Source organism: Saccostrea cucullata, unplaced genomic scaffold, assembly GCF_032062105.1.
Source record: "Saccostrea cucullata isolate Sc308-1 unplaced genomic scaffold, CSIRO_AGI_Scuc_v1 ctg4400, whole genome shotgun sequence".
Taxonomy (NCBI): Eukaryota; Metazoa; Mollusca; class Bivalvia; order Ostreida; family Ostreidae; genus Saccostrea; species Saccostrea cuccullata.
The window spans coordinates 26455-95118 of NW_026939734.1; the positions used below are offsets into that span (position 1 = coordinate 26455).

Sequence of the window (68664 nt, forward strand, 5' to 3'; positions counted from 1 at the left end):
CTGGCGCTAATGTTCAAAACAAGTGGAAGGTAGAATGCCAATAAGGAAAGAATAACCGGTGTTTTCCCTTCTACACTTGGATTGCAGATGCCTTCTTTAGCATTTAAGATAAGAAGCACAGACGCTAAAAATGATATAGTCCAACAAATGATAAGGGTGAGGGAGACCAATTTTCTTCTCATTATTTGATAATATTTCATTGGTTCTTTCACAGCAACAAATCTGTCAATATTCATACAGGTGAAATGGAATATGGAGGAGATTGTTAACATTGTGTCCAACGCAAAAAATATATAAGTGGTGACTGTGTTTTTGAAAAACAGTGTTTCGGTAAAGTTGTGTATAATAGAGAATGGCATAACCAGACACCCGATACATAAGTCAGATATAGCCAGAGATATCAAGAAAACGTTGATTTTTCTCTCAAACTGTCCTCTCCTGGTCACTTTGACAATCAAGAAAATATTACCGAAAACTGTTACTCCAGCTATTAAACAGAGAAACAACATACACAATGTTCTCCTCGTATCGTTTGGTAAAATGACCCCCATCTCATCGCAATTTGTTTCAGAAAGATTATCAATATCCCTGCTGTTTTCCATTATCATTTATCCCATTGATATAGCTCATATATGATATCGTTTTCGTATCACACAGTTGTGACGTTACAATGGATTTTGAGCTAGATTGATGAAGTAAAATGAAGTTGAATCCTACATAAAACAGTGTTAAACATTGGTGGTGTACAAAACAATGAATAAATTTACCCCAAAATTTAAAATTTGAATTTACAGTCTGAATAAAAAATTAATTTGTACCTCTTTTGTTTAAGGAAAAATAAATTATATCATGCTGCAGCTGACAAACATAAAAAATTGCTACCACTTTGTGTTTGTAATTCAATTAATGATTAAAAACAACTAATGAAATATCATCTGACATTAAACTTACTTTGAAAAAATGACACAAGTATTTCAAGTTGTAAACAAATGTACCATTCGATGATTCAGTCAGGTGTCAAAATTTCTAAGATAATTTAGAATGACACCTGACTGACAACAACTGTTTTGTAGAATCAGTATAGTCTTTTGTCTTGTTATACACAAAGCATATTCGGAATGGATTCGTTATCTTGCTTATTACTCAGGAATATAACCAAAGTTCATTGCTTGTGTTGTTAATTGACACAACAGAGCTCTACCAGTAGCTCTTAAAATAAACTTACAAGAAAAACATTCATCACTTTTGACTCACATGGAACAGTCTTGTTTTTTTCTCAGTTCAAGTATTGTTGTTATTGTTTATCAGGGCCGCTTCCGGTAGATTACTTCCGGTTAGGCCTCGTGAAATGGACCTCTACCATAAAGTTCCGGTTGGTGATTTCGTCATTCTTTCGAGTTCCATCGTGGGTGCCATTTCTATTACGGTTTTCAATTGTAGACACAACTTTGTGTAACAAATAAATTTTATTAATCACACGATCACATTTCACAGGCTCTGAAATACACACGGACTTAAGATACACACATTACACCACAAAACGCACATTGAAGGGAAATAACTCTATTTCAAAATTGAACACACATAATTTTTTAATAGCTTAAAATGAAATAAATGTGAATTTAGATAGAAAAGTTAAACCTAATCATTTTAGTTTTCCCAATTATAATTTAAAATCAATATTATATGAAATTAAACAATTAAATAAATATTTCTCATATTCATCAGTGCAAAACAATTAGTTCACACAGAAAACACAATCAAACACCACAAACAAATTCAACACCCAAAATATTAATCTTACAAGATTTCGGTATATGGTATCAGAACCAGATGTTCTTTAAATATATATTGCAGCTTTTGTTAGGAAACCTCTAAAAATCAATTGTTATATCATATACACTTAACAAAACTTCTGGGTGTTCACTCTAATAAATGTATTTATTTAAAATCTACGTGATAGAATGGCACGATATTTTCAAATTACTATCACCAATGAGTCTTCTCAACAATTGTTGTAAAAAAAAAAATAAATTATCACCGATGAAAACCAATGTAGCGTGAGGAAGCTTAAAAACAATAAATTTGTATTTTGCGGCTCGTGTTTTGTGTAATCAGCATCTTTTGTGACTTTTATCAATTTAAAAACTGGCTTAACAAAAAAAAAAAACAAAACAAAACAAAACAAAAAACACGAAACATAGGCAAAAATGACCATTGAGGAAGGAGGGAAAGCCGTTGGAAAGTTGATAGCTGGATCATTCTCCCACCACGTTTTACTCACTTTGATTTTTAGCGCTTATTTGTCTTTGATATTACTTTTAAAAATAATCAACTTGTATAAAAACCCATTTAAACACACTTTTCTGTAGGTTGTCCGTAATTTTCATTACCAATTTGATAGCATTGGCCAACATTTAACCAAACCGAAAGTGACCTTGATCTTCGTCTAAGGCCAAGGTTTTGTGTCACACCAGGTTAAAAGAGTGTTAAATGGTCCTAAACAATCTTAGAAACATGAAAACAAACAATTTTATTCTTATGAAAATGATACGAAATCGGTGCTCGTGGCACTCTAACATCATATCTAGAAGTCTTAATCCTCCTAAAAGCGTTGCACATAAGTGCTAAACACCCAAGAATATTTACCAAAAGCCCTCTATCTGATGATGCACTGTCAAATTCCTGGAACTGAATTCCATTGAACACATTTTGAATTTTTAGGAGTAATGTCAAAGACCCCACCCCCTCCCCTCCGCACAATTTCATCGTTTCGGGACGATCTATGCAGTAGCTGTGGCATCAGATTGGTCAATCACCTATTCAGGGGTACATAGTATCCAGCAGTAAAGGATGTCGTGCAGTAATTAGAACAAGTGTTGGTCTAATTCCATAGAGATTATTTTGTGTGAATTTTCATTTCGAGGGCACATCATTTCCATGACTCTTTGCTTCAAATTCTGACAAGATACTCACAAGAAATTTACATTGAACTGAAATATTCATCATTAACTATGAATCAAAGAAATTATTTATTGTATGCATTTGTTCTTTAAAACTTAAAAAAATGTTAGGTGAACACTTAGAAATTTGGTTTAATGTTTTTATTTCATCAAAATGTAAAATATTAAATAAACACTATTTTTATACATATCACTCAATTTCAGAACTACTAATCAACATTCTCACAAGTTAATAAAGATTAACAAATTATGTCTTACTTTTCAGGGTCGGTAGAGTCCAAAACCCTAGATATCAACACATACAAAACAGGAATGGAAATCAAAAACTTCAATATCACTATATCCTCTAAGACGTTCACCTTTGACACTTAAATCAACCGACCAGGAATGAAAATCAATGAACCATAAACAACATATACTACACTACTTGAGAAAAATCAATTTTTGACAGCAAACTAAACTAATGATTATTACTTCAGCCACCTACTATTTACTTTTCAAAGAATTGTCGAAGCACTGCAGATTTAATGATTTATATTACATCCTCACATGCATTTCCCCTCCATTAATTCTTAAATACATCGGTATATATAAAGAACAGTCGTTTAAAGAAATTTGAATATAGTTATATATAGTACAACACGCTTATAGCGAAGGGACGATTGATTCCGAAAAAAATATATGTTAATAATTCCAAAGAACTTTGGACAATTTGAAATAACAGGATTTAACGAAAATCAATATATACTGGGCATTATATGAATGTATATCGGCAGGCAGTTTCTTTTGGTTTATATTTGAATTTTTATGAAATATCTCAATATAAATGTTAACTTATTGTATATGTTAATTTAGACCATTGTTATCTGAATTTGTAAAAATGATATACAATGTAGAATTTCATAGAGAAGGTCACTTCACAGCGATTGTATTTTTTGGTACATTGCATCTGCTCAACACAGTGCATCTTTTTACTAATCAGAATAGTTTTTAAAAATTTTTTGTTCTTGATATAGACAACAATTTCATAACAAAACAATGTCTATGTAAAAGGAAATTTAGAAAATACGGTTACAGATATAAAACACTGTTCAGACCCCCCCCCCCCCCCCCCAAAAAAAAAAAAACGGCAAAATTTACAATCCAGCATTATGCTGGAAATAATTGGGTCATAAGCAGCTTCGAAAGAGTGTGATAAACAAAACAAAGCATTCAAAATTTATGATGGCTTGATGGAAGAGAGTATACATGTATATCATTGCTAAAATGTTGCCGGGTTATCAACAATTTACGGAAATCCATTGAATTCACAGTGCAGGTGACTCTCGATCTCTCGAAGTTCAAGGGACCGCAAGAAAAGTTCGAGAGATCGAAGGGTTCGAGAGATAGAAAGTAAAAAAAATCCGGAATTCTCAGTTCCGATCACCGAAGTTCTACTTTTATAGATACCGGAAGTATATGTAAATAAAGTCATTGCACGTTTTCAATCGTATTTGACAGGTAATTTACGTGATATCAACAACAATGATTGTATTTCGAATAAATAAAACGAATTTCTAAAGTTTCAGTATTTATTTGTTCTTATTTCATGATTACATGAAACCCGAATAGCCATTGTCGGTTTGGCTATTCCGCGGCTTGATCGGAACCTTCACCAGTGTCCACCAGATTTTTCTTAATCGGTATTCAGTCCTTGAAATAGGAATTTTCTTGTGCAATATTTGCCGTGCTGGAATTATTTAGACTCTATTTAATCATAATAAAAGTTAATAGTCTATCGGAACTTGCTGAAACGAACATCTATAAATTAAATTTCTAAAAATTATCGTCTCAGTTTCAATTCGAAATAAGTTGTGAATTTGTTTATAATTTACCCTGTAATTAATAACCAATTATTTACATCAAAACACGGACGACCCACAGGTGTAGAGTTATCTATGTAAACACCCAATTAACACTTCCATGCCAGTCCAAGGCGTTCATTGTTTCCAGGTAAGTCCAGACTGCATCAATTTTACGCTTGAATGGCGTGTATAAACGCGCAATCAAAACTTCGAGAGATAGAGAGTAAAATTCAATGAAATATGTGTGACGGGACCAAGATTTTGGTTCGAGAGAATAGAGAACTTCGAGAGATAGAAGTTCGAGAGATCAGGAGAAAATTTGCTTAATTATATAGAAGAAAAAAACGGGACCGGAGGTTCACTTCGAGAGATCGAGAACTTCGAGAGATCGGAGTTCGAGCCATCGAGAGTCACCTGTATTTTATATGCTGGCGAATGGAATAAAATTTCATCGAAGAAAAGAATTCAAAATCATATTAGTAAAACTGGACACGTCTTCTTATTTAACGCTTTATTTTGATCAGATCATTTTAACATATTTTAATAAAGTAATAAAGGAAAGGATTGATGCTGGAGTTGGTGTTGGCGAAAATTCCACCTGAAAGAAATACTTAAGAATAAGAATAAGAAAAAAGGGCGTAAAACACAATAGAAAACAGCTCTGCAAAATTATTATAGTTCTAGCCACTCAAGTCTCTCCAATTTGTCTTTGAAGAACAACATTCTCGTTCCCCATCATCTGACGCAGTTGGTTGCTTCTATTACAAACCTTGGGGGTAAATACTGATGCTGAAACTAATATTCAAAACAAGTGAAAAATAAAATGCCAATACGGAAACAATAACTATTGCTTCCACTTCAACACTTTGATTGCAGATGCTTTCTTTAGCATTTAAGATAAGAAGCACAGAGGCTATGCAAGATATAGTCCAACAAATGATCAGGGTGAGGGAGACCAATTTACTCGTCATTATTGGTAATATTTCATTGGTTTCCTCACAGCAACAAATCTGTCAATATTCATACACGTGAAATGGAAGAGATGGTAAGAATTGTGTCCAACGCAAAAAATATATTAATAGTAACTGTATTTCTGAAAAACAGTGTTTCGGTGAAGTTGTGAATAATAGAAAGTTGCATAACCAGAAACCCGATAGAAGAGTCAGAGATAGCAAGAGATATCAAGAAAACATGGATTTTTCTTTCAAGCTGTCCTCTCCTGGCCACTTTGACGATCATGAAGATATTTCCGAACATTATTACTCCAACAATAAACAAGAGGCCCATGGGCCACATCGCTCACCTGAGCACCATATATGGCTTTTTTCCTATATTAAGTTTGAACTTTTATTGTGGACCCACCCAAGCCTGGGGTGTCATAATTTTAACAAATATGTATCTAAACTACCTGAGGATGCTTAAATATAAACAAGAACAATTAACAAAGAACTTTGCAAAACTTTGATCGTCCATTGTGGCCCCGCCCTCCCCCGGGGTTATGATTTGACGTTCATGAATCTATATACATTACCTGAGGATGCTTCCATATAAATATGACCAATCTTGGTTTTGCTGTTCTCAAGTGGAAGATTTTCAAAGATTTTTCCTATATATTCATATGTAAAAATTTGATTTTCCACTGTGGCCCTGTCCTACCCCCAGAGGTCATGATTTGACTATAGTCTACCGTGTTTATTATTATAGGAAATTTATTGCCTTCAACAGTGTTGAATAAAATGAAAGTTCATCGCTAAAGTTAAAGATTGTTTAACTAAGTGGGCTTTTTTTCCTTCAAAAGTCTGCTGGTGAAGTTGGTTATAATTACCATATTCATGTTATCCCTTGTTCCATGTGCCAGTGTTTACCGTATGGCCGGGTGGCAAATGGATCTGTTTCAATCCAATAAAATATCGAGCCATCGAGCAATATCAGTGTTAACAAGATAATCCAGGCTACTTCTTTCGACTGAAACTCAACTTTAAAAACTGGAAATTATGATAGAATATTTCATGATACAAGAAATAAATCGTATACCTTCATCACCAACCTTTCACTTTCATTGATGCATAGAAAAGGGGAGATAACCCGTAAACACAGATCTGTATGGATGGATAAATAAATTCCGACTTAACTCATTTATCAGTTTTATTTAACAAAAAAGGTGAATGATGACATATAATAAAAGGGTAAAGCTTTGATAACGACACATATTGTGATATGAATATTATATCACACGTGTAGACACTATAAAATATACTTTTCCATACATTTGAGAGGATCTTTTGATAACTTTTAATAATAAGTAGTACATGCTGTTTTGGAGTGATGTCCTTCGAATTGGAAAAAGAAAACTGTGCAAAATGTAGATTACATAATATACAAAGTATTAAAATTTTTAACATTTTTTCCTCACAATAAAAACGACATCTTTAGAAAAGGCAATCATTGTAAATTGCAGGCAACACAGAAGACATATATAAATCAAAAGATCTGTGTCCTGTTTTGAAAAAATAAAATTAATAGTTCAACCCCTTCAAATAAATTTAACTGTCAAGATCTATTTTTTCAAAAAAAAAAAAAAGATCTTGAGTCAAAACAATTCAATCAATAAAAATGATTCATGAATTTACTTTTATTTGAAGATCTTGAATTGGACTTGTATAAACATAATGTAAATACAATGTAATATGTTTATTTACATAAACTGATAGGAGAAAATTCTTATTTTGACGCTTTATACTGGTGAATTTTCTGTGATTGTTTTTATCCGTATTTTTAAATCTTTTATTCAACAAATAATGCAAATACGGATTTATGATTAAATTAAAATATCATTTTCATATCAATTATATTAAAAAAGAAAGGGGTATTACACACAGCAAATACTTCCTGTGGCATCAGAATTTTTCTTTTAATGCGGGTCTCGAGTTAATGATGCTGACGACGAGGTAGAACGGTGGTTCCTTCTTCCAAATCTTTACCATGAAATGTGTTTTTTGCGAATTTTCAATACAATTAGTATACTAGCAACAATGTTTAATAAAAGCGGCAAGTAAAAGGCAAGCAGGGCATCGACAACGGAGGCCATACCTTTCACAAAAAGACTATATGCACATATGCAATATTTTTTCTGAATTAAGAACAATGGTCACTGAAATTACAGATGATGAAATCCAACATACTACCAACTCTTTTTTGAAATCCTGTTCCGGAAATATTTGAATGAGTCGTTCACAGCTATAAATATATCGATATTCATACACGTGAAATGCAAATGGATGATGTGGTAAACATGCAATCAAAGGCAAAAGCTACCTTACTGTTCAATGTTCCATGCAGTAGCGAATGACTTATTAAGTCTAGGAGAATGGAGAGCAACATAAATAAAACAGCAACACCGCCATCAGCAACTGCCAGAGAAATCACAAACACATTAATTTTTCTTTGGAAATCAGCTTTCCTTACCACTTTGAATATCAACATTACATTTCCAAACACTGTGGCTCCAATGACAGAAAAAAACAAAATGGCACACAAGCTATTTTGGCATTAACATTTGATAATATCTCCGAGGAATCACAATCTGAGCATGCATGCATCGTTCATCTTTTGCCTCAGCCCTGTTGTCAGTTTTATTTAAGACACTGTTCGCTATATGCTTTACTTGATAAAAGAAACATTAACGAGCATTGTATCTGTCTTCTTTGAGCTGCACAAGTATCAATCGTATGTAAACAATATATGACAGTTGGGATTGCACAACAACATCAAGCGATTTCTTTATCTATCATCAGCTTAGCCATGTTGTTTAGGGAAAATTGTACACTGCATGATTGACAGAAAATGTCTAAAACTACAAAATTATATCAATAATTACAATAAAGAGTATAAAAAAAGCAATTACCTTTAATTAATGTTTAAAAAAAATCATCATGGGGACTGTGAGAATTTATACAATTGTTTAAAATTTTGTTTGAAATTTCCCTGTATTATTCATCTTTGTATTATGTTTTTATTATACAAATTTTATTCACATAAGTGAATGGGATTGGGTAGCACGCAAAACCTATTTTAGCCCTCTCCCTTAAATCTTTGTATTATGCATACTGTGTACACATCTCCCAACTTACTGGTATGAAGTATTTAAAATACAATCTATTTTTAATCCAGGCAGTTAAAATGATGTAACTTCGATTAAGGTCAATACCTTTTGCTCTCTCTCTCTCTGTCTGTCTCCACTCACCCCCCCTCTCTCTCCTCTGCTTCCCAGTTTACAATTAGATCATTGTGCTGTTTGCTTGCGTACTCGATGAAGTATCATTTTATGTTGCTTGGACAGCAGAGAGCAGATCTGTAAGATATTCTTTATTTAAACAAGTACTGTGGTTTCATCAATATTCGTTGAGCACCAATTTTCGTGGACTTCGTTGTTGAGCAGATCCACGAATGCAAATGTTCATCGATTTACGAAATATGACATTAACTTGTATAGGAAATGCTTTTGTCCACGAAATTACGTATCCTCGGAACTGTCTGTTTTACAAAATCCACGAAAATTGATGCCAACGAAAATTGATGAAACCACAGTATATGATTAGGACTGGACATTCACTTTTTTCTTTCGTTTGAATGCATACAGTTTACTTTTATATCATATGAATATCAAACTGGGGAGCTCAGTTGGTAGGGCACCTGACTGTTGATTTAGAGGCTCCGTGTTCGAAAATCGATTAAACTATATATATATTTTTCCCATTTCTGTTTTTCTATTCTATTTTTTTCCATAGTTTTAGGGGTTCCGCGTTCGATAATCGATAAAACTACTTATATTTTTTTCCATTTCTGTTTTTCTATCCTATTTTTTCATAGTTTTAATCTTGTCCAAACATTGATACGTTCAACGTTTACCAAAAAATACTAGTAGATGAATCAAATATGTGGAAGATGACATTACTGACAACATAATTTTAGAAAAATCTTTTCCGTCATAGAGCAGATGATTTTCCTCGCCTTATACACTTTTTCTCTCTTTTATAAAAAGATTATAATGCAACTTTTGTAATATAGCACCTATTTTCACACTATCATCAGACATCAGAACTTAAAAGTAAGAATCTGAAACAGAATCTATGAATATTTAAGTTTAATTAAAATTTGGCATTATATCCCCATAGACAGATCCAGAAAAAGGGAAATAGGTCAATGGATCAAGACCTGATAAGTTTTCAACTTCACTAAAATTTAAAAATATTAAAGTAACCATATAAAAATAACTGTGCTTCCCCCTCCCCAAGAAACACTTACTCTTAACAGTCAGTCTACGATAAAAGGCTAATTTCAAAAATATATAGTTACGGAAGTTAATTGATTATCAGGGATATGCTTTGATTTTTATGAGAAAAGATCAAATGTATTTCTTCGAGAAATCAATTGAAAAATTGACGGATGGCAACTTATCACGCACCTCTAATGTTTTAACTGATCTTTTAAAGGGAGGGTACTGGTTCATTTTGTAAATTGTATGTAACAACCTCACAGTTGATAACTACTATATCTGCCGTGAAGACTTACATGTATGAGGAAAAAAATTAACATTATTTGGTTAAATTAAAGAAGATGGGGGGGGGGATAAGGCTGGTAGAATGTCTTTAGCGTCATATATTTAGAAATCACATTTGACAATTATGTAAATTGGGTATTTAAATTTAATTCTCATTATTGAAATTTATGAAAATATGAGGGAAAAAAACCATTTTCTAAGAAAAAATAAATCTATTAAAAATTTCATTTATAAGAATTTTAAATGGTCTACGTAGGATTGGAACCCCAGCAATAAAATACTTCTATATCATATTGCTTTGACACTAACGCGCTTAAGAGCGTAGGAAATTAACAAGCAAGCTCATACAACGCCCCCTCTGCGTTTGTACTACGTTCACACTACGATCTCTCTACGTTCCTGGAGATCCTACGAAGACCTACAATGACCTTACGCCGATCATATCACGACCTATCAGGCAGAAGTTTGTTCTTATAGCGTTGATATTTGACAAATTATCATCTGTAAACTACATTTAAAGGGTGACACTATACTTGATCATTTGCAATTGAGACTTTTCACATCTTGTCACAGTAAAAATTAAAAATGCCCGTAAACAATGTGGTAAAGGCCGCAAAAAAACTGCGGTCGCATTGCTAAAATCGTACTACAAAAATCTGCGATTGCAAGATAAAATTCCATCATCGCCAAAATCGTACTAGAAGCTTAATGCAATCGTAATATGATCGGCACCACCGTAGCGACATCGCCGTACAGTCATCTAGGTCTTTGTAGCGTCGTAGTATGGTCTTCAATGTCGAAGTGGCAGCGTAGGGTAAACGCAGTAAACAGTCTGCGTAACATCGTAGTAGAAGCGTGTTAGCAACGCGTTTGATGTAGGGACATCGCAGCACGGTCGTAACGAAGACCATAATTTGCCAACTTGCTCTATTTAGACGCCGATCGACTGCGATCTGCCCCGATCCGAAACTTTTTAAGATCGTGGCTTGATCGGTATGATCGCCGTAGAATCGCAGCTCTGTGTGAACAGGGGGTAACCACTATGCTACATGGCTCATGATGATTGGCGGCATTTAAATCATGTTTGTGATATGACCCTTGATATAATGGACTTGAAGTATTTCTCGGAAAGATGCAAATGTTTTGTCATAAACGTTTATTTTTAAGGTATAGTGGGTCTTCGCTCCATTTTTTTGTAAACCAAAAAATATTTATTTTATCGCAAACTCTTAGTATTATCTTTCAAAAAAATGAAGACCCACTCATATTGAAAAATTTTGTTCAAGTATAAAAAAAATGATCGTTTTTGTTCTTATAAGTCTATGCATGCTTTTTCACAGGCAAATATTTTCAGTCTGTGAGATTTTTGTAAATGATAGAGATTTTACATAAAGTATACTTTAAATTATATTAAATGAAATATAAAATAAAATTTCTATATAATTGAAATTAAATTTCTCACTTCTTATCTGTCGCGTTTTAGGAATTTTGTCCGCTTTATTCCCCCATCTTCTTTGACCAGGATAAAGATTTTCTGAGCTCTTTGGGTGACTAGATTAACGTATGTGTCATTTTGTTTGTTTCAGGATTATAAAGTGATGCAATTTTGAGACATAATTACTCCCACTATTCAACTGATCTCACAGGGGTCCGTATGTACCCTGTCCACAGACATGTATTGTTTGTAGTTTTCAGTAACAGACATTTAGATCGCTTTAATTCGACTTCAAAAAATCAGATTGTATAAAAAGAAAATTCTATTTAACACATCGATGTTTTTGTAAGCGACCCAAGGCCCGTAATTTCATTGACAGATAACTGTTTGTCATCTTCACCTTTTTCATTGAGCAGACTCGACACACTCTTTTCATAAATCATTGCACTAAACTCCATGAAACTAAAAATTTTTCTTTTTAAATTATCCGAATACAATATGGCTATGTATTTTTTTTTGCAGTTAATTTATGTTCCTATTCATATCTTGGACATACCTGTAATATAACAAAATTGAGTAGGGAAAACAGTACTCTTTTGATTTAAATGCGCCGAAAAAACTCTACAGATCAGCTGAAGTAATATTGATAAAAAAAGGAGGGGGAGATATATTTACTTTTTTATATTGACCTGTGCATTTATAGATTAATTAAGCAGAAATTGAATAGACTCCTTCTGAGGAAGTAAAACTGATGCTGCAAAACAATGTAAGGATTGTTATTAGATTACTCCGTTTCTACACAGTGATACTGTATCAAGAACAGAAAAAAGTTTTAATTTTGAACCATTTTCTCCAACAATTGAAATTTCATAGATTAATTGTTTCTCTTTTGTGCTTTTAATATAGATACACTGTACCTTTTTTTCTCGACAAATTCTGCATTATGTATTATCTTTTTTTTTTATGAAACAAAAAGATAGAGTAGACTCACAGCTGAAAGGAACATCTATTTTATCGAGAGAGGATGGCATGAATAATAATCAATTAATTATATATAAGCAGTATGTTGCATTAATTCGTATCATAAGTATAAATATGAAAAATATAGTAAGTAAATGAACAATTTCTAAGTGTAGCAAGGTTGCCCAAAAAGTGACCTATTCTACTCCTTAAACAAATACCCCCCCCAAAAAAAAAATCATGTAAATTTTGATCAGTGCTCTGAATATAATTTCTCAAAAGTCTAAAAATATTGATATCCTAGCCAATCCAGATTTGTTTAATTGTTTCATTCACTTAAGTTGCGCTTTACATTTTATCGAAATGTGACATAAGGAAGACGTAAGAAAGACAACTCGGTTAGGTTTCTAGTGTGCAATTTTGTTCAAAATTGCACTGTGTATCAATATACTTAGTACCTGTCCAATATCTCTATTTTAAATAAATTATTTCAAACGTCCAGATCAAGCTCAAATTATTTTATAATCTGATAATCGCCTTTTGATGACTCTTTTCTGTGAATGTTGAAATTTTTTTTAAAATTCCTATATACATCTGATTCCCCTACTTTTAGGAACCTTTTAACCAATGTATGTGGTTCAAATATATTAGATTATTTTGTCAGCATACCTGTAAATACACCTTTTTATGTGCAACTTAGCCTGAAAAGTTTTTAAATCTGTGTTAAAAAATTTGGTATATCTATTTGTATTACCCTTCTTTGTGAGTGATTTCTGAACTGGGAATTTTACTGAAAAAAAAACAACCCATCTACTCAGAAAAGAAGAAGTATAATATCTGCAATACTAATCAAATATTAAATTAAATAAGAGTGATTGTCACTTATATCTGCGGAGAGATGAGGCACAAATGTTGAAATTAATAGATATTTGTTGAGAGAGAGAGAGAGAGAGAGAGAGAGAGAGAGAGAGAGAGAGAGAGAGAGATTAAAAAAGATATTTTTTCTACAATGCATATAATTTGTAAAACATTGAATCCAATAACTGTCAATAGCTATTGATTCTTTTTAAATTGAATGTCTTGTTTTTGGTCTTTATCTATTTTAGAAAATTACATAAATTTGCAAAAAGTTACCTTTAGTTACTTTAATTCAAATGAAATTTGTTCTCCTTTAATGCAAATTTAAGTATTTTGCATAAAATAAGATTTATTAGAATAAATTATCATAAAATTAGCTTCATTTTCATCTTCTCTTTCATGAAATGTTATACATGTTTTGTGCAAATGTCATGTATTGGGAATAAATTGAAATGAGTTTGTATAAAATAAGCATGATTTGCATAAAATTAGCTTTATTTGCACGAATTACCATGAAATAATCTTCAATACATAAAAATTAATCTTCAATGCTTAAAATATTATTCTATTTCTTTATGTAAATTTCACGTATTTTGAATAACTTAGCTGTATTTGCATAAAATAAGCACCATTTGCAAAAATAGCCCCATTTCCATAAAATAAGCTTCATTTGTTTAAAAAAGCTTCATTTACATAAATAAGCATAAAGTTAGTTTCATACATGTATGCATAAATTTGCATAAAATATGTAAAAAAAAAAAATCAATGCAAATTTATGCAAATTAAGCTAACTTTTATCTCTATTTATACAAATGAAGCTTATTGCATAATAAAGCTAATATTATACAAATAAAATGCAAAAAGAGGCTACTTTTATGTAATTCATTAACGTACATGAAGCTTATTTTATGTATGAAAATAATGTTACTTTTATGCAATTGATTATAATGAAGTTTTTTTTATTTTGCTAATTCTATACAAATAAATCTTACTATTTGCTATGTTATACAAATGAAGCTAATCTTATGCAAAATAAGGAACTTTTGTATAATGCAAATGCAAGACATTATGTCAATTATGACATTTAGATTGTTGGACCTATTGTTACATATCTTTGGACACATCTTTTACATCATTACATCATTTTACTAAATAATTTCTATGTTCAATGTTTCATTAAAATTCTGTTTTGCGTTACTCTGTCGAGTGCACGCTCTTGATGCGTAATTCTCTTGAATTCAATGTCATGCGCAAAATGCCTAAAAGATTTGAAAATCAAAATCACCTATTTTGGTGATTCGTTTAATTACAAGCCGTCTGTGATTTTATTTATTCATATACCAAGTGTAAAGAGATAGCGGTAGGGCACCAGTCATGCTACATGTAGTGAAACTTTTAGATGCGTTAGGTCAATACTTCAGTGGTGCTAATTAAGCGTAACGTTAAACGTCACCAACATCTAGCATAGCGTCATTAATGATTAGAACATATAGTGGATTAAACTAATACAAGAAGAAAAACAAATTCAGAAAAAAACGGTCACACTGGTCTCATTGATTCGGATTGACACGCGGTAGGAACTACAAGGGCCGGTTATGTACTATATTAAATTTTGATGTTAACGTAATCACGATATGTGGCGATATGTGCCAACAAAAATTTCCTTTTGTATATATAGTTGCTACTTAAAATCAAATAAAGTATGTTACTGCCCCTGTGATAGAACCGAATGAATTTATAATGTAGCTTTTCTTGACACTATCAACTGGTATTTTTTCAATCCTGGACCAAAGGAATATGGGGGGACTTCTGTTTTTTTAAATTACTGCTTTTGTTTTAGTGGCCTGAGTTGAATACCGTTTTGAACGATCCTTAGAAATGAACATTGAAAAGAAAACACAGATGCAAAAAGGCTTTAGCGTACAAGTGGTTGTGGATTGTCATTTTCCTCTTTATTTCATCCTCCCATTCATCATGTCTTGATCTCTGTCATTATACATTATAATTACACTGTTCATTACGGAGGATAAATAAGAAAGAACATCCGCGCAATAATATTAATAAACTCTTCAAAAACTACTTTTCTTTGAATGAAGTGTTCAGTGGATTTTTTATGTGTGTCAAGTACATGCATCTTGAAAATAAGTGCCTGGTAATGCTTTTTGTGTTGTTCTTTTTAATGGAAATTAGCATTTGCAGATAAGTATTAATGCAATGTGGAGAGATTAAGATATATTATCTTTTTAACGCCTGTTTGACGGATCTATCCTGCATAAACGAATAATTCACGTTAAACGTCATGTTTTTCTCTCCAAAATAGAAAAAAATAAAATAAAGTATAAGAAATAGCAACCTAATCTTAATGAAAAAAAAGAAAACAAGTACAATGTATGAGAAAAAGTAATATTTACTGGGTTCACAGATTAATCGAAAAATTATGAATGAGGAAATGTATAATATGTTTCTGATATTGTATTTAAGATGAAGCTTAAGATTTTGCAGAAATTATAAATATCCAGACCCAAAAATTAATGGTTTTATTTTATCGTATGACCAGTGTTGTGTTTAATTTAAGATTATATAAACGTTGTTACGACGTTTTGAAGAAACGTTGCCTTTGATTCACGCTTTATTTAAGGAATGAAGCTTATTTCAACTTATGTTAATATGATATAACATAACTTGGGGCAGTTTACGCTTTATAAACCGCGAAGCGGTTCTAAAAAAAGCGTAAACTGCCCCAAGTTATGTTATATCGTATAACATAAGTTGAAATAAGCTTCATTCCTTATAATTTAATTTTTAATGTAGACAATGAGACAATTTTTCCATTTTCTCCTTCGGAAAAGGGCTTCAAATATTGCATATTTCAAAAGTTAACGTCAAGCGGAGTAATACGTTTTTGACGTAACTCATTGTGACGTAGGCAAGTTATGTTATACAAAATGGATAAAACCATTTATCCAATCAAATGAACGTGTTACAACTAAAATTAAATTATTCACAATTTGAACCAGCAGAAAATAACTTTAAAAGTGGGATGTAAGGCATGTTAAGAAAGTTCGTTCCATAATGAAAAATTTTTAAAAAATTTAAAAGAAGTGTTCGTCTTGTGCTTTCGATTTATAGCAATTTATTTTTAATAGGAAAATATAGCAATTTTTTTCCATATGAAAATATACACATATACTGAAAGGAAAAAGAAACGCATAAGAGCATAATATGCGAAAAATATTTAACTATGGTCCGAAAATTATGAAAATTTGTCAGTTGTGTATTTTGTTTACTGTGCACTAAAATCGCTGGTCAAAATTACTCAACCGTGAAATGTATGGCGTCACGTAGGGAAACTGATAAAAAGGCAAAAACACGTGCATGTTGATGATGACAGTTTTTTTTTAATCACATTTTGTAGTGACAAGCGATGCATTAGAGTTATAGACATCGTTTTCCGATATTTGCATTCAGTATAAATTTCTTGCAATCATGGTATGGCCGACGGAAGTTACATAGGGTCTAGTGATTGAATTGCATAAGTGAATAAAAAGGCTACAACATGTTGCTGTGCAGTTTGTTTTTAACTTTTCAACCAAAAAAGCTTTTACGGTTGTCAGAGAGTTAATTTAAAATGTTTCCAACCAACCATGACGGTGACGTTGGCGCGTAACAACGTCACATCAAGATAGGGCTTTTCATCATGCTACCTCGGTTATTATCAATGCATTATCAATGAAACCGATATTTTTACAGCATACAATCATTCTGATATTTTCACCCTAAAACTGACAGAAACTCTCTGCTCTAATTTGGTGCGCGAGCTTGGCAACTTTACGTCGATTTTACTCTCACATGCGCACGTACGCGTCGTATGCGTACTGTTTTTAGCATGTTCACGCTGAGAAAATGTAGCCAGTGTTTGTCGAGACTTTCTAACAAACATTCGCGTGTAGCAAACCAGTTGGATTCTGTAAATTCTATCCTAAATCGAAAATTCGTGGGATTCACTTGGCGGGGGGTTTTGTAGGCTTTGGTACTTTACAGCTACTCTCACCATTAAGACTATCGTCGGAAGGGTTGAATAATAATCTTATGAGAAAGATAAATGTTCTGATAAACTCAATGCACAGGAAAAATCAAGACTGTTACCAATGTGCAAGGTAGATGATGAGCACTTACATATGCATGTAAATGTCCTCTGGGTCATTTACATGCGTATGTAAGACAAGCTTCAGGCATATTTCGTGTTTCCTCAAGCATTTTCAGAGTTTAGTTTAGAATTTTCCATAGTACAACAACACATGATGCTGCTTTTCTTGTCACTTTCAACTGGTATTTCTTTAATTTAAAGGTATGGGGGAGGGTAATATTTTTAAGTACTGCTTTTGGTTTATGTGCAAACTTAATATAAACTTAAACTTAAATTTGGATACTGATACTGAGAAGCTACTGAGCATTAAGAACAAATCACCTTACAATGCAAATTTGCTTTATAATCTTACATCGTACAACACGAAATCAAATAGCAAAGAAAAAAGATTTACACTTATATGAGTGCATAATATTCTAATGCATAAATTTCACTGCGTGTAAGCCTACTCCTTTTTTCTGCTTAAGTGGCCTGAGTTGAATCCTGTTTTGAACGATCCTTAGAAATGAACATTAAAAAGAAAACACAGATCCAAAAAAGGCTTTAACGTACAAGTGGTTGCGGATTTCATTTGCCTCTTTATTTCATCCTCCCATTCACCATGTCTTGATCTCTGTCATCATACATTATACATGTAATTATACTGTTCATTACGGAGGGTAAATAAGAAGGAACATCCGCACAATAGTATTAATAAACTTTTCAAAAACTACTTTTCTTTGAATGAAGTGTTCAGTGGATTTTTAAGTGTGTCAAGTAAATGTATCTTGAAAATAACTGCCTTGATTCAGACATTGAAAAGTGAGGAAATGTATATTATTTTTTCTGATATTGTCTTTCAGATGAAGATTCTTGTAGACACTCCAGTATTTATAAATATCAAAACCTGAAAATTAATCAGCTGATTATAATTTCATTTTATGAACAATGTTTTGTTTAATTTCAATAACACTGAAGACTTGTTGAAGAAACGTTTCCTTTAAATTGTTGCTTTACTCACAATTGGGACAGGCAGAAAATATTTTCTGACGTCACAAATGGTCGGTATGTATTTACCATTATAGATATATCATTTAGTGAGCCTAGTGCTTACTGCACTTCTAGTTTCATCAATATTATATGCGCGAAAACCAAAAGACACACCTCATTATTCTTACAAGAAGCCGAAGGATTATGTGTGAAATAGTTTAAAAGCGATTATTTGTCGGTGACTTTTCCTTTGCAAAAAAAATAATTTGATTCTTTACTTGTAAATAGATTGCCCCAGTAAACTTTATGCATTAAGTTTCCAATGTGTGCAGAGTTGTTTTTTTTTACTGCTTTCTTGTATTGTGAACTTGGCATCACTGTCAAGAGCATTAAATTTTTTACACAGTAAGGTTAACCTCACAAAACGGGAGGGATTAAACTACACCGGATGTAAGACAACTAAGACCTTCATCTGCTAAAACGCTTCTGGAAAAGGTTCTTATGAAAGTGAATTTGCGAAAACATCAATGGCGTATCCAGGAATATTGAAAGGGGCGGGGGACCAACTTAGGGTCAAGGTAGGGGCCCACAGCCAAGCAAAAATGACATACATGTATCATACTACATTTGACTCAGAATATCTTTTGAGTATTATATAACTATTCCAATGTACATATCTGCATATAACTAAATTAAATATTAGATGCAAGTTGTCTTCAAAAGTGTTCTATTCGGGTTTTTTTCCGAAAAAATAAAAATTCTTCATCGTCAATAAAACATAATTATGTTATATTTATAAATGTACGCAGATAAAAGACAGCCCATCTCCTTGACCTTTTGATTACGTTAACTGTCCCCTCATGTTTGGTGGCGCATAGGGCCTCCAGAGATCGGAGCCACTCACCCCTATTGGCTGCTGTTGTTCCTGCTGAATTATTGGGCTTGGTGTAAAATGCAGAGGATGGAGTCTCCAAAATATCTCCAAATTGGAGGGTCAGAGAGTGCAAGGGGTGGAGCATCTTGAGTTAGGTGAGAGCAGTGTGCTTTTTGTAAATTTAACGCGTGCTTATCAGATCTGTCATCTCATTTTCTGATATTCGTGAGAACTTGTTAGTAAGAGTGTTTGAATTATTTAATTTTGTTATGCGGTATAACGGTTGCTAAGTGAATGGAAACTTCTGTCTGATTTATGTTTCACGCTTCTATCTTGCAATAACTTGACAGATTTTATTAATATAGATATCAAATACCTGAAGTGCAAAAAGTTAACTGGTAAGGGCTAGATCACTTTAACTTCTAGGGAAAACTTAAAAACAGATACATTCGTGTAAGAAAATACTTCTTTGCTAAATTTCACATTCAGTTGACATTTTATTGTTTCTTCTTTTGTGGTTTACACATACCCAAGCTTTTGCAGGTTTTACAGCAATGTGAGATATACTTTCTAATTGGTGATAATATGCAGACAAAGTGATCTGTGATGTGTAATGCAAAACATAATTATCTGCAGTAATATTTTTAGGACATATCTAGACTCGGTAATTAATTCTGACAGGCACATTTTATCACTGATGGAGAGCTCTACAAGCAACCCAGCTGAATTCAGTTTCTAAAATGATTGAAAAATAAAACAGGCAACTGTATTAAAATTGACATAAGAGGCTCAATCCCCCTCACTGTCTGACCCTCCATTTTGGAGACTCCATCCTCCGCTTTTTACAGCAAGCCTTATCGAAGAGCTAAAAGAATTCTTTTCTGAAAAGATCAAGCATGTGGCATTCACACTTTCTTTCCTTCGTAATAAACTTGTACAGTAGATGGGTGCAAATTAAGTTTGCAAAGCAGCCGTCGAGCAACACAAAACCCTTACACTATCTTTACCCACTTAGAGCTTTGCTCTTCCTGTTTCAGTAATCTCTATTCCAGAAATATTTTCAGGTATTGTAGTGAGCGTTGAACTTTAAATTCAAAATTAATGAAACACATAATTTTACTGATTATTGTATGAACATATATAATTATGAATTTTCTTGAAAAAAAAGAATACCTCACATTCAATATATCGATAAGTAAGAAGAAGGTATGGTTTTAGCTTCATTGTGTCCTAAAAATGTAATGTCATCAAAAGCTTTGAAACTGGCTTAAATAGAAGTTAAGTATATGACCTTGATAAATCAGGAGAGAATATGGCACAAAGGATTACCATTCTGCAAATATGACGTCATAAATGTGATGCATTTCTGTATTTTAACAGAAAAAGCCTCAAATTAGCCAATTTCAAGAGCAATTTTCCTTTAGAAAATAGTGTCCACAGCCGTCGCCAACTTTAATTTTTGATATGTTGTGCAAAAAACAATAAATAATCACATGTCTCAAAATCTTTGAGGGCAATGCCTGTGGACAATATTTTCTGAAAGAAAATTCCATTGAAAATTGGTGTCTTCTGCAACTTTTGAAGAAAATATAGGAAAATGCACATGTTTATGACGTCTCAATTAGCATTTAAAAACACGTGCGAGAAAAATGATTTGTATGATTTTTCTGCTTGGAATTTCAATGATTCAGAAAGCATTAGTTATCACCTTTTACACCAGTTTTATTTTATAGAAAATCATAGGGCAAGATTTGTAAAAAAAAAAAAAACATACCTTGTTCTTTAATAAAATTTGAATTATTAGAAAGACAACACAGGTCTGATTAAAACCTGCCAAGTGAATATTAAAGTTGATACCGCACATTACCCTGTAAGTTGACATCGTTATGCAGTAAACTTTAATGAACATAAATAAGTCACTGTTTTAATGATATTAAACATATTTTGCACTTTGTTCTTTATTTTTTATTCAATAATTTCTTTTTAAAGTGAATTTATGGCTGATATGCATCGAAAGAAGTGTGTTTAATAAAGTAAACTTTACATCATTAGTTAAACAAACAATATACAGCATAAAAGAGGCGAGAATAAACATTCTCAGGGACCCGGCTTATCTTAATTCCAAATTAGTGCTTGATATGTGCAGTTCATAGATATACAACTGTACATGTACTAGGAGATAATAACCAGAAAACAGGCTTCGCACCCTGAAGAGAATAAAAAAAAATATAGCATTTACACGGTATGATGCTTTCTTCATGCATGTTGTATTTAATCAAAATTTATCAAATGAAAATATCACAAATAGCATTGTACTGCAAACACTCGATCTAAAGAGTGTTTACTATTGTTTGCAGCTGACTGTAAAGTTTCACGTTACGTCACGATCTAGTTGACAGCTGCACTCAAGGTAAATTGTACACGCCTCCTAACCACAAGCTTTACGACTGGAACTTTCTTCTTATACCTGATTGGTTGCTCGTGCAACAGACTATTTCCGTATCAATGTTGATAATTTGAGTTGACCAATCACGTGAATTGTTTACGCTGGATGCATCTGACGAAAAAGATCTTGACGAAACGTGAAACTTTACAGTTAGCTGCAAACAATAGTATGTGCCCGAATCGATAGATCAGGGACATATATTGTTTTTATCCTGTTTGTCTGTTTATCTGTTTGTCTGTCGTCGACTTTAACCTTCGCTTACAACTTTTGAACTATGAAAAATTGAGAATTCATATTTAGTATGCATACTACACTAATTAAACCCTTTCAAATGAAAGCAAGATCAATGACTTGGTGACCTTGAAATATGAAAACCCTATCTCTTCTCATTCAAAAGTTAGAGCCAATTTTCTTCTTTAAATTTCTGAAAAAGTTGGTCAAACTTTAAGGTCAAACTGCACGGGGTTAAAAACTCCAGGTATATTTAGAAAAGTCTTGTCACAAGCAATACACAGGTATGAAATGAAAGCCCTCTCTTTTCTCATTCAAACGTCATGAGCAAGGTTAAAGATTTTGAAAAGTAGGTCAAACTTCAATGTCAAGGTCTTGAGGTAAAAAATCATAGTGTATTTAGAAAGTTCTTGTCACAGGTAATATATATGATTATGTGTATTAAATATTTTTGTCATTTGAATTGCATAAATTTTGAATGAACTTTATACAGATATTCAAATAGAACTGAATTGCCTTTATTTGACTTTATTGGGTTGTAGAAAATACAAAAATTGAAATATTACAATGCAATTCACTAGTTATAGAAATAGCATTTGACAGACACTTTACTGCCCCTTTCCGTCATGTTATAGAAAATGGTTTTTTAATGAATGAGTATCGGACTATGCAGTGTGAAATGTATGGACATAGTATTTTTTAGAAACTATTGACATTATGTTTTTGACGTTATATTGCCACTAATTGTAAGTGCATATGCTCCGTGGGCATAATACATGTTGATTTTGAAATGAAATATATCGATTTATTTTTAATCAAATGGTATGAAATTTCACACATCAAAAAAAAAAAAAAAAAAAAAAAAAAAAATCCAATACATTGTACTTTACTTTTTTATACTGTTACTATTTTAAAAGAAATTTAAAATGAGCATAATATTATATGTATAGTTATTGATTTTGTTGAGGTATGAGGTTCCTTTCATTCAACTGAAAATAAATCAATTTATTTGATTTTAAAATCAAGATGTTTGATACCTCCGGAGCAATAATTTAACGTCAAAATTAGCGTGATGAGGTTCCCAAAATATTCTACCAATACATTTTACATTGTCTGGTCATTCCCAAAATATTCTACCAATATATTTTACTTTGTCTGCTCGTTCCCAAAATATTTTACCAATACATTTTACATTGTCTGGTCCAAAATCCATTTACGAAATCGTTTCCCTATAGATTGAAAATTCTGCCAACAACTGTTCTGCTTGTAAATGTTTTATTTTACATGACTGTACCTTTTTGCGTAACTGATCTGTCAAAATGTGAGGAGCTGTGAAACGCCTTTCTCTTTCCATGACTTAATCTATCAACTTACAAGTTTTGGCAAGATTTTTACAGATCCAGTTTCTCACAAATTGTCCTTGTCAGATACATTGTACATGTACAGAGTTTAAATCTTACGAATGTCGTCTGGGCCATTTACACGCACCTTCTGATATTGATTTTATTTCCACGAAAGAAACCATTCATTCATAATTTAGAGAATGAACGATGTTTAGTTATTGTTTTTATCCTATCTAGATTTTTCTTCGTCCTTGCACCATTTTTAAACGATATGGCTTCAGTCGTATTTTTTGGTATTGTTTGTAAATTACAAACTTTTGACATACTCCCTGGCCCTATTTTCGCATTCTTTTGTTCTAAATAAGTTTGAAATTAATCTCGAAATCTTTTAAATTAGTTTATTTTTTAATGAAAACTCATTTGAATTTATTGTAGAAACCTTTCTACCAATTGGACATGATATGTCGTTAATTACAAAAAAGATACGAAAGAAGACCTCGAACCGAACTTTCCGAACAACCCTCCTATATTGACAATGTAGATAACAATTCTTCTACATCTAAAATATGAGATTAAAAGAAATGATTGATTCTCCGGATTCAATCATTGTTCGAAATTGAGTCATTCATTAAAATCCTTTTTTTAAAGGTGAAGCAATTTGGCTAATTTAAAATTATTTGGGATTTTATCCAGTTAAATAAAAAATGTCAATTATCCAAATTTAAGAAAAAAGTGACTGATGTGTTAGGTCATCTTAGAAATAGCTAAAATAATTCGTTTTTTCCTCAAAAGTCATGAAAGGAGATCAAAAATGTTAACTTGACGGCTTTTAAAATTCCGTTAGTGTTTAGAAAGAACATGCGGTAAGAAAAGGGGGGACAAGCATACAGACATACAGACCGCTAGACGGACGGAGAGACAAGGAGGAAGTCTTGAGCCTCTGTCGGTTTCACTTGTACCTATGGGACTAATAATCAGGGTAATTAATTAACAATAATCATAATACTGTACATAATAAATATCATATTGCATTACATAAAATTGTATTAAGTCAACACAGTACCACTCTCCTTTGTAAGAATTATGGAATTTTACGAGGAATTTTCGTAAAGAATTTAATCATGATTTAATTTTACATTAAACACCAACTTCTCGAAACATTTCGCTACATATTTCTTATTTTTGTCAGTTGAAGGAACCTCTTGATCGTCCAAATTATTTTAGATATGGATGCTGTAGTAGATAAGGGTGTCAGTGTACTGCTGAGTAGGAGAACACCTGAAGTAATGTGTACTATGCCCCTCAGTCAAAACACCAGGATATCTCTAACTTATCTAGGTAAGTGTTTCAAGTGTACGTAAATTGATTCGTGTCTTTCTGTAATTCAACCATTAAGTACTAACAGTTACTCTGTAACATATTATGTTTATAATGATTTAACATTACTCTGACTAGATGGAACAAATGTAGCAAAGTCTAAAAACTAAACTCTCTTTTCTCTTTTCTTTACTGCATATTATGCTCATTAACTGCAGTTTCTTGTTTCATTAGTCAGCCCCCGGGCTAGTTACGTTAGGATGAAACTGCAAGTGCGCTTGCGTTAACTAATCGGAATTCTGGGAAAAAAAGATTTGCACAATTTTCTCCATCCAGAGGACGTGCTTCTTCACGGACACTCATGACCTCGATCTATTTATAGACTGCATTGTTCTTCGTCGTTCTCGACGAAAATTAATGAAATAGACTGTTCAGCTTCTAGATGGGATATTTGTCAGTTTTTAAATGATACTGTAACGTGTCCGAGCATATATGTGTATAGTATAAATCCTCAGTAGACATTTACAATGATTTTCCTAATGCATGACAATAATCCGAAAAGAGAACACGGAGATCGAGAATAAAGTTATAATAAGTTTTAATAAAGACCAAACATGTTATTTTTCAATTCACAAAGTCCCCCAGGGTATATTGGGAATTGGTAAGTGGATAAAATAATAAAAACCCAATAAAACGGGGGTGAAAATGGTAATAATTCCAAGTAATATTAAATTAGAGGTATTTAGAGGCTTAGGCTGGCACCCGAATATTTTTCCTCCAACTTACTATTTAGCTAATAAGCCGTGTGATCTCAATCCCAAAGTGTGTGTAATGCACCAGTGCAGCCGTATATGTAGGAAATTGACCGGAAATGCACAGTTACCAATGTAATCTCATGACGTATACCAAACATCACGTCTGTATTGGTAACTTCTCCAAACCGGAAACACTGCATCCCCAATTGAATTATATAGAGGAATGAAATAATGGATTTTACGTAATTATTTCGAGTGCCAGTAATTAAAAACAAAGTAAATAAGAATAAAGAAGGCCAACACTTCGACGGAGGTATGTGGTGTTTTATAATTATGTCCGTAAATGCTGAAATCGGCATGTTTTGTTATCACATGCGAACTTGTAAACAACAATGGCGGCCGCCACGCAATGTCGATCTCGACCATGTGGTATTAAATTATAAGACGTGTTATTCGCTCAATCGCCATTGCAAGCCGAAGATTTAAATTGTGTATTCCTCTGGATGCCTGATGCAAGACTCCCTCGATCAATATTCAATACCTTGCATAAAACATGTACGGGTCGGAATTCACACAACAATCCACTTGCCACAAAGGTCCCAAAATCGTGAAAAAAAGAACGATCAATTTCTTTTCACTCTAATGATGGAAGTTATGAAAACATCACAAGACCACTGTAAGACAGTAAATTCTTATAATTTACATGATGATAGACGCGTAAGTGCCACTTGTGCACGTGAACCGCGCCCACATGTAAAAAATTGACCACAGTGGAAATGCCATAGCTGAGAGAAATCTGAACCGTGCTGTTTTATAAACAGGGTCAACGCCCCCCCCCTCCCCCCCAGAAAGGAGAGAGAGAGAGAGGGGGATGATGGATTCCAGTATTTTAATCTATAGTTTTGCTATGATGGTAGACATCATCAATGACATTTTATGTATACGTACTGCATGTATAAACATATTTTGAATTTCCATTTTAAATTGTTTTCCGTGGCGTTCATTAGTTTACTGTTTTTGGAAGCAATTCTTTTCTTTCCTAATAACACTAAAATGTACGAAAGCCCATTGAGCTCATTTTCGTAGGTTAAAAATATTTTTTCGCGTTATAACGCGTAACTTTCGCGAATAAACGCATAACTTTCGCGTTATAACGCGAAACGTTTGCGAATAAACGCGAAAATTTCGCGATATAACGCGTAAGTTTCGCGTTAATAACGCGAAACTTTTGCTGTGTATCCAAGACATTTGCGTAAGTCTTAACTTTCTTTTGATTTTGATCTAATTTATTCATTACAAAGAAAAGCAAAAAGCCATTTTGATCTTGGACCATGATCACAAGCTACAATTTTAAGTTTTATTCTATTGAATCCAACCCTTTCAGATGTCTTTTTTTAACACTCTCAGAAGAATTTGAAATAAATTGTTAAGATTAAGATCTCAGAAAATAACAAAATAAGGTAAAATTGTCAATTTAATTGTGTCCCACCACGTGGGTGAAAATTGGATGTGAAATTTTCCTTTGTCTCCGTTAGATTCACTGTTGAAATACGACATCGTATTTTGAGGTTGCGCCACGTTGTCATTCCGTTGCTTACGAAAACATTGACAATTTATTCAAATTGTAAAAACTCTTTGCTTGCTGTAGATCCTTAACAGTTTTGATTTATGGCGCTAGTCCACAAACTTTTCAATAACCTTTCAGATATATATTAAATATTTGAGAAAACTTAAGAAAAAGTAGACCCCTCCTCCTCGATCAATTTCTAATTAACAATATCCATTTATATTAATTACTTAAAAACATCATATGACACGTTAAGCTCATGAAATGACACATTGTTCACTCACTTTTAAGCTATGTTTCTACAAGGTATAATTTTTAATTAAAAATGATGGATTGCTTAATTTATTAGTGGTACAATTGTAGTGAATGTTACTGATAAAAAATGCTTGAGAAAGTGTCAAGTGGAGACTTTCCTTCAATAAAATAATCAGTCTAAAGAATTTCTTGAATTTAACAACTGAAAAACATGCACAAGAAAGTAAAATTCATTTTATTAATTGGTAGGGTTTTGAAATAAAAAAAATTTAATAACTAATCTAACCTATTCTCGAACCATTCTAGCATCATTTCTCCAAGACATCTTCTGAGGAAAGGATAATTTATTAATAAATTCATGAAAGATCATGTAAGCGTTCATGTTCTTATCTGTCAGTGAAGATCAAGGTTCCTGAAAAAACATTACTATATGCATATAAATTCGCGAAATAACGCGAAAGTTACGCGTTATATCGCGAAAGTTTCGCGTTTACTCGCCAAAGTTTCGCGTTTTACCGCGAAAGTTACGCGTTTATTCGCGAAAGTTATACGTTATATCGCGAAAGTTACGCGTTATAACGCGAAAAAAATATTTTTTTAACCTACGAAAAAGAGCTCAATGGGCTTTCGTAAAAATGGATGCTCAAACTTAGAAATTGAATTAAATATACATGCACTATGCCTCCCCCCTCCACATCATGCATTGCACAACTAAAAAACTGTTATTTGATAATATATAAAAACAATCTAACACAAAGTCTACCTTCCTTTTATTCATCATAATCTATATCATTTTTATAGAATTTAATGTGATCTTAGTTGCCATGGTGGCTTTTGTTCATTTACAAGTAGGAGATGAACTTTCTCTGATGTCTGCGCCGAAGAGAATTTATTGGAGATCATTGTAATAATGACGATGCAGACTAGCTAAAATTTATTCTATGCTTTATTATTTATTATGTACAGCATTATGTTACGAATAAGAAAACGATTACGGAAAACGAATTTAACTTTTCTTACAATGGCAATTATTACATATAAGGAACACAACATGATGGATAGATCAAATCATCAACCATTACAAAACAAGAAAGAAACTTTCTGTATTCCAGTGGCTGAGTCTCAGCTTTTTTAGAAAAGCTAACCTTGTAAAGTTAAATGTACATGTGTTATTACGATTCATAAGCATTTTCAATGCTAAAACGGTAACAGAAAGGGGGGTAGGTAGTCTGTATGTTAAGACGAAATATTTCATACTTCCTCAACTTTATTTCTGATATTGTAAAAATGGAGTTCATGATCACCATAATCTAAAACAATTTACAACATACTCTGTATTTCGGGGTGAGATTCTCGGGGTGCGTTCGATTCCAGTGTTGACTGCTTTCGGGCCAGGAGCTCACTAGTCTTTGATTGGCGATAATTAACACCGTCGTACATTTTTGGGTTCTTATATCCACAGAACCTTGATAATAATCGAAAGTACCCTTTTTGTACAATTCTTAACCTTGCTGCATATATGATGGGGTCACAAACAGAATTCACCACAACAAGAATGTATAAATATCTGTTGACACGAAAAAGCGTTTCGTACACCCTATTACTACTGTCTAAAGCGTGTAACTGAATCAAAAGAGACACTTGGAAGACTAAATTCGGAAGCCAGCAGACAACGAAAGTGCCGATGATAAGCGCTGAGGTTTTCAGTGCCTTGGTGTTGTGCAATGCGTCTTTATGAAGCGCTGTTCCCTTTGTGCTTACACGTCGCACAATACAGAATATTCTTGTATAAATGAATAACATGGCGACAAAACAAACTGCCGCCGTGAATATCACAAAATATTCTGCATGGAAAACAGAAAAGTTGGTAATTTCACAAAAATTCAAATTTTCGAATGCCTCCGACTTTTGAAATCCACCAAAGAAGGAAGAAAATCCACACAGGTATCCTATTATCCATAAAATGGTTATCATGAAACTTGTCCGACGGCGGTTTAAAAGATGCACATATCGATAAGGCATCAAATTAGCTATATAGTGATCTATAGCTATTGCTAAAAGGTTCAACAGCGACATCAAGTTTGCCATATTGTTGAATGACACGACACAAACTTGAATGCAGGCGGAGAGGAGTCGAGAATTAGGATCGAGAGATGGCACGTTGAAATGACTGTCAACAATGTGCATAAATACACTGACTGGGACGAGAATATCGGAGGCTGCCAGACTTATTATCACTTTGGTATGTGCTGTCGAAGAGATTTGTGACGTAGCCATGATGGACACAACATTAAACAGCAATGCAACAACACACAGGATAAAAGTAACAATTGTCTCGGGTCTCGCCAAGTCCTCGCCTAATTCCTGGTTTTCAAACAAGGGGACAAATGTATAGTTGGAATTGTATGAAGAATTCAATCTTAATAAATTCCAACATAATCTTATCACATATCTGATATTAGTTCCATTGAATGCGTTTTGGCCCTCCTCACATAACCAATCCATTCGCCAGTCCGGCATCGTTACTCTTCCATTATTCATATGCAGATTTTCTTACTCCTGAGAACTACCATATATACTGCCCGTCATTGTGGCTGAAAATAAAAAAAATACAACTGTGTTTAAACCACGGAACATTAAGTGACAAGATCTGAAATAAGCAACTTACGTCATTTCCATCTGTTACAGTCAAAACATTTGATATCAGACAATGAAATGGGCGGGTACAATTTGACTCAGACTTCTGAGAAAACCCGGATTGAAATTCTGGTTCGTAATTCATTATCCATCTACCTGAGTTATTTCATCTGCATGTTTTACTCATATGGGCTCCTATACTTCTATAATCATTGTGGAGGAAAAAATAAAACCAGGGGCTCGTTTCTCAAAAAGGCCTACGACCAGGCGTAAGATTAGTCCGGACTAAATCAGTGACTAAACCCGAGAATCAGACTATATAACGTTCCACAAAAAGGCGGAGACTTAGTAGAGACTAAATTTTGGTTTAAATCTACGCCTGCTCATGAGTAGGCGTAAGTGCTTTGTCTGTACATAACTTGGAAAAAGTGGCAAGTGGGTTAAAAGACTAATTGTTTTATATGTATGCGATATAATACCTATTCATATACATAATTACATGTACATATAAAATGCAAAAGACGTGAAATAGACGTGTATTATGTAGAAAAATAGAAAGGTAATAAAATCCAGCGAATGTGCATATTTTTTTCCGTGAGAGGTGTGATCAACTATACATTTGTAACTAAGAATTTTGAACTGAAATTGGGTAAGAATTTAAGAAGTACAACAGTTTAAAAAAAAAAAACACCAGGCACTCGTAGTGCAGGGGAGGGGCTTGCAATCCTTCCTCTTTTTTTCCCGGTCAAAGTCCTTTCTGTTAAAATCAAGCTGAATGTTTTATGCTGACCTGAACTTTCAGTTTTTGTCTTCTCTTACTGTCATATTTTGCTGAACAATACTAACACCCCCATCCCAATACCGCGAACATATTTTTTTTGTTTTGAAATGCATGGTGTTCAATAAAATCCTTAAGCACTATATTTTAAAATAAACGACGTAAATTTAAGATAATTAAAAATAATCGGTATCTATGCCATCAAAAACTATGATAATGCACCTTAACTTAAGTTAATGCATCTTTAATTTCCCATTTACTTAAATATGACATCAAAATAACAGAAAAATGTGAATTTGTATAATAATCTAGTATTAATAAATATTCTGTTCATAACACTGTTCATTCCTATTTCAAATGAGTCACTGTTAGGGCGTAATATGTGCAAATGGGTCTTTCAATTTAAAAATAAAAAAAGTACTTATTCTCAGACGCACTTTGCTTGAGTGTCTTTTTAATCAATTTATTGTAACAGACAGATACTTTATATTATAGGTACATTTGAAGAGAAAGTGGTCAATAAATTGTCTTAAATTTTTTTATTGTAAATGAGAACAGAATAGAAGAGGTTTTAATGATTTATAAAAAAAAAAAATACCAGTATTAATTAATATGAAAATTGTGACTCTTTAATATCTTTGAATCTAGATTAAATCATGTATCGATGAAGAAATATTGCATGATCACACACTCTTAAGGTAGGATTCTTCTCTGGTTTCTGACTAGATGAAACATTCAAAGTATATTTGCTTATATGTCTTATATATTGAGGTGTAAGGAATTTAAAAGACCATATTTTTTTCCTCATCACAATTGTACAACTTTAACTAGAAATGGTAAACTGCGTTTGAAAACTAGCAGGGACTATATTTTTGGCGGAATGGTGGCGTATGAAAATATCTTCTTTTCTGCCTCTCAAAATTATAATAGAACAATGAATTTAGTTATAATTTTTACACAATCGAAGTCTTGGAGAAATTTTCAAATGTATGTTAGATTAATAATGAGGGACTAAACTTTAAAAATATATCAAATAAATTTGATTTTTCAAACAAACTAGATCTTTATTAGCTTTTGAACGCTTCCTATCAAAGTGCAGATCTGAGCCAAAAATCCAGAAAAAGTATTTTTTTCACTCTTAGTAAACGATCAAAACATTTTGTTTTTGTATCATTTTGTACACTTATAAGACTACTTTATTATATGTGAAAATAGGAAAAAGTTAAATATAGGAAGCATATGAAAATGACTAATATATCCTAAAAAATTAAGAAAAACAGAGAAAATTCGGATTAGCCAATATCCAGTTAAGTTACATTATTTATGTAAATTTCGAAATATCATGCTATAGACCCGATATAGCAATATGTTTTTATGCAAAAAGAACAATCTTTAAACTTTTGAAATAGAAGTAGGTATCACATGATTGGCAACAGTTAATTTTTATTCTTAATGTCAAAGAAAAGATAATGACCTTGACCTGACCTTGCCTCTAATATAAAACGGTCAAATTTAATTTCACTAACACTATCACTTACTGGTACTGTCTTCTTGATTCTGTGAAAATTTCATGAATTTTTAAAAATTAGAAATATGAGAAGAATCCTACCTTTATGGAAATTGAAAGGGAATTGCTAGATTTAAGAAAAAGAGGGTGATGTTGAAATATTACCTTTCCCGATGTAAATAAATATGATCCAGAGTGGAAATATGTCAGCAATATATATTTATAAAAAAAACTAGGTTTCTTCTTTGTAATACGGTGTTAAAGAAATTGATTAAAAAAAAACTAATCTAGCTTTCGCAAACCTTATTTGAGAATGCTTGTGCTAATATGCGAGCTGTATATATACGAGTATTCGTACCCGTTTCTCTTCATGGACTGTGTAATTAATCGATATCAATGTAATACTGTATGCCAAAAGTATAATATCATAATACATGTTTCAGCTTGAATGCCAATAAGTATTAAGGAATAACTGTCTTATTTTTCAATTTCATGATGTGATCAATCGATTGGCTTACGTGACAATTTGCATAAACGCCGAAGGCGTTTATGCATAAAATTATCAAGCAAGCCAATCGATTGATCATCGTCATGAAACTGAAAAATCTGACAGTTATTCCTTATATTTACATGCTTTTGATTCCGCCAATCCACGTCCTCCAAAAAAGAGGGGCCAGGCTGTAATTACCTGTAATCCAAATATGTGCAAAACGGGAACAAACCGATAATTTTACCCTAAGTCGGGAGAGGGCAAGCCATACATTATTTTAATGATAGCCTGACCAATGCTTACAAGCTATGTACCTGATTATTAAATTATTTTAATTTCAGGAGTCTTGAATCTTGAAAAAAGAAACCCAGTCTGAATTAAAATCTCCTCTATTAGTGTTGTCATGAAAGTGATGATTTGCAGGTGAATTTTCAAGAGATCTACAGAAATTTATTGAATCTGAAAAACATTTTGATTGAAATGATTGAATGGATTCCGATTTCACACCTTTGTAAATATATTGGTACATTTAGCCCGAAGGAATTTTTTCACATCTCTCAGAATTTCAGCGAAACGATGATATACACATATATTCAAGAATTCATATCCACATAGACTAATCACCACACGAGCCATTTCCTGTTTATTATCCATTTGTGTATAGCTTGTGTCAGAGTAACTACTCTTAAATTATTTTAAAGTTTTCCAAAGTAAAAAGCACATTTCAAAGTGTTGATTAATAAATATACAAAAATGTAGTAAATAAATAATAGATGATAAGCTAAAATTACTAATTTATAACTTAACCTAAGAGATTAGCTGTTAATTAAGAGTTAAGTCACAAAATGTGCTAATTATTGAGTTATTACCAATGAAAAAAAGTAATTGATATTTGTTTACATTTGATAATTAAATGAAAATTTCAAAATATTTGAATGTTAGGCATCATGGTTTCCTCATTCAAAGATCTATTGCCACTTATTTTTGTAACAGGCTTGGGGGTTGTCAAGTGAAGAACAAGTAACTGCCTGTTGAGGGTTCTGACAAGACTTTATTACCAGATATGAATTAAACCCTGCAATATTAACAATATAACAAGTGTAAATATTTAAGCATAAAAACACAATGATTGTCAAGGGAGATAATTCATTACACATAGAATATACATATATTTCTCCGCAATTATATATCAATCAATATTCAGCATAAAACTTTACAATAATTATCATCATAATGTATTTGAACATTATATATTACTGAATAAGCATAAAACTATGTGCATACCATTCTATGGGAATAGGCGTGTACAGCAAGCAGCAATGCTGCAGATTTACAATAATACAGCCTGAGTGGTCTGTAAACAATTACACAATATATTACACACCAAATCATAAAGATATGTTACCTTAAAAATATATAACAATGAGATCTTTCTGTTTACTCATACTTAAAAAATATCATTCTCACTGATCTCATTTACTCAGGGAAAGTGCTTAGTGAAATAGATCAAGAATGCAAAATTACTGATTGGACATTTAATTGAAATATAAGAATCATATTAATATTAGTAATAAATTGTTAACATACCAGAAGGAGAAGAAAGTCAGTCTCTATGAAAAGGTCTGATTGTCAAAATGTCAGATCAAAAGATATACATCATCACTGACCAAACTCTGGACAAAGAATGTCCAGAAAACCAAGAACCTTCTGGAGGGAAAAACACTAACCAATCCCCAAGTAAAACACACAGTAAAACACCAATGAAATTAAAAGAAACATCCGACATTAGGCCTGGATATAATTAATGACCTTAGGCCATTTCTACCTATATGAACCTGTTGACAGACCATGGGTGAATGCACACTAAAGGCTTTAAACTGAATAATTATATTATTCAACATGTGCATTTTAAATCAAATTAAATATGATAAATCATAATTACCATACATGTATATAATAAATACATGTATGCATAGAAAATTAATAAAATATGTATCTGCCACATTCTCCCCCTGGTGTGAGAATGGCGTCCGCGCCATTGCCAGGACCCCGAATGTGACACAAAGTACTGTATATTGGCATAAAAGAAACAATATATACAATTAAAACATCACTTACCTGTTATGATGCTGATAAGGGCTCTGGATGCCTCCTTATCCAGCTTCTGGAAAGTTCCATCCTCTACTATCTTTTCCAGGTAAGCAGCCTTCTGCATCCACTCTGGATGATGCTGAAGGGACATAACATAATCTTTTGTCCAGGTTGGCTTCATTTTCTTTCTCGTGGAAATTCTTGGTACAGGTTGTGGTGTACTAGGTGGCGAAGGCACGGAGATAACATCAGTCTCTTCATGGTCATCTTCAGTAACTGGATCCTCTGGATCAAGTTCATTTATTACTGTCACATCAGACACTGACTCAGGAACATCATCATCATCATCATCATCATCATCATCATCATCATCATCAGGTACACTGATGGGAATAGGAGCGTCCTCCTTAGATGTGCTCTGAGTTTTGGTGGTACCGGTACCTTCTATATGAATAATAACTTCTTCATCAGTGTCGTCAGACTCGTTCTCATCCTCTCTGATGGGTGGTTTCGTCTGAACGATATCTCTCTTATCTCCTGTCTTCTTCCTTGGTTTAGGTGTTGGTGGTGAAGAGGGAATCCTAGAACCTATCGGCAGAAGTAAATTACGATGCAATGTCCTACATCTTCCTTCTCCATCTTCTCTCTTCACTTTGTAGACTGGGATGTTACAGTTCGGTTGTTCCAGGACAACATAGGGAAAATCCTCCCAGCGATCGGCGATCTTGTGTTTCCCTTCAAAGGCAACAACCTTCACCAACACTCTATCCCCCACCTCCAAAGTAACACCTTTTGTCTTAATATCATAGTTTGATTTCTGACGAGCTTGGCTATTCTTAATAGCTGTGTTTGCTGCATCATAAGCTTCTGTAAGTCTTTGTCTAAGCTTCTCTATATAAGCTGAAGTGGTCTTGGCTTTTTCACCGCTGTCTAATCCAAAGACAAGATCTATAGGTAAGTTTGGCTCCCTACCAAACATCAGAAAAATGGTGAGTAGCCTGTAGTTTCATGTTTGGTGGCATTATAGGCGTGGACAAGTGGGCCTATGTATGATTTCCAGTTCGACTTCTGGTTGGGCTGTAGTGTTCCTAGCATGGAAATCAAGGTCCTGTTAAAGCGCTCCGTAACACCATTTCCCATCGGATGATATGGTGTTGTTCTGGATTTGGATATGCCTGTAAGTTGACAAAGTTCCTGGATTAATTTACTGGAAAAGTTAGCTCCTTGATCTGAATGAATTTTGTTTGGAAGTCCGTAGGGTATGATGAAGTTGTTAGATAACGCATCCGCTGTTGTTTTAGCTGTCTGATTTCTAGTAGGAACGGCAATGGCAAATTTAGTAAAATGGTCTGTAATAACAAGGATGTTTTGAATTCCACCTTTTGAAGGTTCCAAAGTCAAATAGTCAATGCAAACAAGTTCCATAGGCTGATAAGTTGTAATGTTGACCATGGATGCACGTTGGTTATCTGGAGATTTGAACTTTAGACACCTGTCGCACTCTTCTATCCAGATAGCAATATCTCGCCTCATCCTTGGCCAATAAAATCTATCCATAACTAATGATGTTGTTCTCTCCCTGCCAGGATGTCCCATCTGGTTGTGGAGGAAGTTAAGAATAGTAGGAACAACTTCTTTAGGAACAACCACTTGTTGATGTTCAGTGTCATCCTCTGCACATGTCACTCGCACCAGTAAGTCATCAAAAATCCTGAATTTCCTGAAATTCTGATACATTACCTTATCCAGGTCTCCTGTCATCATATCTTTCTTTGGTCTCTTACCAATCTTGACATATTCTTTCCGACTAGCTATGAAAGAATCCTTTCTCTGTATGTCATGGAGGTCTATTCTCTGGAATGTTTCAGAATCCTGGATTGATGACTTCATATCTTGGCTAACTGCGAGATGTACAGGTAATGTTTCAATAAGGGGATGTCCTTCTTCCAGATTACAAATGGCTCTAACTGATTCGGTGCTGAGAGTCTCTGGAAGTCTTGAAAGGGCATCAGCATCTGCATTGGTCCTGCCAGGCTTGTAAGTAATAGTGAACTGGTATGCAGAAAGGGCAGCAATCCACCTATGTCCAGTTGCGTCAAGCTTGGCAGAGGTCAAGACATACGTCAATGGATTGTTATCCGTATATACAGAGAATGTCTGGCCCATAAGGTAATCTGAAAATTTCTCCGTTATTGCCCATTTAAGAGCTAAAAACTTGTGTGTGGGATAATTTCTTTCAGATTTGGACAATCCTCTGCTGGCGTATGCTATGACTCGGTTGTGTCCATCTTGCTCCTGGTATAGAACGGCTCCAAGTCCTATTCCACAGGCATCTGTACGCAGCTCAAAAGGCTTGGTGAAATCAGGATAGGCAAGTATAGGGGGAGTAGTAAGCTTGTCCTTCAACACCTGAAAAGCCTGTGCTTGTTGCTCACCCCACTTCCACTTTGGAGACTGTTCTTTTCTGTTCCGAGTCTTCTTCCCAGTAGCCATAATATCTATGAGCGGACGTGCAATCTTGGCAAAGTTCTGTATAAACTTTCGGTAATAACCGACAAATCCTAGAAATGATCTTACTTCCTCTGGGTTTGACGGGGTAGGCCAATTCTTAACTTTGTCTATTTTGTCCGGGTCTGCTTGCACTCCCTCTTCAGAAACGATATGTCCAATATACTTTACTTTATTCATGAAGAATGAACATTTCTTTGGAGAAAATTTTAGATGAAACTGTCTAATTCGATCAAAAACTTGTCTTAATCTGTGAAGATGTTCCTCAAAAGTCTTAGAGAAAATTATCAAATCATCGAGGTAGATAAAACAGATCTTTAAGTGTAGGTCACCTAGGCACTGTTCTTGCAGACGCTGGTACGTGGCAGGTGCATTGGCTAGTCCGAAACTCATTTTGTTGAACTCATAAAATCCCAATGGCCCTACAGTAAATGCAGTCCTCTCTTTGTGTGCCTCCTCTATCTCAATCTGGTGATAACCTGATTTCATATCGAGTACTGTAAAGAATCTGTTCCCTGATAATGAATCTAAGATCTCGTCTATCCGTGGTAGGGCATAATTGTCTTTGATGGTTCTCGAGTTCAGCTGTCTGTAATCTATACAGAGGCGTAATGATCCATCATGTTTCCTAACAAGGACCACATTAGAGGAAAATGGTGAATGGGACGGACGTATAACACCGCTTGCTAGAAGTTCCTGAATGTGTGTCCTAACTTCCTCAATGGCAGCAGGAGGAATTCTTCTGTATTTCTGCTTGAAGGGTGTTGGATCATGAAGGTCTATTCTATGCTTGACCTTGTCCGTCGTTCCAATATCTGTAGCACTCTTTGAGAAAATGTCTGAATACTCCAAGATCAGATCTCTACATCTCCTCTGCTCCTCTGATGAGATATCCTGTGAGATCTTAATTTTCTCAAATATGCTGTCCATTTCAGGCATAAATGATGACTTAGGCATCTCTGTATCCAAAATAGTGACTGGTTGCAGCTCACAAAGAATGGCTCTAGGTGCAATGGAAACTGTTCTCGTAGTGGCATTGCTTATCTCAACTGGAACATTATGGCTATCCTCAAAGTTGTAGAGATGTAATGATGGTGTGATGTCCAAATCAGTTGGGATACTGGAGCGTTTCGTTGCTTGTAGCATGGCAAGCACTTGCTGGTAAGGCAACTTTCTATCCAAATATCCTTGGACCACGACACATCCATTAGGTGGTATAGTAATCCTTTGAGGTTCAGCTGACTTGATGATGCTGAGCTTGTTTCCATTCCTCTGCAGTTCTTTGCTCCTTAAGTTCATACATCTAAACGATAAGTACCAAGATGTATGGAGATCAGCATCTTGTAGATATCTTGAGCCAAATTCTTCTGGTGCATTTTCCATCAATCGGTTAATGATGTTAGTTCCGATGAGTACTGGTACCCGAGAATTATAAGTGCTGTCTGGTACTATGAGGAATAAGCAGTTCTGTAATGCATCAAGTGGTGTTCCAAAAGCAGTTAGAGTCACACAAACATATCCAAAGTAAGGCATCTGTTCTCCATCAGCGCACTCAATATGTTAAACTTCATCCACTGAATGCATCTCAATATGAGATAAATGTCTCTGATAAAAAGCTGAGCTGATGGTGGAAACTGTTGCACCTGTATCCAATAATGCTGCACAAGTAACATCGTTGATTGCCACAGTCACTTCATTTGCCTCGCCTACTAATTCTTTTGTGTTGGACCTGTATTTGGCATGGCCAGACCCTTGGCCCCAGGATTTGGCCTGTTGAAGTTTAAACTGGCTGATTGCTGATGATCGAGGAGGACTCTACATCCAACAGCAATGTGTCCTTCTTGATGGCAACGGTAGCATATCACCTTACTTTGTTGCATTCTGGGTGAAGGTGTAGGCTGTGGCTCATCCATTGGCACTCTCTGGGTAAAAGGCATTCTTGCTTGTAACATATATCCTCTAGGATTTTTCCGTCCTCTTTGGAATGGTGGTCTAAATCTAGGCTGATGATATTGAGGATATGGCTGCCTCATCTGTGCCATCTGTGTAGAAAGTTGGTTCAGCTGAGCCTGAAGCTGATCAAACCTTTCATCACTAGTCGCGGCCTTCACAATGGCTTGTTTTGGCTTCCCTGCTGGCACATGCTCTGTCTCAATCTTCCTTATCGCAACTCTTAGCTTATCAAAATCATGTATGGTCTGAAAAAGATGCCCTGTAATATCTCTAAGATCTGGCCGTAATCCTTTATGAAACATGGTCCTCAGCATCTCATTTGCTCCAAATGGGGACACTTTTCCCTTCTGTATGGCTCTAGTGAGGAGATCTTCCAGTCTCACACTCCAGGAAGCACAATCCTCTGTGTCTTTTTGCCTTGCACTATAGAATTCTGCAAGTATATCTTCTGTCTCCAGCACACTCCCATAGATGCTATCGAACTTCACAATAATGTCCTCTACTTTGATAATGGTTCCTAGCCTCATCAATACATTGGCGGGCTCTCCCTTCAATGAACGTCTGATAGCCATCAATATGGATTCCTTGGAGTGGCCTTCCTTCAACAGACATGTCACCTCGTATCGCCAAAGCTCGTACAATGTTTCTCCTTTTCCGCCTCCAGAAAATGTAGAAATACGCAAGGGTTGCTTGAAGGTCACAGGATACTCCATCGTCTGTTTTGATGTAGGTGTGGAGAGTTCCTTCTTAACTGAAAAATGTTCAGGAACATGTTCCTCTTTACCTACCATATCTGACATCCATTTCAGTAGATCTTGTGGTGTATCACACTTTGGTTTAACTCCCATGGCGGTAATCATTTTCACAAGCTGTTCAGTCTCTTCAGCTGACATAATAGGTTTCGGCGACTCTGCAGATGATTCTTTGTCCTTCTCCGTGTTTGACATGATTGATTTAGATTGATGGTAACAAGCGTGTAAAAAGATTTCAACAAATTATGTACAGGGAAAATAAAATAATTCAAGCACACATGTATCAGCAAATTTGTAAATCAAGGAGGGTAGTCAAAAACTGACTAAGTAAACACAGGGCAGAAAAAAAAATATTTCAAAGTTTCAGGCGAGCAATTTAGTAAACAAATGGATACTATTCAAGTTTAAACACAATAAACACAGAAAAAAAAAATTCAGTTGTAGAAATTCTCAGGAGGGTAGCTCAAATTGAACTAAGATATACTGGAGAAAATTGTAAACAAATCAGGTGGGTAAGTTCAAAATGAACTTAAATAATAAGGGATAGTTTAACTAAAATCTAAGAATTTTAAGTCAAAGTGAAAGTAGATATGCACTTCCGGTGGACTACTGCACTTCCGGTTTGCAATAAACTAAGTTAAAGTATAAATAAATGTGTACAAACCTACTATCAATATATTCAAACTAAAGCTCTCTGAAAAGCAAAATAATTATTTAGAATTTACTGCGTTGTACTGGAATGCCCTGAAAAATAACGCTGAAATAAAAATTCAAAGATAATTGGACGGCTCGGAAACAGATAAGCTGAAAAGAAGTTCGAAGAATTAAAATACAAAAACAGCTGATTTCAACAGGTTGGGATTCATCCCCCGATATCGGGATTGTCTCTGAAATGAGGGATATTTCCTTTTATGGTCATAATAAAGTCGCGCCAAAGCGGGATTTTCTCGTGCATTTCAACTTTTCCACCGCTAATTATTTCTTTGAAGACATTCGCAGCATGTCAGCCAGTGTGGTAAGTTGAACACATACATCTGACTCTATGCGAGTCAGAAAATTTACATAATGATGTCTAATTGATATTAATTAAGAAATATCAAGATAACAAGAGTGTTTAAAACCATAAACAGCAATAAAAATGTACAAATTGAAAGGTACCTGAAAAGTTTACATGTTATGCCTCCATTTTGAATCGCCACCTAGCAGTGACAATTGTGATTAACCAATCAAATTTGATCTTTCACACTTTCTATAACATGATCAGCGTATGGCGAACAGTTAGTGCTAAAAATCATGAAAACCAAGAATTACGCTACTTTTTTTCTTCTTCAATAGATCTATGGACGTGCTTATGTTTTACCAGTAAAAATAATCCAGTTAATTTCTTTTGTCTGTTTGTTAAATTTTGTACATTGTAGATCTATAATATATTTAAATTTTGTGTAGAAGAGAAGGTTGGGGGGGGGGGGTATTGATACAATGTTTAAAGTTATACATTATAACACCATTCTAAATTTTAAAAATCTATTTAAAACATCATAGAGTTATGATGCATATAATACAGCACGGTGTGGTAATTCCCATTTTATACTATCAATTTTTGTTTACTCTTTCTACTCATTTGTCAGATGAAGTCCAGATATCCAGGAAACAGATCATTAGTTTAAAATGTTTAATTATTATAAATGTGCAATTGCATAATGCACATTTCACATATTTACACTTTTTTTTTAGGAAAAGGTCTCTAAGAAAGGGGTAGTGTCCTTAAAACCTCTTAAGGTCAAGGATACTGTTAAGAGACTGCAGAAGCAGTCTCTTATCACAAAAACATTAAGTAGACGGAAGAACACATTGTTTTCCAAGGTTTGTAATTTTAAGCTGTATCAAAGTAATTGTTAAACAATGAAAATTACTTATTTAGGACTGCATTTTACTTGTGTAATAAATTAATTGATATACATTGTAGGCACATGAGCTGCATGTTGCAACTGGCGCCCCCGTTAGAGTTGAGGTCCAAGTACCCAACTCTAACAGTCGGTACATATACCGGAGCAAAGGTTTCTCCGCGGAGGATAGAGAGGTTAGAAGTTATTTTTTGATAACTTGGAAATTATTTCTTAAAACAAGAATTCTATGAAAAATATTTGTTAGAGTTTGTTAATACACACTTTTCATTGTGCTGGACACTGTTCTTTTTATGTGTGTTTTTCACCAGTATATATATAATTGTAGATAATTTTACAAATTTATGATTTAAGTAGGAATTGTACACAAGCATGGTGGTCATTGTAATGGTATTCTTTATGCAGGATGAAAGTCAGTCCCAAACTCCTGGGCCATCAACATCTGCACCAGTGAGATACCCCTCCCCCCAACGGAGAGTTCAGCATGCGACAAAAGAAACACAGACAGTGGTCTTTGATGATAAAGAGAAGTGCCGTATGTGTGGGGAGGGGGAGTTAGATAAGAGGGCACTTTGGGTTGGCTGTTCCAAACCCAAGTGCGACTATTGGGTTCACGCTTGCTGCCTTCACATCAAGGCAACCAGCCAAAGGTCCCTAACCAAGATTGCTTGGTTTTGCCCCCAGCACTGGGGAAGTGAATAAAATTAAGATTTAACTTAAATAGTTACCTTTTTTATTTGTCAACCTCTCTTAGTTCTTCCAGGAAATGAATGATGGCAGATTTGTTCTTTGTTTTAACAGATTTCCATCGCTGCTTGTAGGACAATACCAGACTAAGGCTCATGTTGTCAAGGGCATCTTCAACCATGTGAAGTAATGTTGCCCTAGTCTGGTTGTCCAAAGCCTGGTGTTTATCCCTCTCCTCTGGAAGCACAAAAATTGGTAGAAATTTCCGTCTGGATGACAGGTCATTTCCAGAGGACTCCAGGAACTCCAACAAGTTGTCTTGGCATTGTGTTGAAAAATGAAGGAGTTGCTCATCCAGACGGACTCCTCCTACACTGATAAGTGTAGGGGATGTGAGCCACTCATTGCTGCGTACCATTTTCCTGTGAAAAGAAAATCAAAAATATAAATAGTTCAGAGAAATTATTAATTAGATAAAAGCACCTTTGATTATAATTTTGAAATCTTTAAAATGTTTACCTGAATTCAAAAATTTCTCGGGATAAATCTACCGCATATGAGTACTGTGTGTCTGTGGTGGGTATGTTCTGCAACTCATACACTTTTGATCTTATCTATTTAAAATATATATATAATCATTATAGTATAAATTATTATATTTATGTAATCACTCTCATACTGAAACATTCAAATTTTAACGTTAATTAATGCACTTAAAGAAATGAAAAAAAAAAAATGCATTGGAATTTTTTAACATTTATCAAACATTTTTAATAGCTTTTCAATATTATAAACTTTTTTTCTTCACTTAATTAATAATTATTAAGTACCTGGCCTAATCTGTCTACATTTCGACAAATGTTGGTCCACATTTGATTTGTGGGGACTCCAGAGGGTACAAGTCTTTTTGTTTCCCTGTTCTTTGCCTCAAGAACAAAGTCCCCTCCTTCACCTTTGCTATCATTACCCGTAACACTGTAGGATTCATGTCTCTCAATGAACGCAAGAACTTCAGGCGGACATTGTAAACGAGTCAAGGAATCCCTAATGTATGTTTCCATGTAAAAAGGCATATTTAGACCAAAAAAGAGAGGAGCAAACTTTGCTTTGCTACAATTAATAGCATCAGTATTATTGCGCCTGACACCTGCTCTAAATACATGGATGGAGAGGCAGTACGTAAATACAACCTCCCGCATAAATTCATACAGTGCAGTAGGCTGGGAGGACTGTAGCCATCCATAATATCCCGCCAGAGATGGGTGAAGGTTGTCACTCTTACAGTGTCGTACATAAGGGGTAATGAGCTCCTCCGACATTGCATGCAGAAATATCTGCAATGTCTGCCAGCTTTTATGGTGGTCTTTAGAGAATGAAAAAAAAACTTATTTGAAATGGTCAACAATACTTTTAATGTAATTAAAGGGCAATGAAATATATATGCTTTGAGTGAAATGCTTTACCTGCACAGGCACGTAATGACGCTAATGCAGTAGCACTCTTGAACCCTAACATCTTGCCTAGGTCCTCAAACGCAACTTTCCATAAAAATCCAAATATACATTTTACCATATTTATCTCGTAATGGCCAAGTCCTGAAAGGATGACAAAATAATAATAATCATGGGTACATATATTACTATGTACATGTATAGGATATAAATAATATATTACATTTTTTTCTTATTCAAAATAATGTATGTTAACACAAGTACCTAATAATTTGTGCATAATATGTTAATTAATTATAAAGTACCTGGTATGAGAAGTACATTCTTAAATTTTTTGCAATCTTCCAGCCTTGCATTGGTCGCATGCTCAGAATCCTCCTGATGTTTCTGAAAACCCTGAGCATCTAAAAATTCTCTGTGACATGTTGGGCACAGGAAAGACGATTCAATCAAACGGCTACCTATTATTATCAATTTTATATTAATGTACTGCGTTTTTAAATTTAAGTAAAATAATAAAAAGAAGTAGGTTAAAATTTGTAAAGCTGTATAAAGATGACCCACCTAGTGTATATGGTAGTGCATCACAACCCAGAATTGTCCATTTCCTGTCACCAGCCATTGTGAGATCTGATATATGACTAAAGACCTGTAACAATTTAACAATTGTTCATTTCAAAGTATGCATACAAGCGCACCAGAATTTCCTCTGTTGTTTTTGCGCACCAGAATTTGCTCTGTTATATATATTCTATATGATTGTTTATTTTATTTTATCAACCAATTAAAAATTATAACAATAACAAAAATACCTCATCAATAGCGTCATATGAACAGGGATTCTGAAAACAAGGCTCTCCCATGACTACTGAGGGTGGCTCTTGGGGATGATGGGACACGACGAAAGAATATCTGTGATATTGAACATAGATCATAGTGACGTATCAATTATTTAGAAATAAAAAAAAAACTGCTAAGCCTATACAGTGTAAAATACACACCTTTCGTCCAATCTATTTTTAAACTTAGCATTGTTTCGATCGACGTGGTCTGTCCCTAATGCGTGCTCCTCCCAAACACTTTGAATTTTTCGTTCAATGAAATCGTCCCTGTATATGAATTGTTAATATCTTGTAATTGGATTGAATATAGTTCTTGATAAATATTTAGTAGACATACAATATGTATTAAAAGAGCTTATGAGATATGTTTAAAAAACATAATAGTATTAATACCTATATTTCCGGAATTTTTCATTCATTTTGGCCTGATGCTCCATTACCATCATTGGCACGTCCCTGCACTCCTCTGAGGCATGTAACCAGTTGCATGGAGATAACAACTCCTGATTTTGCAGTGTGCTATTTATTTCCGGAACAACATGAATTATGTTGGTGAAAACACTAGCAGTAGATTTAAAATCATACTGCACTCTCCATTTTCTCTGCAGAATCTGTACGTAATTTATTATGAAAGTTAATGATTTGCAATCATAGGGAAAATGCACATGGATTCATTAAAAAAAATATTGCTGAATTTTTATTGAAAACTCAGATGAAGGAGATTTGCACATTAATTTGCATATATAGATCTTAAAATAATAATGAACATACTACATAGTATATGAAAATATATTATTTAACCTGATTATTGTCAAAGAATGTGACAATGTCAAAATCTTTGGGGCATTCCAGTTCTATGGTCCCATGGTCTTGTATCCAACGCTAGAATGATGTAAAAAACAAATCATTTATTTATGACGATTACCCCCGTATTTCATGCAGGCACGTACAATATGGGGGGGGGTTCCCAAACAGTACGTTTTATTAATATTGTAAATGCATGCTGAAATTTCAGCTTCCTGTTCTTTTTATGTAAATTATTAGATATTTTGTAAATTAGTAGATAAAGCAAAAGTGTCATGTTGGATAACACCATCCACACGCCCACCCCCAAGATTTTCAAAAACGATACTATGTGCCCCTCATGGATATAATTCATTTGGAAAAAAATCTTCTCATATATATGTTATGAAAGTATATATTGTATTTAAAGTTAATGAAAATAACTGTTCATTTTATTTAAATTAAGTCTTTATTTCTGTCAATCCCATGCATAGGCATGTACCTGTAACGTGGAATAAGATCCACATGGCAGCCCTGAACACAACAAAGAAACTGCCGTTTTACTGCCAGTCGCAAAGTACACCATCAGCAAGTTCGCAAAACTGAAGGGAGCTACAAAACTTCTATGACATATGTAATACAGCTGCTCCAAAGCCCTGACCTTACAGACCCCCATGTTTGTGTCCCCGGATAATCCGTGGAGGAATGCCACAATGATACCATTGCGTTTTTGCATCCAATCTAAAGAGTATACATAAAATAAATGCTAACCATACTAGCTGAATGGTAAAATTTTATTTCTTTACATTTTTTTTATTTTGTTCTTTTTTTTACCAAACAACATCTTACCATCAAAATTAAGTTGCTGTATTAAACTAGCATCCTTGTAGTCGTTGGAGGAGGAGGAGGCATCTTCGGCAACTTCTCTGGCAATACAACGCCCAATACTACCAGCTATTTTCCCCAAGCTTTCCTTATCGAAAACACCACCCTCAATACCATCTAGAAACTCATTCAAGTAGTCCTTGATGGTAATTTTCTTTTTTTTACACAGGTTGTCCTCTGCATATGAGGCGCAAGCATTGCAAATATAAGTAGAATGGGGAAATAAATCTCCATTTGCAATGAGGGCCTCAGTTGCTTGTTTTCTTACTTTTTTCCCGTCATTTTTAAATACAACGAATTCTTTCCCCTCGGAATAGCTGCCATGTTGTTTACAACTACACAGTTTTCTTTTGGGTGGCATATCTATCCTGTTATAAAGTTATATGCATTAATTATTTGAATGTCTAATTTATCCTCTCTCTTTCTCTCTCGCCAGATAGGCGTCGGAACCAAAGGGGCGGGGGTGGGGGCGGGGGGGGGGGTCTAATAAACTTTTTTCAAAGATAGACTTAGTATAGATAGTATAGGATTGAACATTGCGGTGAAGGTTTAAACACCCAACCCCCTGCACAAACACGCTGCAATTGAGTTTAAAATAGTAAATGTGTTGGTTTTTACAAAGAAATTTGGTACTGAAAGAAGTTCGCCCCCCCCCCCCACCCCACCCCAACCCAAACGAAATATTCATGTTTGGACAATGAACATATTTTCCTTTTTTGCTTGTCAGGTGTTTTCATATGGATATCTAGGTGTGTTGTAGTTCATAAAAATTCTTTCACTTAGCTCTCATTTTCACTTTGCTTCTGACGCCAATCTCTCTCTCTTTCTCTCTCTCTCTCTCGTTCTATTGGTGAATGATTATATGCTCTTTAAACAGAATTATTTCCATTGGTATATTACCTAAAAATTGGTAAACAAATATGTTTTCAACATTAATGAACAATTTATGAACAAAGTAGGCTAAGCTGCCGTCTTTTCTTCTTCGTTTCACAGATCGCACCATCATTTGTATTTTTGTTTAAACGGTTTAAATAAGATTCGTTTAGAATGACAACTAAAAATAAATGAAAATATGATAATAATTGTAAGAAATGGGTATTTTTATAGAAATAAGCGTCAAAATATATTTAAGAAAAGTTATTTAGTTTTTTAAATATTTCTTACAATGCTAAAATATTGATAAAACGCATTGAATGTCATTTGTTTGCAGAATACACATATATCAATAAAATTGTTTATCTTTGTATGGTTTTTAAGGGTACTTTATGCTGTCTGAGAATATAATGATATTTTAGGGAAAACATGCACGCACTGAACGCCATACTTTTCTAGACGATGCTAAAATTTTATCTGAAACTGCTTTCAATTGGATGATCAAAAAGTCACATGCTTCCGGTTTTAACAGCAATGGAAGACAAAGTCAAGATCTAAGTATGCAAGGTTTGAAAAGTTTGATAAATGTCGTATTATAGATGAAATAGCTACTTTTAAATGATGTAGGATGAAAACAGTACCTTTTTTCAGTTTTCATACGGGAAAAGGCGCTCTCACAGACTATGAAATGGCGATATACTGGCACGGATTTCTTCCTCAAGTCTTCCTGTACATATACTGTGTCAGAAATTTCGCGCTTCTGCTTATAAAGCATGCATTGCTTTAAATAACAAAAGGAGTGAACATTGTCTCACATACCAGAGATATTTATTATGACCATAAAAGGAAATATCCCTCATTTCAGAGACAATCCCGATATCGGGGGATGAATCCCAGCCTGTTCAAACTACTGCAACTTTTCAAAGTATTTTATTCAACAATTTACCTGAAAAATCCGCTGCTGCTCCGCTATTACTGGAGATAGAAGTAAATAATTAACTACTTAACTAAATAAATGTAGAAATGAGGTAAATACTCAATAAATAAAGCTAAACTAAACAAATTTTAAGCAAAAACCAAAATCGAGTGTTTACAAAAACGAAACTTCCGGTATGTGCAAACGGAATATCGAGCTCGATCGAAAATAAACGTAAAGCTGTAAACAGAAATTGAGAAACGAACCTGACGGATTTACGAAAGAAAACAAAATGGAACGCGGCTGAAAATAAGAGATATGTACTATTCTATACTAAAGATGTTCAATTTATCTGAATTTAAATAGAATGTAAAGCAAAGAACTATTGGCAAGGGAATTTTAAACACAAACTTTTTACAACTATAAAATAACAACCCAATCAACCAACCAAAATCTGCTCCTTCAATCAAACAACCTTACAACTTACAACTTTATCTGACAACTATTTACCTGTAAACTGTCTGGTCTGTCTTGCTGTCTTATATGGTCAAAGCAATAGATAATTAGTACCTACTCCATGATGTTACTTAAGTAGTAAAATGGGTACCAAGGGATAAAGTGCAATTCAGGTGATCTCTTATACTCTGCGCTCACTTACGGTTATCCTACACTAAGATCTAATAATATGGCACTTTATAAATAATCAAATAATAAAATGTTCTAATTAATATGTAAAATAATCTGGGTACCCAATGTTCAACAGAATATAACCTTGGTAACTAACAATGAAAAATCCTAAAAATACAGCTTATACCTTTCAAAAACTTGACAGACAAAAATTCTAATCTATAGGTATGTACATGACTTACCGATCAGCTGATCCTTATAAGTTAAACCAATCAGAATATTATAAATACACAAAACACAATTAACACAAATATATACACATTCAAATGTCTGTGAGCTCACCGGATCCCGTGCACGAGTAGGCCAGCAGGTCACGATCACAGTTGTAGCACTACGCAGATCGGTGGTGGATCCAAAAGTTCAGATACACATGAAGTTACACCGATAATCAGTTCATGGCCATAGGACGTACATCACAGGGTGGAAATGGTGAGAATCTTCTCCAAGGTACTCAGGAATTCCTCTGGCGTCGTCTTGTCCCTACATGGGCGCCAAATGTAACAGGCTTGGGGGTTGTCAAGTGAAGAACAAATAACTGCCTGTTGAGGGTTCTGACAAGACTTTATTACCAGATATGAATTAAACCCTGCAATATTACCAATATAACAAGTGTAAATATTTAAGCATAAAAACACAATGATTGTCAAGGGAGATAATTCATTACACATAGAATATACATATATTTCTCCGCAATTATATATCAATCAATATTCAGCATAAAACTTTACAATAATTATCATCATAATGTATTTGAACATTATATATTACTGAATAAGCATAAAACTATGTGCATACCATTCTATGGGAATAGGCGTGTACAGCAAGCAGCAATGCTGCAGATTTACAATAATACAGCCTGAGTGGTCTGTAAACAATTACACAATATATTACACACCAAATCATAAAGATATGTTACCTTAAAAATATATAACAATGAGATCTTTCTGTTTACTCATACTTAAAAAATATCATTCTCACTGATCTCATTTACTCAGGGAAAGTGCTTAGGAAATAGATCAAGAATGCAAAATTACTGATTGGACATTTAATTGAAATATAAGAATCATATTAATATTAGTAATAAATTGTTAACTTACCAGAAGGAGAAGAAAGTCAGTCTCTATGAAAAGGTCTGATTGTCAAAATGTCAGATCAAAAGATATACATCATCACTGACCAAACTCTGGACAAGGAATGTCCAGAAAACCAAGAACCTTCTGGAGGGAAAAACACTAACCAATCCCCAAGTAAAACACAAAGTAAAACACCAATGAAATTAAAAGAAACATCCAACATTAGGCCTGGATATAATTAATGACCTAAGGCCATTTCTACCTATATACACCTTTGACAGACATGGGTGAATGCACACTAAATGACTTTAAACTGAATAATTATATTATTCAACATGTGCATTTTAAATCAAATTAAATATGATAAATCATAATTACCATACATGTATATAATAAATACATGTATGCATAGAAAATTATTAAAATATGTATCTGCCACATTTTCATAATAAAGAAACATCATTTATCAAACATCTTCATATATCACAGATTAAAAATGTGTATCTTCATGGAATACTTTTCTAACATTTCATCTTAATTTAACCAATTTATGCATGCTTACATATACATGTATTATGACATTTCAAAATTACAATGTACTTTCAACCACTCAATTTTAGTTTAGACTCCAATCACTAGAAATGGTATTTTTTCAAATTGAGAACTGATATTGTTTGGAAAATTTAATGATTATAAGAGCTATGTGGCAACGCACTTTGAAAAAATTACGCACTTTGAAAAAAATTTTCAAAGTGCGTTAAATTTGGGACAAAATCAACGCACTTTGAAAAATTTTTTCAAAGTGCGTTAAATTTGGGACATATTCAACGCACTTTGAATTTTTTTTTCAAAGTGCGTTAAGCGTTTACATCAATATATTTTACCATTGAGACAATTAACGCACTTTGAAAAATATCTGTAAAAACAAAAATTCTGGATTCGGAGTTTAGTAATGGAAACATTCTATTTCAGTGTTATTTATCTTTCAAAAAAAAATTTTGAATTGATTTACTCCCGTCGAGAAGAGGAGAAGAAAAGTAGAAAATCTCAGCCTAACTCTTTCTATTTCAATACACAGGCGTCGGTATCAAATAAAACGTGTGGAGGGGAGTAATAAGCCCCAAAAGCCCCCCTTCCCTTGGCCTTCGCCAGGTTTCGATGCCAACGTGTATGCTATACCAAACAATGGATATGTATTTACATAACCGGTATGACGTTGAAAACTTTCAATAACTTAAAACAGATGAAAACTAGAAATTTTTAAGTACAGTAGAACGTATGAGAGAGAAAGAATTTTCATAGTCTTGGATATTAAAGCCATTTGTCCTTTTTTCTTAAGATAAATGCTATGCTTTAAGTCGTTCACTTTTAGCCCCCCCCCCCTCACATCTACTTATTACAGACTAGAAATAAAAAAAAGAGAAACGAAATAATGGTTTTAAACAATCATCTTTCTATTTTTAAAAAACTTCCCTTTTTTAATATTTATCAAAACCTAAAATATTTAAAACATCAATATCTCTGGTCCTGAAGTGTCCTTATCACCAAAAAGTTATCCAACCAAAGTCAATTATTTCTCATACCGATTATTTGTAAGAATATTGATCAAGCTTTACATTTTTTCAAAGTGTATTAATATGGTCGATATTAACGCAATTTGAAAAGAAATTATATTTTTTCAAAGTGCGTTAGCTTGGTCCCAAATTTAACGCACTTTGAAAAATTTTTTCAAAGTGCGTAATTTTTCAAAGTGCGTTGTAACAGAGCTATCACATATAAAATCAAATGAGGAATATCTAGCTGTGTCATCAATATTACATCTTAATAGTATAATGCATCTGAGCTCTTTGATACATTCCTTGTAAAACTTTTATTATTTAGATATGTGTACAATCATATGAAATTACAATTTAATCCAGACTTTAAATTTCAAAATGACCAAATTTCTTCAGTATTACTGATAAAGAAAAAAGTAGAAATTCTGGTATTGTAAAAAGACTAGTCTTCATTTTCATGGGGAACATCTCCCAGCTGCCATGTTATACTCATCCAGTCATACATGTACATGCATGTACTTGAATGTCTGTTCTCTTAAATGGCCATAACTTTTTAATTTTTCAATAGAATTTGGTAACTATGGTTTTGTATTTCTTGTAAAAGCATAAACTTTCTAAATCAAAAAGAGAAATTTTAAAAGGACTGAAATTTACATGGGGAGAATCCATCATCATGTTATAGACAGTCTCTCGTACTGGTGTGTTCTTTTACTTTTTAATAGAGATTGTATTTTATCTTGTAAAAGGATGGACTTTCTAAATCTAAAATTTTAATGATGTTAAAATTGTAAAATGACTTTTCATAGAGAAAATCTATCATCATGGAATACACAGTCTTCCGTACTGGTGTGTTCTCTTAAATGGCCATAACTTTTTAATTTTTCAATAGAATTTGGAAAGTATGGTTTTGTTTTTTTGTAAAAACATAAACTTTCTAAATGTAAAATGATAAATTGTAAGAGGACTGAAATTTTCATAGGGAGAATCCATCATCATGTCATATTACTCTGTTAATCGTACTAGTGTGTTCTCTTGAATGACCATAACTTTTTTATTTCTCAATGAAATTTTGCCAGTTTGATTTTATTTTGCTCACAATAGCATGTACTTTCTAAATGTAAAAAGAGAAATTGTAAGAGAACTGAGATTTTTAGGGACCCAAGACAAAATGAACTGCTGTTTTTAGCTGTTATATAGCAGTGTTTTACCAGTTTTTCAAATTTACAGCTGTTATTTAGCAGTTCTCAGCTGTTCATTTCATAGCTGTTTTCAAAACTGTTTCAAGAGCAGTAAGCTTAGCTGTTTTTAAGCTGTTCTTTAGCTGTTCATCTCACAACAGGTAATAAAAACTGCTTTGGAGTTAACAGCAGTTTTCTGTTTCTCTTAGCTGTGATGTATAATATGATCGGGATTGAAAGTAATTTTTGAAATGTCGGGCTTGGTGATCAATAAATTTAAACAGACCGCCAAAATTCAACCTTGGCTTCCATGTTGGATTGTTTGGAGAGCAAGAAAGTGAATGTCTAGGACTGGAGAGGGGGATTGCTGACCAGTTAATTTGAGATTCCCTAACCAAAAAATACTATAGTAAACTATAGTTAACTGTAGTTTACTATAGTTAACTATAGTACCATAGTAAAAACTTTGGAACTTTTATTTACTATGGTGGAAACTTTGGAACTTTGATTTACTATGGTTAAAAAACTTTGGAACTTTGATTTACTATGGTGAAAACTTTGGAACTTTGATTTACTATGGTTAAAAAACTTTGGAACTTTGATTTACTATAGTAATAACTTTGGAACTTTGATTTACTATGGTGAAAACTTTGGAACTTTGATTAACTATAGTTAAAACTTCGGAACTTTGATTTAATATAATAAAATCTTTGGAACTTTGATTTACTATAATACAAACTTTGGAACTTTGATGAAGAACGATGAAATCCGTGAAATTATGTTGCTTTTTTTATTCAGATGTGACTATGAAATTTTTTGCTACGAAATAATTTTTTTAAATCAAAATATCTGCCTTATCAACATCAGTCAACTTTTTTTTTAAATTCTAGAAATGTAAATATTTCATTTAAATTAACTACTTCAATTATCTAAATTAAGATGTAAAGTTAACACTAGTCCCAATCAACTCCACATCCTTCCCTAAAATGACTGAATAAAAAAAAAACATAAAAATTACATAGATTATTAAACATTAAAAAAAAAGGTTTGAAACTGTGAAAAAAAGATTAAGGTAGACTTTAAAACTTTGATTTACTATAGTAAAGATTTGGAACTTTGATTTACTATGGTGAAAACTTTGGAACCTTGATTTACTATAGTAATAACTTTGGAACTTTGATTTACTATAGTAATAACTTTGGAACTTTGATTAACTATGGTGAAAACTTTGGAACTTTGATTTACTATGGTGAAAACTTTGGAACTTTGATTTACTATAGTAAAAACTTTGGAACTTTGATTTACTATGGTAAAAACTTTGGAACTTTGATTTACTATAGTTAACTATAGTAAACTATAGTTAATTATAGCTTACTATAGTATTTTTTTGCTAGGGTTGAATTGCTATATCTACCAAAAGATGCAGATATTTTATATACAGTAGGTATAATATTTATTTTAATACATGTGTGTCTGTTGTAGTGATGAAACGATTTTCGGTCGTTAGAAGCTCTTCGATGCTACTAATCGATTATAAAATAAATGTCGCCGACATCGCTAACAAAAAATAAAATTGTCATACTTTGATTTTATTACCAAATCCAAGTGCAAAGAGCATAATAGTAGTGATGAATGTTGAAAACATGGAAGATTCCGTGTCTTGTTGATACTTTTACCGCCATGTCTAAATATGGAGTCAGACTAAAACCAGGAAACGGTGATATTGCAAGGTTTTACTATACAAAGGAAAACACAATTAGAATAGTCAATCTTTAAACGTAATTATAATCAGAAATACAAGTCTTACTTCTGGATAACTTTAACTTTTAAAACTTGCAATTTTAACTAATTAAAACTAATTTTAAGAAATAAATACATGTGTTAAATGAAAGGTGGGACTAATGTATGACCTCTCACTTTTAAGAGAGAAAGTGGTAATAAATATGCCATGCAATGAAAATCATCAGTTCCGAACTGTGCTTCTTAAATTTTCATGGTGTGGATACAACAAATCTAATATCTTACTTAGATAGACTACGATACCTTTCTGACTTCTACAGCTCGTTTCTTTGTCATTCTCTTTACATCGTCCCATTTTTTCTTAATTTCGTCCAGTGTTCTTGGGACAAGTGATGTAGCGTTCACCGAGTTTTAAACCTCCGTCCAAGCTAATCTCTTTTTCTTGTTAGAAATCGTGTCACTAAATTTTAAGAACAGCACATCCGATTTTTCATTTACTTTGTTTATCAGAACGTCGACTTCTCGGTATAAAAACCTCGGTTTTCTTTTTCTTTCTTTTTTCCAATTTTTACTGTCTAACCCCCAAAGACGTCAAATTTTGGAAAAAATGACGTCAACGTACGTTGCTTGGCAACTTACGTCATAATACAAAAGTAGGAATGAATAAGAAACAAATAACTTTTGTTTTTTTTTTTAGTTTTTTTTTTTATCAATTATACATTTTAAGATTATATTTAGAAAAACAACACTGTGACAAAACAATCGATATATTCGACCAATGAGAGTTGCAGATACATAGAATTTGTCTTTACGGACCCGTTATTACCGCACCCGTAAAGTGAACGTTAACGGAGACGTTTGTGAATACCACGTTAAATTTTTACGGTAACAACCGTCAGAGTCTCCGTAAAATTAACGGAACCGTTATCTAACGGATGCTTTGTGAATAAGGACCCATGTATTAAAGGTATGTCATACCTTTTAAATCACTTTGACGACAAAATGAATAAGAAAGAACAAGGTTCACTTTTGCCTTATTTGGCCCTGTGAATTTCTGAAAAACTTAAACTGCATAGTTTTAGTTAACAATGCATTAAATATGACTGAGATCTTCGGTGACTGCGTATTTATCAAAAATGACGTCATTTTCTGGCTAGTCAATGCATTATGACGTCACGAAATTTCCTCATTTTCTGAAATAGTATACAAAAACGGCCAATTTTTAAAGCTATTTTTTGATATTTAATATAGAGCACAACCTCTGATCTAAAATATGCATCTAGTAAATGATAGAACTGCTTTTGAGGATTGCTGGACATGTTTTATTTCTTAGATCAGAGAGTGTGCTCATGTCATTTTCCTTCACTGAAAGTATTCAATTATACCTGTTTACCCATAAATTCAAGAACATTGCAATTTCATAAAGCCAGTTATCCAGACCTGGACTTTCAGGAGAAAAATTTTAATAGGATATGAAAGCACCAAGTCTCTACTTTATTTTAATGCTTCAAATAGAAAATCAAGTGTTAATCAATCAATAGGTATATCTACAGGGCCATTTTATGCGTAAAATGAACCGACTTCTTTAAAGAAAGAGAAAGAAAAAATGCTGCCTCTAATGAACATTAGTTAATTTACGATGAAAAAGATCTTTATGTTTCCATTCTTTCTTTTCTTTCTTTTATGAGCTTCAGAAGTAAAGTTGTGTTTTCAGACAATATAAAAAAATGATATTAATGCCTCAGTTATTAAATTGTTATAAGTGTGTCTCAATGGATCACATCTTCCAAGATCACAAGATTAAACTATTTTTGAAAGGTTAGCAGTGTTTGCTTCTTCGACGTGTATGATGACTGAAATTGAAATTTTAGATCTACTTGAGATTTCATTAATGTGTCTAATATTAAAAAAATTGATTATTCTTAAAAAATTAGAACTCTAAACACTTATTGTAACAGACTCAAGATGGTTGTTCTTATAGTTTCTTTTAAGTAAAAAAACACCACATTTTAAGAAATAATTTATTTTGTAGTGCAATGGTTACAAACCCCTATACAGTCAGTATTTGGTAAATATTTGACCGCTTTAATGAAGTTGGTAAATAAAATAACATTGGGTCAATTTGTGGTTGAAGCGTTTCGCATAACTAGACCTTTGTTTTATACTAAATTTGACTATGGAGTGTATCTATAAATACATAGTGCTCACGGCAGGTGTGTACGGTCAAGAGGGGGTGCTTCCACCGCTGGCTATTCTGTGTTTATGTCATGTTCACATATAAGTATGGTTTGTAAAGTTTTTCTAATCAATCATGTTTGAAAATTTTCCCTTTTAATTGTATTATTGAGCAGCATAATACGTTTACTTCACCATTAAGAATTTGTATAACGTTAAAAACGTGTACTTTACATAGTTTGCCACAAAGTTTTTTTTGGCTATTGTATTTGAAATAGCAATATGTAATGCTATAAAAATATGATTTATTTTAATTTTGGACAAGAGGGAAATGTAAAAAAAATCTCAATTTGGAAATTGGTACATGTTTTTATCTGAGGACATTGAAACAAGCATATTTTACTGTATTTTTTTTTAGTACATGTGTATTTTAACGCCGACTAATGGGTGTCAAATTTTGGTATAAATACTGAAGATGAAAAACATTTAAAACTAAATCTTAAATAAAAGAATTTATTCATAATTTGTATATTAATCTAGTATACAGGAACAGGTTAATCTTTCACGAATCTTTTTCAATATGACCCTTTTATCGAGAAAAAATCCATGTTTCAGACACCATGACGCTCTATATACATTTCCAACTTCCTCCAGGTAAAAATGTTGCATAATTTTTGTGATCTGCTTTGTTGCAGAGTTTATCGCTAGAAATCTATCTGTCAAAGGTCTAGAAATGCAGAAAATGTCAGTTTTAAGGTAAAAGAAACAAACGTTTCTTGTGAAGAAAATTTAGAATGCGTGGATGTTTAATCTAGTAGTAATTTAAATGGAAGTAAATATTAAAGTTTTTTTTTAGTTTTGAGTTTGTGAACGTATAATTATTATTTTTATATGGCGCAAGTGTTCTTTATGATTTTCAAATTGAAATTGTTTTTAAGATAAAATTAAGAAAAAATGTATTGTTGAAATAAATCCTTCGTTAATATGTTTAGAATTCCAAACTTTATTACAGAAAATAATAGTTTGCGTGACTGTCATTTCTCATGTTTCAAATCAATGAAAAAGGATTCATTGGTTGGAGGTAATAAAGATTATTTTCAAATAAAATAGACTATTTATCATTAACACTTTTATTTTCCATTCAGAATGTTAAAAAAAAAATAGCTAAAGAAACTAAAAATATAGAAAGAAAGACAACGAACATTATGAAAATACAATTTAATAAACTGGGCGAAAGGATATATCCTTGAAAATATATATAGCTTAATACAAACTTCTTGAAAGGTGGAAATATTATACTAGTATACTGTAAAGATAATTTAAGACAATTGCACGGCTGGCATGTTGAGAATTTAAGGGCAAAGAACACATTTGCCAGTTTGAGATTTGAATTTAATCTTTGTGGCTAATTTTTATAGACCTTCGAATATAATAAATGATTCCAAAGGATCTTACATTTTTCAACATTAGAATTACTGGAATATCTCACGATAAGCTGATATATCTATATCTATTTTATTAAGTATTAATAACAACAGCCAGAAGTTGACAAATATTGTAGGTTATTTAGGTTATAAATTACATGTAGGTTAAAGTTTGTATTTTAATCCCAAAAATTTGGAAAAGTTATACCTTTAACAATCTCTTCCTTTTCGTCCAACTCGTTTTCTTGTCTCCCCGCAAGATATTTCCAACTATTAAGCTTAGACAATGGGGAAATAATGATTAGATATTGTGACTAACCCAGTCGTCTATGGAGATCTATGATTATTTACATATCGTTACCCTTGTGTTGGGGGTTAGAATGTAATTTACTTCAGGATCATCAAGTAATTTGGGAGGATAACTGAGTTGCAGGAGGTCTGCGATCTTTGAATGCCTTTTGAACTTGAAAATATAATCAAGCATGGATTCTGGATTGTTTTATTTGATTAATTAGATATAATTAACTATAGATCTCGTGGCGTGAATTTGTAGAAAAAAAAGTATTTTATCAATGGAGGGAAAACGAACAACTATGCATAAAATGCTTTGCTCAGAAATAAAGAGTAAAAAAAAAATACATTGAGGTCAAGATAGAGCAACAACTTATCTTTGAAAAAAAATCACTTGAACATTTGTGAAAATGTAACATAGTTAAAAAAAGTGGCATTACAAAGTAGGATATTATTACGTGTAGACTCTTGAAAAACCAATCTAGACGAGTTCATGTCATTTCATAATTAACTCCAAATGAGCTATAAAATGTTATTCTTTACGAAGGAGCCTGATGTTACTAGCAGTGAAACTCACGGTTCCTTTCCATTATTGTGCCTTGGCTATTATTTTAACAGTTTGCGTCGTAATTAAAATTCCTTTTTTGGTGTCCAATTTACGTTCGTCGTCTGAACATATAGGTCATGCTGATTATCTAAACTTCAACAGAATGACTTGTAAACTAAGTAAATACAATGTTCTTTCTACAGTAGTTTATTCTAGAACATGTTATTGACTGTACTCTTTGGTTTGTTTACTGGCTCCTAAATTGCCCTACCCTCAACTTTCATGAATTGACAATTAAATAAATTAGTGAATTAAGAATATCCTTCTTTAAATACTAACTCTAGTTGAATTTCAAGAACGAACGTAACAAGAGCCTGTGTTTTTCTAAAAGAATCTGTTTTCTAAAAATAAATTTCTTTTGTTTTTATACATGAAATATATGCACTTTATAATATGATATTAACAACTTTAATAATTCGATGCTGAGGACAAATGATACTTCGTATTTCAAATATTTTCCTGCTGTGTCATATAAAAGGAGCTTGTAAGTCCTATATGAATATGTCCAATATCGTGCAAAACACACATATAACTGGTACTTATAAAAATAAAATATTGTCCGATAATTGCATGCAGTTGCAATATATAATACAACTTTCAGAGCAAATTGCTATTTTTCCTTGTAGTTTTTTGTTTTTCTGAAATGTTTATGTTTAAAATTAAAAAAAATAAAGTAAATTAATCTTTTCAATACTTTAAAATAATTCTCAACCGATTTTTTTTATTTCCATAAAATCATGATTTTCTAACAGATCAATAGCTACAGTCTGACCTTTTGAGATTTAGACAAGTAAAACATTAATATATGAGAAAGTATCACAAACTATGCATATTATATTAAATTTTTTTATCTTAATTATGTTGTACCTTAATGCAAATATCACGTATAAGAAAGGTTGAGTTAAAAACCTGGACTTTACATACTTTAGCAAAGTTTACATTTATATGTTGCAACTATATATATACATATATATATATATATATATATATATATATATATATATATATATATATATATATATATATATATATATATATATATATATATATATATATATATATATATATATATATATATATATATATATATATATATATATATATATATATATATATATATATATATATATATATATATATACATATATATATATATATATATATATATATACATATATACATATACATATATATATATATACATATATATATATATATATATATATATATATATATATATATATATATATATATATATATATATATATATATATATATATATATATATATATATATATATATATATAAACTTACATTTTTAATAAGTATGATGGTAACTGTGTTTTTTCCTGCATAAAATAGGACTTCCGAAACTTACAAAAAACATCCACAAATAGAGAGAAAAAAAATGGTCATACATCTGCTTTTGACATCGCCGGATTTTCAATATACATCAAAATTTTGAAAATGGGACATTATTTCTTTTTTTTAGTTTTAGTTTTAAGAGATTTTAAATAATTGATATACACGTTATTAAGTTTCAGTCAAATACTTCACAGTTGAATTTCCCATCAATGTTTTCGAATATTAATTATGAACATGATATTGCTGCTAATTACAAGTGCAATTTTCTTTCAGATAAATCCAGACATTTAATAACAGCTAAAAAAAATCTGAAATCATTGTGTTATGACAATGATTCACCTAAAACATTTTTGGTACCCTACTTTTGATTTACATTATTTCAATTTTGTGAAAGTAAAAAAAAATAACTCATTGTAAATACATCGTAAACTAGATGTACTGTGAGCACTGAGTTCACCAAATGATACTCCCGCCTCCCATATGTTTATAATGGCAAAAATAATTGTCAGATCAAAAATGAAATTAAATGTGTGCAATGGCATTACGAAATAAAGAATCTGTGAAAGTAGCATTGAATTTTATTCAGTGGTATAGAAGGGATTGCGGATAAGACGTGGGTACCCTTTAATATTACAGAAAGAATGACACTGTCCATGTTGGGAAACCCGAAATATGTGTCTGATCAAAAAGTAAAATAGAAGATGCAAAATGTCACTATATAAAAAGACTCTGTGAAAGTCTCATTAATTTTAATTCAATGATACTAAAAGAGTTGCGAATTGAGAACCCCAAAGCGTAAACTACGGACGTACAGAAAGACGGATATGCCGATCAAGCGGAGGTATAATAAAGGTTACGGAATGACGTCATCAAGAAAGATTGATTGATTGGTTGTACGTAGTACCGGTATTACGCCCCTTTCGAGAATTTTTCACTCCATAAAGACACCCATTAAGAAAGAAAGTAAAAGAAAAATTTCTTCTAAAACGGCAAGAAACAAAAAGGTAGGCATTGATCATTATTTGAAGCCAAGAAGTTGACTGGTTTCATTCATCTTGCGGTTTGTTCGTTCAAAGTTTTTATTTTCTATTAAATTAGAATTTGAATGTAGGAAATAAATTTTAAACGACAAGATAAGTTAAGACCCTTTTTTGACCCCTGGTTTTGGGTTTCTTTACCCTATAATGATGCAACAGTTTATCAATGGAAACCTGTTAGGATCGCCCCTGCAGCAAATTGAGAATTCGTTCTAAGATATGAGAACATTCCAACATACTCTTTTTTTTTTATCCAAAATTTTATTCACACAGGTGAATGGGATTGGGCAGCAGGCAAAGCCTATTTTAGCCCTCTCTTTAAGGTTGCTTAAAAGACACTAATACATGTCGCTCTCCATGACATATCGAAAACTTGCAAGTTCTTCATTTGAAAACTTAAAAAAAATCATGCAATGACTTAGATCTAGGAAATGGGATAAACTTTTGATACGATATTCAAAATTCCCTTTTCCGTCTTTGTGATTTTCAAGAAGCAATGTAACAATAGACATAAGAGAAATAACTCGAGGATCTACATTTGTATTTCCCTCGAAGTAAAGCTGTTGTACTTTCCTGAATGCAATCTTTAATATTTTTTTCGGCTTGATGGTCTTTCCTTTCGGTTCGGCTAATATCAAACCTCTTGACTAAAGCGAGAATTCGTATAAATACAAGTTTGGAGTTCTGACTTCTCTTTGCAATATATAATTATTATTAATATTATATCAGGTGATAAAGAATATTATATTTTCTACAAAAAATATTTTTTTTCAAAATTTATAGTATTGCAACATTTTTTCGGTTCTTTAAAGGAATTCAATCGTTTTTACACGACTCTTAAATTCAGGATTTGTTATGGTTGGAAACAGGGCTTTATTATGATTAATCATACTCATTAATTGTGATTAAAATAAACCCAGACATCATTATACAAATTGCACACGCTGTGCTTTTCGTGATATCGATTTTTTATATTCAACTTTGGTCCAGTGATAAATAACACTCGGACAATACAAATACTCATTAAATTTATAACAAATCCCGAAAGGCATAATTACTCACAAGAAATGACCATGCTGGAAAAGATACTCAACCAAGGTTCAGTTCAAATATGCAAAAAAAAATGTTTTGACAACAGGACATTAAGGATAAAAATGAATGATTCAAACTGTGAGGACACAGAGATTTTATCCAATATTTACGGGGAAATAGCTTGTATAGTGTTTCTGTTTCTAATTGTGCTAATTACAGTGTTTGGGAATGTGATGTTGATATTCAAAGTGGTAAGGAGAGCTGATTTCCAAAGAAAAATCAATGTATTTGTGATTTCTCTGGCAGTTGCTGATGGTGCTGTTGCTGTCTTAGTTATGTTGCCCTCCATTCTTCAAGATTTGATTGGTTATTCCCTATTCCAAGGAAAACTATTCAGTCAGATACTCTTTGCTGTTGATTGTATATTTACAACATCCTCAATGCTACATTTCATATGCATGAATATTGACAGATTTGTAGCCGTTAGTGATCCACTGAAATATTTCCAAATTATGACGACAAAGGTCGTGACAATCCTGATAACAATATGTTGGATTTTATCATTCGCCATTTCAATATCTATTGTTCTTCTAAATGCAGAATATATTGAATGTGAAAAGAAATAAATTATTGAAGGATTGGCTTCAGTAATCGGGGCCTTGATTGCATTTTACCTACCACTATTATTAAACATTGCTGCATGTGTGAAAATTCTTTTGAAAGTTCGAAATAGAAGTAAGTATTTGTGCAACGCAATGGAAGATAAAGGCAGTGCTCTTTATCGCCAGCAGCATAAACGGGAGACCAGAGTTACCAGAACAATTCTAATATTGCAAGGAACATTTGCTGTGTGTATTATGCCATTCTTTGTGCTTCTCCTTCTTGTGAATCTCTTTGGAGTAGAAGGCTCATACATTGTGTGGTTTGTGGTAGCATGGCTGGGATATTCCAATTCAGCCATAAATCCGTATTTATATTATTTCCTGAATAAAAGATTTCGGAATACAGATAAAGTTAGTCACAAAAGACATATTTGTATACAAATAGTCAACAGAATTTGAAACGTTGTCTTCATTTTTAATGAGATATCTACATTAAATGGCTCCTTCTACATGTATTATATTAAATCTTCATGCTTTCCATCATTAATTAATGAAACAGCTGATAAGTAATGATATCAAATCTAGAAAAATGTTCTTTTTAAAAGTAAATCATTTGTTCTCTGTTGTTGGATATAAGTGCTATTCCAATGCCTGAGTACTAGCAGGAAAGCAACCATTGATCTTTTAAAAAGTTGGGTCTGTGGATACACTTGATGCAATTCTAAACAAACTAATAAAATGAAATCTTTCAAATCTGTCGTTTTCAATTGTTTCAAGGAATATGCTCAGTATTTTACTTTTGATATCTAGTCACAAATCTTACAATATTGACGCTTTCCATTCAAAAATAAGTCATATTTATTTACAAAATCTACTCACACTAAATGGTGTTTTCTGATTGGCTTAGTCCTAGATCAGGAACAACTGAAATATGGAGATAAAGAACAGCTTGCAATCTAAAAAGTCCATTTAAGCAAATCAGGAGCAGAACAAACACGGACATCTTAAACATCATAAATAGGACCAGGTGTCATTTATTGAGACTTTCAAAAAATCTTTGTTGCATGATGCACATCCTATTTTACTTTTTGATCAGATACCTATTTTGTATTTCCCGTAGCAAACCATGGACACTGCCATTCTTTCTGTAATATTGAAGGGTACCCATCTATTATCTGCAACTCCTCCTATACCACGGAATAGAATTTTATACTTTTGGAGATCCTTTATTACAAAATGCCATTCTGCAACTCCTATTTAACATTTTGATCTGAAACGTATTTCTATTCTCCCAGAGCAAACAAGGACTTTGTCACTTTAATCATTTGGGAGGCGGGGGTATCTTTTAGTCAGCTCAGTGGCAGTGCTCACAGAGTTAGCTGTTAGCTATGATTTAAAAAATCCTAGTTTTTAATTATTCGTGAGGAATAAGTTGTATAAAGTATAGGAAAGTTAAATGTTTTGATTTTATAGATTTTTGAAAATTTAGTGATCAATTTTGAATTTTCTTAGTTTTTTTGAGCTTTTGACAATTCTCACTGGCCCCAGGACCATAAACCAAGAAAAGACTTCATTTATAATTAATTTTGATTTTAAAATTTATTGAAAAAAAAAATCATATTTTTTTTTTTTGCTGTTTTGGAAAACATTTGAATTCCGATAATTGACGAAAAATTTGTGTTATTTTAAAAGGCATTTAAATAATATCATGACATGTAATCTTATTAAGAAAAGAACTTTTCTTATTCAATGAGATTTAAGCAAGTATAAAATAGGTGGAATTTGGCAATAAATTGAAGATTAAATGAACTTTTTAAAGTGCGTGAAAATGCGTGATTGCGGGGAAACGGTATATGCTTTAGAAATAGGAAAGGGTATATGCGTTAAAATTCGTGACTGCGGGGAAGGGTGTTAAACCCTTGTGAAAATTAGTGATTTCACAGTATTAACTGAAGGCTTAATTTTGCAACACGTTTAGAGTATGATGTAGCACAATACCTAAACAAGAGTTTTAATATTTCGGCTAGGAGTAAAGATAGATGTTTAGTAAAACAATTGCGCTGGACCAGACAGTGTTTCTCTGTTTGTAATGATTTTATCAGTTTTGGAATCCAATATAGGTAGGGTAGATCAAAGTCACTGTGATCTATGAGAATATTTAAAGTATGGAAGACAGAAATAATGTGATTTATGAAGATTTCTTCCTTGGAAAAATCAGAAAAATGGTAGCTACTAAAAAGGGCAATGTAGACGGCATTCAAACATGATTTCTTTAAATCAGGCGGCGGGCGTGATCAGTCGACATGTGGATCCGAAAACAATTAAATTTACAATAGAACTATGACTTTATCTGCACTTAATAATTTAAATCTTATCATAGCTAGGGTAATTCAATGGAACATCCAGATGCAGTTCTTTTTAATTTCTATCATTTGAAAATGCTCCAGGAATATGGACCATGGATAATAACTCGACGTAAGACATTAAGATTTCTATTGGGAAATTTTGCCGGATTCAAGATTAAAGGCACAGTTCCCTTTAGTCTATTATTTTGCGTAAATCCAATTGCATATTTCGCTATAAATCGTACCTTCAAGATGATATGCTGTTGCAAAATTGATACTTTTCATTAAAATTAATATGCTTTTAGCATATGACGGATTTTGAAACAAAAGGCCATGACCCATTGATTGGTGGATGGTAATGATTAAATGACTCAGGTGTGTAAAATAATTTTCATTAGGTAATCATATATACGAGGGATGTCCAAAATGTTCGTGGACAAATGCTTTTAATTTTCTTAACAAAGTCTGCAATGACAAATATTTTCATTTTCTATTCAGCAAGCGATGCTAAAGGTATCAGAAAATGGCGATAACCGCTATATTTGTGATACATTTAATTTTTCCTCAGCTTTGATCAGTTTTATTAAGAAAATAATCATTTCAAACAGAACACTTTATTTAATATAAAACTTTATGCCTTTTTAACCCTGGTTCGTGCGCACTATTGGCGACCTTTAATGACCGAGATTTTTACAAAAATATTAAATTCAAACAAATCAAAACTATTCTAACTTGGATTTTCAAAACTAATATTTTCGTATACAATACGTATATCTTGACAATATACAATCAATCAATCAATCAAATAATTTTTTGTGATTTTAAACTGCCGGAAAATTTAAAAATACATCAAAACTTACTAAGCAAAATGATCTTTATTGTGTAATACATGAAATCGACAACATATTAAACATTAACCTTTGTTAAGAATTCTTGTCACTTCTATTCAGAAAGTAAGTAACTTTTCATTCAATGTATCAAATTGAACAAAAAACACTCTTTTCCTTTTCTCGAGTAGTTATTGTTTGAATTGTTTAAGAATGGAGTAATGCTGGTTAAATGTTATGACTTTCATCTAACAAATATAGTTTCAACATGATTTATCATCCATCAATATTAGTCAGTTCCTGATAAAGATCAATATAATCCTTTTAATCATACCTTTCTTCAAGCGTGTTGATTTACATATATTCGACAAAGCTCCCACTATCAAAGCTACTACATCCTTATTTGAGAAATATGTAATTTTTGACATGAGCCAGCAGTAAAAGATGATGATTCAAATGCAAATTGTGACATCAAATCTTTCCAAGAAAATAGTTTCTATCGTATTTCTGTTTTCTGTTAATTTGGGGCCATCACTGTGTTTGTAAATATCACGTTGATAAGTAGAGCTGATTTTCAAAGTAAGTTAATATGATTGTGATTTCTCCTTACGAACTGTTCCAATTTGTATTTAAAAATTTAAGAGCTTGTTTTTTGATAACGTTATATTCGCGTAATCTTCTTTAAAAAGTTTACATTTTGATATTGTATGAATTTTCTCGAGTCCATTTGAATTCCATGTAGAAATCTTCATTTGTATTTCGAAGATAACTCAAAATATATGTGTGTAAATAAAGTTCTAAAACTACTTTTAAGGGCCAACTTAATAATCGATTTATCATAGAATAAAACGAGCAAATAGTCATTGAATGAAATTTGGAAATTTTGATCCCCTTTTGAAAGTTTTATCAGAAAAAAAATTACTGTAACAATAACCAAATCAAATGCAGCTGACTATTCCTTACATCTTATTATCTTCAAAGATGAAGCTGATATGTTAACGTGCGGCTCTTTGGAAAACATCGTAAAACACCCTAAAGCGCTTTGTCTTCAAACACATAATGATTATCTAAATTTATATGCATATATCTATAAATGAAATATATCAACTAGAGAGTGTGAGCTTTTTACTTTTTATGATGAATGGTATGTTAGCTTCCATATAACACATGAGGATTTATTAGCATAACAAGTTGTTATTCCTGTGGCATCAGACAAACTACTTCAAATTAAAAACTTCTGTTTAAAATATCAAGTTTCCTTGGACTGAAATTAAGATATATCAATATATTATTTCTTCATTTTCTTAGCATTATAATACATATTTCTTAATTAACGTCTAAAACAGGTAACTGTCAGGATCTGTAATATTCAAAACAAGTTCATAACTCAAGGTTATAAATGCTACTACTTTTCTACACTTTTTACAGTCGTTCTTTATGGTATACAGTATTTAAAATTAGACAACTGCTTTATAGGAAAAGGAAGTTGGAGATTTACCCATCTTTTGTTAGGTCATCAACATAATTATTTGATTAAAGTCTCTTTGATTCTGCATTAATACTCAATACTTTGAATGGGATGTGTAAAGGAATTGGCAACATTTATGTAGTCTTCCGAGACCAAGTCTTCTATCAAAATGTTGGAATTCCGAGTGGCAAGACTTGCACTTTTTTGTTAGCTGACCTGATTTTTAATCTTATGAAGTAGAGTTAAAATACGAAAAAAGAAAAGAAAAGAAAAAAAACATTTGCTGTGCCCCCTCGACTAGACTTAGATTTATCGACGATGCTTCATCAATGAATAATAGTTGCTTTCAGTCAAATGTTGATTCGATATACAAGCACATCAGTAAAATAAAGGACAGCAATGAGTCTGCAACATCTGTCTAATGTGTAGATATTATATCGACTATAAATGATGAGCCGACTAGCAACTAAATTTTATGACAAACCAAATGACTTTCACCTTTCCATCGCCAACTCTCCTCATTTATATGTCGTATTATCCCGCTATCAGCTGTTATAATATTTACATCTTCCAACTTAATCAATAGTTAAGAACATGTTCCGGGTACTATCAATCTTTTAATCCGAGGCAGGCTACTATATATAAGTGGATGTTAAGGGGATATCAACGACCTCAT

The 68664-nt window shown here is 32.8% G+C and overlaps 3 protein-coding genes and 1 pseudogene across 3 annotated transcripts; 2 read left to right on the forward strand and 2 right to left on the reverse strand.

Moving 5' to 3' along the window:
* Positions 1–28773: 28773 nt before the first annotated feature.
* Positions 28774–30450, reverse strand: LOC134253833 (adenosine receptor A3-like). The gene is made up of 2 exons (XM_062736425.1): positions 30318–30450; positions 28774–30118 (listed from the first exon to the last, which is right to left on the reverse strand). Exon 2 carries the CDS (start codon positions 30063–30065, stop codon positions 28845–28847), a length of 1221 nt encoding a protein of 406 aa, XP_062592409.1. The 5' UTR covers positions 30066–30118; positions 30318–30450; the 3' UTR covers positions 28774–28844.
* A 10633-nt stretch (positions 30451–41083) lies between these two features.
* Positions 41084–43021, forward strand: LOC134253830 (uncharacterized). Its single transcript, XM_062736422.1, has 5 exons — positions 41084–41255; positions 41975–42103; positions 42207–42320; positions 42550–42794; positions 42946–43021. The coding sequence occupies exons 1-5, from the start codon at positions 41133–41135 to the stop codon at positions 43019–43021; spliced, it is 687 nt and encodes a 228-aa protein (XP_062592406.1). The 5' UTR covers positions 41084–41132.
* Positions 43022–43643: 622 nt separating this feature from the next.
* LOC134253831 (uncharacterized) lies at positions 43644–45567 on the reverse strand. The gene is made up of 7 exons (XM_062736423.1): positions 45518–45567; positions 45284–45391; positions 45095–45194; positions 44847–44931; positions 44588–44743; positions 44295–44426; positions 43644–44194 (listed from the first exon to the last, which is right to left on the reverse strand). The coding sequence occupies exons 1-7, from the start codon at positions 45565–45567 to the stop codon at positions 43644–43646; spliced, it is 1182 nt and encodes a 393-aa protein (XP_062592407.1).
* Positions 45568–62864: 17297 nt separating this feature from the next.
* Positions 62865–63807, forward strand: LOC134253832 (dopamine receptor 2-like; annotated as a pseudogene).
* The last annotated feature ends 4857 nt before the right edge of the window (positions 63808–68664 follow it).

Coding starts and splice junctions, on each gene's coding strand:
- LOC134253830 (XM_062736422.1), top strand. CDS start 41,133: ATGAGGGATATTTCCTTTTATGGTCATAATAAAGTCGCGCCAAAGCGG. Junction 42,321..42,549: donor TCTCCGCGGAGGATAGAGAG/GTTAGAAGTTAT, acceptor TTCTTTATGCAG/GATGAAAGTCAGTCCCAAAC. Junction 42,795..42,945: donor ATCAAGGCAACCAGCCAAAG/GTCCCTAACCAA, acceptor TTGTTTTAACAG/ATTTCCATCGCTGCTTGTAG.
- LOC134253833 (XM_062736425.1), bottom strand. CDS start 30,065: ATGAATAATGGAAGAGTAACGATGCCGGACTGGCGAATGGATTGGTTA.
- LOC134253831 (XM_062736423.1), bottom strand. CDS start 45,567: ATGGTAATGGAGCATCAGGCCAAAATGAATGAAAAATTCCGGAAATAT. Junction 45,195..45,283: donor AAAAATAGATTGGACGAAAG/GTGTGTATTTTA, acceptor TCAATATCACAG/ATATTCTTTCGTCGTGTCCC. Junction 44,427..44,587: donor GAATGTACTTCTCATACCAG/GTACTTTATAAT, acceptor TCATCCTTTCAG/GACTTGGCCATTACGAGATA.